At 36.0% G+C, this 72089-nt stretch overlaps 5 protein-coding genes and 1 non-coding gene across 6 annotated transcripts in view; 3 read left to right on the plus strand and 3 right to left on the minus strand.

Moving 5' to 3' along the window:
- LOC127076665 (1-aminocyclopropane-1-carboxylate oxidase homolog 12) overlaps positions 1-1655 on the plus strand; it is a 1732-nt gene extending 77 nt beyond the window's left edge. Inside the window, exons 1-3 of the mRNA XM_051018371.1 lie at positions 1-607; positions 697-1018; positions 1127-1655. The exon at positions 1-607 is cut by the window's left edge and continues 77 nt beyond it. Of these exons, the coding sequence (XP_050874328.1) occupies positions 93-607; positions 697-1018; positions 1127-1378 (1089 nt within the window). The 5' untranslated portion in view covers positions 1-92 and the 3' untranslated portion in view covers positions 1379-1655. The remainder of the gene's footprint in view (positions 608-696; positions 1019-1126) is intronic.
- Positions 1656-11275: 9620 nt separating this feature from the next.
- LOC127077492 (small nucleolar RNA R71) lies at positions 11276-11382 on the minus strand. Its single transcript, XR_007787295.1, has one exon. It is a non-coding gene; the product is annotated as a small nucleolar RNA R71 (small nucleolar RNA).
- Positions 11383-26905: 15523 nt separating this feature from the next.
- LOC127076666 (1-aminocyclopropane-1-carboxylate oxidase homolog 12) lies at positions 26906-28488 on the minus strand. The gene is made up of 3 exons (XM_051018372.1): positions 27933-28488; positions 27412-27733; positions 26906-27324 (listed from the first exon to the last, which is right to left on the minus strand). Exons 1-3 carry the CDS (start codon positions 28466-28468, stop codon positions 27073-27075), a joined length of 1110 nt encoding a protein of 369 aa, XP_050874329.1. The 5' UTR covers positions 28469-28488; the 3' UTR covers positions 26906-27072.
- A 2917-nt stretch (positions 28489-31405) lies between these two features.
- On the plus strand, positions 31406-32245 carry LOC127138182 (transcription termination factor MTERF8, chloroplastic). Its single transcript, XM_051064576.1, is given in 3 exon segments — positions 31406-31427; positions 31513-31719; positions 31722-32245. Coding segments are annotated over 3 exon segments (753 nt in total).
- Positions 32246-36411: 4166 nt separating this feature from the next.
- LOC127076667 (hydroquinone glucosyltransferase) lies at positions 36412-38267 on the plus strand. Its single transcript, XM_051018373.1, has one exon. The coding sequence runs from the start codon at positions 36662-36664 to the stop codon at positions 38069-38071; it is 1410 nt and encodes a 469-aa protein (XP_050874330.1). The 5' UTR covers positions 36412-36661; the 3' UTR covers positions 38072-38267.
- Positions 38268-48723: 10456 nt separating this feature from the next.
- LOC127138183 (secreted RxLR effector protein 161-like) lies at positions 48724-49239 on the minus strand. The gene has a single exon (XM_051064577.1). The coding sequence runs from the start codon at positions 49237-49239 to the stop codon at positions 48724-48726; it is 516 nt and encodes a 171-aa protein (XP_050920534.1).
- Positions 49240-72089: the final 22850 nt, after the last annotated feature.

Below are 72089 nucleotides of genomic sequence, written 5' to 3' on the forward strand. Positions count from 1 at the left end.
TTAATGGTTGCTCATTAATTCTTGCTTTTTCTACCAACTCTTCTACTTAGTAGTTACCACTTCTAGCTCTAGAAACCACAACAGGCACAAAAATGGGAACCAAACCTATTTTTGATTCTATGTTGAATGAACGCAAAGCCTTTGATGAAACCAAAGCTGGTGTCAAAGGACTTGTTGATGCAGGTATTACCAAGATTCCAACCTTATTCCATCATCAACCTGACAATTATCAGAAATCCAACAACATAAACCATGCTATTCCTGTCATAGATCTTGTAGATGTTATCGATAATAAACAAGATTCAAGTATTCAACAAGGGATTGTTCACAAAATAAAAGAAGCGTGTGAAACTTGGGGTTTTTTTCAGGTTGTTAATCATGGAATTCCTTTGACTGTTCTTGAGGAGTTGAAGGATTGTGTTAAGAGGTTTCATGAGCAAGATATTGAAATCAAAAAAGGTATGTATACAAGAGATCAAGATAAATCATTCATTTATAATAGCAATTTTGATATTTATAGCTCACCAGCACTCAATTGGAGAGATACTTTTATGTGTTACTTGGCTCCTGATACTCCCAATCCACAAGATTTTCCTCTAGTATGCAGGTATGTTGTATGCATGTCTGTAAAACTTAGGTGCTCCTTTAATGCTGTTGAATTTTTTTCTTCTTCTAATTGCTTACTTATTCTTGCAGAGATATACTACTAGAATATGGCAAACAGATGATGAATTTAGGGACTTTACTGTTTGAATTGTTGTCAGAAGCTTTAGGATTGAATCCAAACCATCTAAAAGACATGGGTTGTGCTGAAGGACTAATTGCTCTTTGCCATTATTATCCTCCATGTCCTCAACCAGAATTGACTGTGGGAACAACCAAGCATTCTGACAATGATTTTCTCACAGTGCTTCTACAAGACCATATTGGTGGCCTTCAAGTTCTTCATCAAGATAAATGGATTGATGTTAAACCTGTCCCTGGGGCTCTCATAGTTAATGTTGGAGATTTTTTGCAGGCATGTTTTCTGATGTTTAAGATATTTTGTTGGTTTGTTTGAGTTGATAAGAGATGTAAATATATATATATATATATATAGCTAATTATTTGTTTGTTTGAAATGCAGCTTATAACAAATGACAGATTCAAGAGTGTTGAACACAGAGTACTTGCAAATCGTGTCGGTCCAAGAATATCTGTTGCATGCTTTTTCTCCACAGGTTTTAGGTCATCCTCAAAGCTGTATGGACCTATGAAGGAGCTTTTATCAGAAGAGAATCCTCCCAAGTACAGAGAAACTACAGTTGCTGAATATGTAGCCTACTTTAATGCAAAAGGATTAGATGGTACTTCTGCTCTGGCACATTACAGAATTTGAACTAGGCACTAGGGAAGAAAAAAGATTAGCTCATACACATAATTGAGGAGAATAAACTTGGTCAGTTTATGATGGTGTAGTTTGTTATGAATTCCACATGATTGTGATATGAACTACAAATATGATGTGGTTTCTGTTTTATGCTATGGGAGAATTACAAAGCATATAAACTTTCTTAACTGAATCGTTGCCTTTGGTGGCTGATACACTGATGCATCAATTTCTTGGTTTTGAATAACAGTCATATGAAGTAATTGATGATGCCTTTGCATTTGAATACCCTTCTTTGGATCCATTTCTTGAACCCCAACCGGTTTAATTTCTTGATTTTGGTTGATCTTATTTTGTTTTGTGGCCTTCTTATCTTGAGTATGTGTCAGAGGTCTAATTAGTATGTTGAGCACTAGTTGTATCAATTCTTCAATACGTAGTTTTCAATCAATTCTGCGTTGACAATGTGATTTTTCTCTTTTCCAAACACATTTTAAGTGGTGTTTGTTTCGACGGCTGCCTAAATGTGGACACTGCTGAAACTTGAGAGCCATAAGGATGGTGAAAAATGGTGAATACTTGAGTGTGCACAGAGGAAGAGGGAGAGAAAAATGGTGACTCCTTTGATCAACAAATCGGCCGTTTGGTCTTCACTTCCACGTTACTCAATCTCAACCTTTTTTCACTAACAAATTCTCTCAAGTAGTGGATCCTTACCTCAATATACTTGTTTCTCCAATGTGCAATTGAGTTCTTAACAAGAATAATAACGGAAACTGTTGGAACAAGTTTGATTCTACCATTATCCTTAAGTTTTGATGATAACAAAACGTAAGAGAACAATATATATATATATATATATATATATATATATATATATATATATATATATATATATATATATATATATATATATATATATATATATATTGAAGTCTCACCAAAGATTCTGAAGAAAGACCTTGAAAACGCTACTCAAGCTTCAACAACAAATATCATAAACCTCTGAATGGAAGTTGTACAAAAGTCAACAAAAGATTTGATGTGACTGATGTACATAAGCAAATCTACTTTTTCCATAAAGTATTGTACTATGTATAAAAGAAGTCTTCTGCGTTCAATCATCTTCACCAACTAAAGGCTACAGCGCCACACTAGTGTTTCGTTTGAAGTGATCTTCTCCAATGGATACCTAGAGGATATTTTCATCTTCACCTCCAATAGATCTATTTTGCATCTATTTTAAGAGGACATTGAAGATTGAAGTGGAAGACCGACAAGCAGACTTGAAAACATGCACAAAACTATATCAACGCTCACACTCAGAAACAAATAAGAAGTGTTTCTTACACTTAAACACTTAGAACAAAGATCATTGTATATTCTTGTTAAGTGTAGAACTTGATTGTAAACTTGTGTATCTGCTTTTGAGAAGCATTTGTAAACACAAAAATTGTTATTACAATTTTAATTGTAATCCTCAAGCGACCAGGTTAGGCCAGGCTCTTGAGGAGTCAGTACCAGGTTGTTATTGAGAAATCTTCTGAAGCGACAAGGTAGGTCAGGTCTTAAGAAGTCAGTGATCGTCAGTTTTCTTAAGAGACTAGTTGGGTCAGATCCCAAAGAAATTCGGGATTGGTTGTCATTGCATTTGTAATCAGGTTTGATTATTGGATTAAGTCCTTGTCGAAGTAAAATCATCCAGGTGGATGGACTGGAGTTAGCCTTGTTAGCGGCGAATCAGGATAAAAATCCTTGTGTTCTTTATCATTCTGTTTGTTGTTTTAAGGTGTTGTTTTGGATTTCGAAAAACTATCATTCTTGAAACCCAATTCAACCCCCCCCCCCCCCCCCCCCCCAATTTTCTTGTGTTTCTTGAACCTTCAATTGGAATCAGAGCTCCAGTTTTGTATTGAAAACTTTGTGTCAAAACACTTAACCGTGACAGATAAAGATCCATCTCTTTATTGAAACACAAAATGGCATCTACCTCTGGTGAGAATTCATATACAAACAAAAATGATCATTACTTTTCTAAACCTCCCATTTTTTATGGAGAAACATTTGATTATTGGAAGGACAAAATTGAAAGTTTCTTCCTTGGATATGATGCAGATTTATGGGGTATGATAGTAGATGACTACACACATTCAGTGAACCTAAGTGGTGATAAGCTTCACAGAAGAAAAACGAGTGAAACTCAAAAGAAAGATAACAAAAATCACCACAAATTAAGATCAATTTTGTTAAATGCTATTTCCTACACTAAGTACGAAAAGATCACAAATGAAGACTCAACTAAGTCTATATTTGATTCTTTAAAAATGACTCACGAAGGAAATGATCAGGTGAATGAAACCAAGGCTCTGCCCTTGATTCAAAAATACGAGGTTTTCAAAGTGGAAGAAGAGGAAATCATTAAGGGTATGTTCTCAAGGTTTCAAACTCTTGTTGCTGGTTTGAAAGTTTTGGACAAAGTTTATACTACTGCAGATCGCGTAAAGAAAATAATCAAAAGCCTTCCAAAAAATGGAGGCCAATGGTGACAACACTGAAAGTGTCAAAGGATTTGAACAGTACAACTCTGGAAGAGTGATAACACGAAAATGTATCGTATATTTGCCTTGATTTGCATTCGAAAATCGTATCGTTTTCATTTATATTCCGATTATTCCGCAAGTGTTCGAGCTATTTTTGCAGGTATTTTAATTCCCATGCTTAAATGAGCAAAGTATAGAAAAGGGAGGAAAAGAAGAAGAAACAGAAGAGAAACAACAGAAAAACCAGAATATATGAATTTTGTGCATGTGACGCTCGTCACACACCCCATCACGATCGTCACGCCTTGATTGTGACGGACGCCACAAATCCATCACGGTTGTCACGTATGCAAAGTCAGCGTAATGGGTTTCAAACAGAAGTGATCCACGTCGCCCTAGTTTTCGCTTCTTAAACCACCTTCTCGTGAATCCCTCCCTCAACTAAGTCCTCCTTATTTTTCTCAAGCACGAAGACCAAGGGGTACTATAAAAGAATGGAAGTTGGAAATTTCCGGGGGCTCGCTCATCCTATCTCTCTGCCTTTTTTCGCTTCTGCAATTTTGTTTTCACGTATTTTTCTTCAGCAAGCATTATTTTCTTTTACCGCAATTTGTTTACCTTTCCGTTCAGAGCTTTTATTTTTCCCTTTCCTTTCTTTTTTTCACTTAGTCAAAAGTAGTAGTTTCCTACATTGGGGAACTACTGCAACTTAGTTAGTTTAGTTTAAGCATTTGTTTCGCAGAAGCAGAATCCTACCGACCTGTGGAGGACTGCTCAAGTACTTCAAGATTCAGCCTATTCAATTAATCAAAGTTCCAGGTTTTTATTCAATTATTATTATCGCTTTATTATTAAATGATCATGTTTGCTTTATTGTTAAATTGTTTTCGTTCATCTGTATTTGCATTATTTAACATGTCCGGCTAAACTACCGGTATCGGTATGTAAACAATTTAATTAGACGGGATTTAATAATAATCGGTGTAAACTTCTTTTCTCAAATAATCTTACTGGCTGTGGTTTTTAATTTGAATTTAATTAACTTTGTCACGAGAGTGAGAAGCTATTTAATACGGTTTTGCCACGAGATTGAGAAATTAACTAAGGTTAGAACCGACAATCACGAGAGCGTGAGGGTCGAACTGGATAGTAAAAACTAGGCATTGATTTTAAAAACAGCAAGAGCACTTTAAAAGCAATTAGAATTTATTTATTTTCAAAAAGTATTTTTAACTTCAAATGGGACAGCGAGAGCGTGCATTCTGACTTAAAAGTATACTCCGAGTCAACAATCACGAGAGTGTGAGATAAAGCCCTTTAAATGAGTATTTTCTATTGAAAGGTATTTGGTAATTAAAATATACACCGGTGACTTATCGAATCCCTTACAATTAATGCGTTGCATACTGATATCTGTAGCGGTGTATTCGTCACTTTATGATTTATTGACTAAATCAAAAGCAAAGCATACAAAGATAGAGTCGCCACCGCACTTTTATTTATCCAAAGGAATGGCTAAAAAGCGAACAAAAGCCTAAGAAGTTTTACACGAGAAAACTAATGAAAAGGTCAGAGATCTGGGTAAGGGGGTAATTATGCAAAGGGAAGGTGTTAGGCACCCAAAGCATCCTAGGTACTCCTAGGGAACCCTTTTTACAAATTGTTGCAAAAGATATTGTTTATGAAAATATTTATTGTGCAAACATTGATTGGGAGGATGAGAGAAGAATATACAATTTTTATTATTTTTGTGTTTGGATGGATAACCATTGCCTACGTACCTTTACAGGATCAAAACCTCGTAGTTCGGCTAAAAGATTTCCAAAAAGTAAGTGGATTGATTTTAAACAAAAGCCCTAAGGTCTTTCATTATTCATGGGAGAAAACTCAACCTATACAACCACAAGTCCACCATGTGAGAAAAGCTTCAACTTGCTAGTGAGGGACCATGCCCTATAATAAGCAAGGAAGTCTTACAATTGAATCACTAAGGACAAAAGGTGAGATTTACATCAACCACTAAGATAATTGAGATCTATGGCTAATGTATGAAAACTTATCAAGAAGTGGACAAGAGCCACAAAAGCAATTGAGTGAGTGAAATTAACCGTTTAGGATTTATTCACAAAATGAAGTCAAAGTATGATTAGAATTCAATTCAAAAGAAGTATTGTGAAAATGAAGTTTGAAAATCAGAGGCTTAAGGCCTAGGTTTCTAGTTTGAAAAGAAATGAAAATGTTTGCACAAAGTTTTTTGGTTTGGGTTAACATGCAAATGGAGGTTTAAAGAACAAAAAGGGTGGGAGGTTAAGGGATGCAAAACTTCTTAGGTGTTCACCTCTTGAGATCATATGTAGATGATCCAAGTGATTCCTTTGGAAAAGGCAACAAGTAGATAACAGATAAACAATTGATCAGAAAAAAGCCAACATAAATGGAAACCAGATGCCAATCAATGGACTTATACCAGACTCACAAAACAATGATGGATACCATATGTCAATCAATGGACTTACACTAGTCTCACAAAACAAAGAAAACATGGAAACCAGATACCAATCAATGGATTTATACTAGCCTCACAAAGCAAGGAAAACAAATGCAATAAGCAAGAGGAAACAAGTTGCCAATAAATGGTCTTACACTCGACTCCAAGGAAATGGAATGCCAATCAATGGTCTTAGTCCCAACTCCTACCAGATCACAGGAAACAACTGCCAATAAATGGACTTACAATTGGCTCCTTAATGGACAAAATAAAATGTCACAAAGTATGAACAATGATCATGAAATGATGTACAATTAATGCTCAAAGATGAAAGCAAATGCACAGAGGCACAAACAATTATGCACAAATAGGCAAATAAGCAAACAAGCAGTCAATTATCACACACTATACACAATCAATAGGCTCAAGCAAGGTTAGGCTTTAGTCAAGGGGTCACATCAACCTCGACAAACAAGCCAACTGGAAATGGGTGTTTGAGCTCTTAACCCTAACATTGAGAGTTAGGATGAAGCAGATGAAATGGGAGATGAGGGTTATGCCTCATAGCTCTTATCCCTGGCCTGGGAGAGCTTTAATCAATAGAAAGTGTGGGAGTCCAGAATGAGGAACTCTATTCCACAATGACTGACTCTATATACAAGATTTTGGGTTTTTATTCAAATTGCACCAACACATGGTGTGAGCAAGATGAAAGACACAACTGAATAGCAGGGGATGGATTACACATCCCTTCTATCTGCCAATTGCCTCTTAAGAGGACTTAACCTGCTTGGCACAAAATTAAACAAACAAAGACATGGCCTCTTAAGGAGGGCTTCAGACAGGTGCCTGCCAAAATAACATGACAGGTCTTCCAGACTACATGAAGAATAGGGATTATACCTAAGTGGTATGCCAACCACAAGCAAAGCAAAGTTCAAATGAACTTAAAGCAACTTAGGTACCTGTGTAAACAACTAAACAAATCAGTACAGTATTCAGACAAACAGACAACAGTCAACAACAAACAGACAATCCCAATGTACAATATATAAGCCATAAGGCAAACTCAAGTGAATTATCATCAACCTACAAAACAACCAAATGTTAGCAATCAATAGCAAATATCAACATTCAAATGATGAAGCAACATCAACCATGGAGATTAGGTGCTTGGTCCTGAAATTCAAAGCTCACATGTAAGTACAAACCACTAGGTCAAGGCCTAGGGTCAAAGGTGAAGAAAAAATTCAAAACAGGGGCTAATATTCAACACAATGCAACTTCAAACACATATGAATATGTCCTAAAAAGGACCAAATCAAAATCATTAAGCAACTTTAATTCATGTGCAAGAGAAGTCAAAGACAATTTCAAAGCACACATTTGGACATTGAGAATGAAAATTCCAAATCAAAACAGAAATGATTCAAATAATTCTGGAAAAACTCATGAGCATTCAACACATCCAATACAATCATCATACAAAAAAATCAGAATCAACAGAAGTCATTTGATATGGAAATGAAATTGCACAAGTTGATCATCAAATTGTGTGACACATATTGTCACACCATGCAAACATGTGTGTAAAATAGAAATGGTAAATGAGAAAATTGCATAATCAAGCCTCAAACATCCATTAACATGTTAGGAACAATCATGCAAAATTTCATGGCATTTGGATCAATATCAAGCATTTCACACTAGCATGAATGAAGCAAGGTCACAAAAGCATACATGTTCACATACTCAGCCACAATTCAAAATCCAGCCATGCACAACTTCAGAATTTAACATCATAAAATAGAGGACATCTCAATGAACAAGTAGCAAAAAACCAGGGATTATTTGAAGCATTTTTCAATTTATTATGAATTTTCAAAGTTGGCTAAAAAAAATTTGAAATGAAAATGAAGCATATATGGAAATTATGGAGGGAATGCATAATTGATGTATTAATTTGAAAATAGCTTGCGCCAGGAATCGAAGCCGGTTGCAATTCAAAAGAGGCGCGCCAAGCTAAACCGAAACACAGTCGTTTCATTTAAACAGGTGGCGGTCAACAGCTTATGTGGCGCAGTCAAACAAAGCTAGACCAATCAAAGCGCACATGTGGAATCTGAGTGGGACCAAACCCTAGCCAGCGTCAGCAAGAACCAGGCGGACGCAAAACGGTCGCTACGTGGACGCTACATCGTCTTCCTCGCGAAGACGATAATGAACAGTATGAGGTTCAAACGAATTTTTCCAGAACTTGATAAATTTTATATCAAACGAAACCTTATGCCATGGAGATCACAAATCAAGCAACATCTAATCCTAATTCATCAAGATCAATGAGAATCGAGCAAAATAAAATTGATGCATCAAACTTTAATTAAGCATATCTCACTCAATAATGCACCAAATTATGTGAAATTTAGCTCAGAATTATCAGCAAAGAAAGATCTACATGAACATGTTAATGAATTGCATAATTATGAGATTCGAAAACTGAACCTCTTGAAGAGCAGCTTCTTGAAATGCACGATCCAAGGCTTGGCAAGCTCCAAATATCCTCCAGAACACTTGCTATGATGTTTGATGAAGAAAATGAAGCTTGAAACCGTGTAGATCTAGCTTAACAATCCACTTCCATTCTTGAGTTCTTGAGCTTCAACTGCTTGATTATGCTCAAATTCTTCAAACAAAAACTGGATTCACACTCAATCCAACTCACTGATCATGAATCTTCAATAAAAACAAGGTGCTATGTTGAAGAAATTTGAATTGTGATTAGGAGATATTTTTGGAGGGAGAGAGAATTTTGAGATCTAGATCTAGAATCCTCCTCAATTCTGTTATGGTTATGAATATATATGAAGTCTTAATCACATACTAATCAAAATTAGGCATGGTTTAGTTGTGATTAATCAAGATAAGGTGTTATGACCAAAATTTGCAAATTGGAGGTGCATGGCTAATGCATGCGTGAACAGTGCCATATGGGAGCTCAATTTCACTCAAAATCTTCCCATGCACATGTTGGCAATGGCATTTGGTCCATACAATGCACCAATTTCAAATTGGCCATTTTCCCTCCAAAATTGACTTGAAATAGCAAATGATCACATGATGGAAATTCATGCAATGTGATGAATGATTTGGAAACTTCATGTCATGAGAAGCATTTTAGAAAAAGAGGCACCAAATTTGGAGTTATGAATCAAAAGATATGGCCATTTGAAGTTCCATGCACACTTGGCAATGATTGGACCATATCTCCTCAACCATTCATCAGATGATCATGATCTTGGACTTTTTGGAAATGGGAGAGAGAGATATTCAACTTTCATGTTGGACAAAAATTCATTTGGAGCTTCTTTGATGTTGGAAAGTTGAGTTGAAGTTGGACCAAAACTTTCCATTTTTGGAAAGTTGAAATTATAGGTCACTTTCCATTTTTGGAAACTTTTGCTTTGACTTCAAATTCTTCAACATTGATCTTTGACATGATGAATAAGCATTGTTTGGACATGAATGGGATGAAGAAACTCAATTCTCAATTCAAAACCCACAGTTGACTTTTCAGTTGACTGCATTGGTCCTTAGATGACCTGAAAATGTTCTGATGAACTTGGGGCCTTTGCCACTTGGGAATTTGCTCCAAAATGAACCTATAGCTCACATAAGCTCAAAATAATGATCACATGATCCATATCTCAATGGAAACTTCATCTTTTGCACAAAGGATTCACTTGAATTGCCTTAACCTGTTGACTGCTTAAGCTGCAAGACAAATGTTAATGACATATTTTTGTACATTTTGGTTTGTGATTAAAAGAAAAACAATGATATACAAATGCAAGCAATGCTTGGTGATCAAGAATCACTCCCAAGAAAGGTCCCTCATCCACAGGGAAGGAAGCAAGGTGCCCAATGACCCTTGAGGCAATGCAATGTTATGATATGATGCCATGAGGGATCTTAGGGACAAAATTGGGGTCTTACAATATCCCTTCATTAATATTTTCTTAAAAACTTAATTTTCAATAGATTTAATTTTTGTTGAACCGAACCTCTAAAAATCATCGCCTTAGTTAAACATAGTAACATCGATAACATTAGTTTGACCATCGGTCCCTGTGGGTTCGATATCTTTTAAAACTAAACGACTAGACTGTGCACTTGCAGTCAAGTGTCCGATAGACTATATTTTATATACAGTCACGACCACGTATCAAGTTTTTGGCGTCGTTGACGGGGACTGATTTAGTCAAATAGTGTGATTCTTTCGTTGCGTAGTATAGACTGAGGTAAAAACTAATTTCCTTTCCCTTATTTCTCGATTGTATGCCAAACACTCGCTCACAAGGCGAAAACTTAGAACCACCAATCGCAGAATTAGAGTGTTTCTTATATTTAAGACGCAGAATACTAGAGTACCAACAAAGATACAATATTCCCGATATCTTCTTTCCTACTACTGAACCAGTTGAAAAACCAACCATGGCTGCAATAGGACCTCAGAATCGTCCTCTTAAGTTCTACGCTACCCCGTCCCAACAAGAACCTCACAACAGAATTGCGGCCCCTGCTATTGATCGAAACGATTTCGAGTTGAAATCCTCAGTGTTATCAACTGTCCAACAACATCAATTTGCTGGAAACCCCACAGACGACCCTAATGAACATTTGACCAAGTTTGTGTAGTACGCAGACACTGTAAAGGCGAATGGTGTATCTTAAGATGCGATAAGACTACGCCTTTTTCCTTTCTCTCTAAGAGACAGAGCTTGGGCTTGGTTGCAATCCTTGCCATCCAACTCAATCACTACATGGGAAGAACTAAAGAATGTTTTCTTAGCCCGATATTTTCCGCCGAGCAAAACTGCTACGCTGAGAGCTCAAATCAACAGATTTCGACAAAAAGATGCAGAGTCTCTCTACGACGCGTGGGAGAGACACAAAGACATGATGAAGATGTGTCCACATCACAGTCTCGAAGACTGGGTGATCATTCACACATTTTACAATGGGCTTCTATTTAACACAAGACTGACAGTAGACGTTGCCGCTGGCGGTGCACTTATGGACAAGCCATACAACGAAGCCTATCAACTCATTGAAAACATGGCCCAAAACCATTGCCAATGGGGAGGTGAAAGAACTCCAGTAGAAAAGTCTCAAACAAAAGGTGGAATGTACGAAATCAGTAGCCTTGACCATGTCCATGCAAAGGTAGATGCCCTTGTTCAAAAGTTAGACAACTTGACCATACCACCCGCAGCCACCGTGGCTGCCGTAACTCCAAACTGCGCGTTATATGGAATTCCTGGACACACTGCACCAGAATGTCAGATATTAGCAGGAGTCAACACTGATCAATTAAATTATGCACAAGGAAACCCTTATTCGAATACCTACAACCCAGGTTGGAAAAACCATCCTAACTTTTCGTACAAGAACAACAACGCCCTGTATGCACCTGGCCAAACACCTGTTGTTCCACCTGGATATCAAAAGCCAGCTACTAATGCTCCTAACATTCCTAGGAAGTCCAACCTTGAACTAATGATGGAAAGTTTTAGAGCTACCTAAGCTCAAACAAACAAAGACTTCTTGAACCAAAACATACACACTAGTGAGCAACTTAAACAATTAGCAAGCAAAGTAGACGCTTTAGCCACTCACAACAAAATGCTTGAAACACAGATTTCACAAGTGGTTCAACAACAAGCATCTACTGCTGCTCCTACTGGCACATTTCCTGGACAGCCACAACCTAATCCAAAAGGACTTGCAAATCTCGTTATATTGAGAAGTGGAAAAGAACTAGACGGACCCGTAGATCCAAGACTTCAAAATCCTGCCATGTACCAAAAACCTGACAAAACAACAACTGAGAAAGTAAGTGAACCGAAGGAAAAGGAAGATAATACCCAAGAGGCCTAAGAGAAAGAAAAACCTTATGTGCCTCCACCACCTTATAAACCACCCATTTTGTATCCTCAAAGACTCTCAAATTCTAAAACTGCAGGGAAATTTAAGAAATTTGTTGAACTTCTAAAGCAACTGAATATCACAATACCCTTTACAGAAGCTATCACACAAATGCCCTCATATGCCAAGTTTCTTAAAGAGATCCTATCCAATAAGAAAAAGATTGAGGATAACGAAACAGTTACAGTTACTGCTGAGTGTAGCGCAATAATCCAAAGCAACATGCCTCCCAAACTGAAAGACCCAGGTAATTTCTACATACCCTGTGTCATTGGAAAGTTCGTCATAGACAAAGCTCTATGCGACTTAAGAGCCAACATTAGTGTAATGCCCTTATCCATCTGTAAAAGGCTCAACATGGGAGAACTAAGACCAACCAAGATGTCCGTTCAACTAGCTGACCGCTCAATCAAATATCCTGTTGGTATAATAGAGAATGTTCCAGTACGTGTAGGACAATTCTACATTCCTACCGACTTCATAATCATTGACATCAAAGAAGATGCCACTACACCTATTATATTAGGAAGGCCATTCTTAGCTACCGCCGGAGCCATAATAGACGTGAAAAGAGGTAAGCTAACATTCGAAGTTGGAGAAGAAAAAGTTGAATTCATCTTGACACAATTCTTACAAGCGCCGGCTATAGACGATACTTGTTATCTACTTGATGTCATAGACGAGTGCGTAAGAGAGATGGAGATGCAAGAAACCACATATTCTGATATAATGAAAATCCAAATCCATTCAATCTTTGAAGATGATAATTGGCGTGAACCATACCAAAATGACAGTCTAAGCGAATGCTTAGCGCTTACACCTAATCACATGCCATGCCCGAAGAAACCAGACTTAGAATTAAAAACACTACCCAAGAACCTACGATACGAATTCCTAGACACTGAACTCAAAAGACCAGTAATAGTCAACGCAGACTTATGACATATTGAGATTGAAAAGTTACTAGATGTCTTAAGAAAATATCCAACTGTGTTAGGCTACAACATCGTTGATCTAAAAGGAATCAGTCCTTCTATCTGTATGCATCACATTATGCTAGAGGAAGATTGTAAAACCTCTAGAGAACACCAGAGAAGGATCAACCCAATCTTAAGTACTGTAGTCAAGGATGAAGTAAAGAAGTTATTAGATGCAGGAATCATATATCCGATCTCCGATAGTCAATGGGTTAGCCATGTTCATGTAGTACCCAAGAAAAGGGGTGTTACAGTTGTTAAGAACGAGAAGGGCGAATCTATAGCACAAAGAGTTGTGACCAAAAGTAGAATGTGTATCGACTATAGGAAATTGAGCAAAGCCACTCGAAAGGATCATTTTCCTCTTCCTTTTATTGATCAAATGCTTGAACAATTGGCTAAGCATTCCCACTTCTGCTATCTAGACAGTTATTCAGGATTCTTTCAAATTCCTATCCATCCTGATGACCAAGAGAAAACAACCTTCACATGCCCTTATGGTACATTTGCTTATCGACGAATGCCATTTGGACTATGCAACGCTCCTGCAACATTCCAAAGATGCATGATGTCAATCTTCGCTGACTTTATAGACGACATTATGGAAGTCTTTATGGACGATTTTTCTGTTTGTGGGCAGAGCTTTGAAGGATGTCTATCAAATCTTGAAATGGTACTTGAAAGATGTGTAAAGGTGAATCTCGTATTGCATTGGGAGAAATGCCATTTCATGGTCCAACAAGGAATCGTGCTAGGGCACATAGTATCTGATAAAGGAATTGAAGTAGATAAAGCTAAGATAGAAATTATAGAAAATCTTCAACCTCCGAAAACCGTACGAGAAATACGAAGCTTCTTAGGACACGCCGGTTTCTACCAATGCTTTATCAAAGATTTCTCGAAAATTACCAAACCACTGACTGGTTTATTAATGAAAGATGTTGACTTTATCTTTGATGAGAAATGTTTAACAGTGTTTGAACTATTAAAAACATCTTTAATCACCGCACATATCATGCAACCACTTGACTGGAGATTACCATTCGAAATCATGTGTGATGCGAGTGACTATGTCGTAGGTGCAGTTCTAGGACAAAGGAAGGATAAAAAAATTCATGTGATATACTATGCAAGTAGAACCTTAGATCCTACCCAAATGAACTACGCCACCATTGAAAAGGAACTTCTAGCTATTGTGTTCGCTTTAGACAAATTCCGTTCTTACTTAGTAGGAGCGAAAATCATCATCTATACTGATCACGCTGCTATTAGATACTTGCTAAGTAATAAGGATGCCAAACCAAGACTCTTACGATGGATCCTACTCTTACAAGAATGACTTAGAAATAAAAGATAAGAAAGGTACTGAGAACATAGTAGCAGACCACTTATCACGAATCGAAGGGAACAAGCCTGAACAAGTTCCAATCAATGATGATTTCCCTTACGAACAACTTATAGCCCAAATGGAAAGCGACATGTCTGAGCTAACCTTAAAAGATATCGAAATAGAAGAATCCGTGGAAGAAATCATACGAATATAACTCTGCCATGGTATGCTGACTTTGTCAACTACCTAGCGGCTGAAGCACTTCCACCGGACCTATCATACCAACAAAAGAAGAAATTCTTTCATGATCTAAAACAGTACTATTGGGATGAACCTCTACTTTTCAAGAAAGGTGCCGACGGTATTTTCCTTCGATGTGTTCCTGAGGATGAAATAGACGATATAATCTCTCATTATCGTTCCGCTCCCTATGGTGGGCACGCAAGCACTTCAAAAACTTGTGCTAAGATCTTACAATCTGGCCTCTTTTGGCCTACTCTATGGAAAGATGTCCATAATGCGGTTATAAATTGCAACCGGTGCCAACGCACTGGTAACGTTTCAAGACGCGACGAAATACCACAAACAGGCATCTTACAAGTGGAAGTATTTGATGTGTGGGGGATTGACTTCATGGGACCACTCCCGTCTTCTTTTGTTAATAAGTACATACTCGTAGCTGTCGATTACGTTTCAAAATGGATCGAGGCTATAGCTTCTCCGACAAATGACACACGAGTAGTGATTAAGCTGTTCAAGAACGTAATCTTTCCTAGATTCGGTGTGCCAAAACTATTAGTTAGTGACGGTGGCTCCTATTTCATATCAAATATCTTTGGAAAACTTCTTCTGAAGTATGGAGTCTGACACTGTGTAGCAACACCTTATCACCCACAAACCAGTGGGCAAGTCGAAGTTTCGAATAGAGAGATCAAACAGATTCTAGAAAAGACTGTCGAAATATCTAGAAAAGACTGGTCATCTAAACTAAATGAAGCTCTATGGGCATATAGGACAGCCTACAAGACTCCAATAGGGACCACACCCTTTAAATTAGTCTATGGTAAATCATGTCATCTCCCTGTAGAGTTAGAACACAAAGCTTATTGGGCAATTAAGACCCTAAATCTAAATTATACTTCCGCAGGCGAGAAGCGAATGTTAGACATTCACGAATTGGAAGAACTTAGACTAGACGCCTATAAGAATGCCAAGATATACAAAGAACAAACTAAAAAATGGCACGATAAACGTATATCTAGGAGAGAGTTTAATGTCGGCGGCGTAGTGTTACTATTTAATTCAAGACTTAAGCTTTTTTCGGGAAAACTTAAATCTAGGTGGTCATATCCTCTCGAAATTACTAAAGTTTTTAAAAGCGGTGCGATAGAAATCAAGGGTAGAAATAGTGAACCGTTCATTGTAAACGGGCAACGATTAAAGCACTATCATAATATTGACAAATAGAAACTATTCAAATGGTCTAAGACTTATAGAGCTGCCCGTTCAACCCCAAAACTGATATATCGCGACGTTACTGTCGAAGTTACGACATTAAACAAAGTGCTTGGTGGGAGATAACCCGCCTCTTTTTAATTTGTTATTGATTTTATTATTCTTATGTTTTGCATTTTAAATGTCCTCCTTCTTTGATTACTGATTAACAGGCAAACTTAAAACTAGTTAGCAACTAATTTACATCATGCAACAAGTAGATGCAATTTTCAGAGACAGAGTTCAGAGAAGACATTATGATTATTTAGCTCCGAAGGATATGGCTTTATCCATATATTATGATGGGCCTACCATGGATAGGCTAGGTATCCACGATAGTATCTTGTTTATGTTTAACCAACTAGGTTGAGAGAATGTTGCTATTAAGAGAAGGTTTGTCACATACCGTGAGCTTACCCTAGAATTCCTTAGCTCCCTAGTTTACATACCCGAGCATGGTTACGGGCTCAACAAAGGGTTGATTTCCTTTAGGCTGTTTGGTATTGATTTCACTTATAACCGTAGAGACCTTGCTGACCTTCTAGGATTTCCTAGTGGCCCGTTTGTATTCACTACCCGCCAGGAGGAATTAATCAATGACATTGACTTGGATTACTTTTGGGGTAGTTTAACTGGAGATCACCACCCTGACCCACACCAGATGCACTCTCAAGCGATACACAACCCTGCTATCCACAACTTCCACAAAATACTAGCCCACACCCTATTTGGAAAAGAAGAGAATAACACCTTAGTGTCAAGGGATGAACTTTTCATCTTACTCTGTGTCGACCAAGGTCGACATGTCAATGTTTTAACATTCATGATGGATAAATTTGTTAACCTTGCACAGAACAATCGTGCCCCAATCCTAATAGGCGGCCTAATGACCATGATAGTTGATGCTATTGGACTTAGACACCCATTTAACAAGCGTACACCTTTTGGACCCATCCAACCCATGGATATTGACTTTTGCTTCAACCGAAGAATTTTAGGAAACCTTGGACCGGTTACTTTTGACTACCCAATTAATAATGAAGTTGTCCAGCTATTTACCTTACCAAACCATGAGAAAACGAGTGTTCATAACCGTAATAACTGGCTATATGATTTAGATGAACATCACATTGTTCCACCATCACCTCCTAAGACACCACCTATTTATGAGTATTTTGCTGACCCTATCTCTGTTTATGAATCTGACCCTGAAACCCCTCCAAACTACTATAATCTGAATGAACCTGAAATTCCATCTTATGCCGAAAATCTGACCATAATTCTTACCCGCTTGGATGGTTTCCGTATTGAAATTACTAATGTGAAAGATGAACTAAAAAGCATGCGCCTTGATGTATTAGGCTTAATGGATGTAACCTTCGAACAGTTTGATCATTTGAACCAGGCTGTAGCTTCTTTAGGACAGCACCGTGGCTAATTATATTAATCGCTGAATTTTCCTACTCACATTAAAGCAATGAGGACACTGCTATGTTTAGTATGGGGAGGGAGCACTTTACTACTATTATTCTTTTAATGCTTACTGTTACTTTTAAATTTAGTCTTTACATTTCATCTAAATAACAATTGTTATTTCTTACTTCTGTGATCAATTTAATTTATCTCTGTCAGTTCAGTTGTGTTCCTTTTACTGATGTTACTGTCTTGTTATTTTTTTCTCATACTGCTGCTATTTTATTTGTACTGCTGCTGCTATTGTTTTATTACTCTGTTTCTATGGACTGACAGTATGATTTACTCATAACATGCAAACAGTTGGAAATTAATCATAAAGCATGCAGTCAATTTTAAAATTTATAAATTTTCCGTAGGCAAAAATATGAATGTTGCATGTGACGCTCGTCACATGAAAGTCACGACCGTCATGCGTCTTACGACCGTAACAGGTACGTGACGCTCGTCATACCTCCAGAATGTGCGTTCTGTTTTAATTAAAACAGAGGCGCATTATCCTCTTCTTCTTCCTCATCTACTCGTTTCTGTTACCATAACCATCCCACTCACACCCATTTATTTCTCCATTAACCCCCAATTATTCACTCCACTACCCCTTCCATCACTTCCTATTTAAACAGAAACAAGTGAGTTTCCTATAACTCACGAAAATGACTTCTTCTACGCCAAACCTCAATTTGCATACTCGATGGCCCGTCAAGAGAGACCTGCTCCCGACCTTTCAACTATCATATTCAGAGAGGGAGAGGCCGACGAACGACAAAGAGACAACTACCTCGGGTTCTATCAACGCTCAGTTCAACCCACGAGGTACGTTGATAATGATTGTCTGAAGGAGTTGGGCTTTTAGATGGCGTGGGATGGATGTTGAACACCTCTGGTTTAACGCAGCTCTGCACCAACCCACAACCAACATACGAAGCTTTGACCCTGGAATTCTTGAGTTCATTCTCCTACATAACACCTCCCGGTGCAACTCAGTTTCTCACCTAACTCGCCACATTCAGAATGTTCGGCACCGAGTATTCTTTGAACCAAACACAAATAGCCCAAATACTTGGTTTCCGACATGGAGATGGAGTTCACTGTCGCATCCCTGACGGATGGTCTGAAATAGCGTTTGGAGTATGGCACAGTCTTACTAATGTTAACGTCACAAGCTGGGATGCACTCAACGCAATATACATTCACAACCCGACTATCATATATTTCCACCGAGTCTTAGGTCACACGGTCTTCGGAAGAGTCAACAACCATAAAGTAAACTCTAAGGAGCTTTTCTTCCTTCACTGTGTGTTCATTCTGATGGCGTTCAATGCTACCCCGTTCTTATTGGCTAACATCCAGGCTAACTGCATGAGAGGCAACACAACATTCTATTTTGGAGGAATCATCACTTCCATAGCATTGGGCCTGAATCTGGAAGATAGGCTTGCTAACTTACCCACCTTGCTGACCGAGTTCCTTAATATCGACTATTGCCGCTCCTCGCACCTTATCAAAATCAGAGACGATGGGAGATACCACCCTGTGGTTCGGAACAAGATAGTCTGATGCGTCATTAAGCCTAACAGGAATCGTATAGATCCGCAGAACATGGCAAATTGGATTTTTGATCTGAATGCTTCTGAGCCCATTGGAGAAGATCCTAATAATAATGGAGCTGATGAAATTGAAGAAGAGTTGGACCGACAGGTGCCATAGCCACCTCCTGAGCATGCTGCAGAGACATCTTCCTGAAACCAACAAAGAAATGAGCGACGACCCGCCACCATGGAAGACATCTATGCTGAGATGTTGCGACATAACCAAAGGATGGAAGAGCACCAAACCGAAATGATGCAAACGATCCAGCAAATACAAAGAGACCAGCATGACTATGCAAACTGGCATGACCAAGGGATGGCGAAACTATCCGAGGAAATATGTGCCTTGACACATTGTGTTGATGACATCCAGGAATACACTCAATATGTGGGTTTGGACCCTACCCAGCGTGGTAGAAGTGAACGTGCACGAGCAAGAGTTAGAGCAGATAGAGCCCAACATCGTGGCGAAGAGTAGTGATCCTCCTGTTTCTCCCTTTTTCTCACTTTATTTTGTCACATTGAGGATAATGCTTTGTTTAAGTGTGGGAGGGAATCCTTACCATTTCGTTTATTTATTTATTTCTAATTAGCCATAACAAAAAATTTGTCTTTCGTTTATTTATTTCTATCTAATTAGCCATAACAATTTTTTTTGTTTTTATGTTAAATGCATACCCTACGAGTATATAGGTTGTCTTACATAGGTTATGTTAGGAAGCTGAGAAAAATCTAACAAGATTGATACCGTCCTGACACCTTAGATCTCTCACTTTTGTGAGATCAGTTTGAATACCCATTATACTGATACCTTGAGTTTCCGTTCTAGATTAACCCCTAGTAGTTTATACTAGTAATCAACACCGTCTTAAACACAAACCATGTGAAAAGCCGATGAATATAAGTGATTGATACCTACAAATTGAGAAGATCCTTCATACTTTTGCTATTGAGAAATTGAAAATGCACCATACAAACGGTTGCAAGATATACAAAAGGAAAGAAAAACCCGTTGTCGGTTGGTTCAGATGTACCTGGTACTGGACTCGGTAGGGCGAACTACGGTTTGATCCCCCACAACCTTCAATTGGGATATATAAAGAGTTACCACGCTCGTATACCAGACCCCGTGCTAAAAAAGGATCAAAGCCACTAACCGGCTACTTCACTAAGTGCGTGTAAAGACAAAGGGCTTAATGTGATTGCGCTAGAATGAAACCGGGTGAAATAGAAACAAGAAGCATTAGGTTGAGCTATAATAGCATGATTCGAACTGGTTTGTATAGAGGAGAGATTTATGTTAATGCTTGTTGCTTGTGTCGTTACTGTATCTTTAGTGTTTTACTTGAGTATCTGTCATTCTAATGAAATACCTAACAACCACGTACGAATTGGAATTGTGTCAAGTATTCGCGTTTAACTAGTGTTGCGAATTTTATACTGATTATTTGCTTGAGGACAAGCAAAGATTCAAGTATAGGGGAGTTTGATAACACGAAAATGTATCGTATATTTGCCTTGATTTGCATTCGAAAATCGTACCGTTTTCATTTATATTCCGATTATTCCGCAAGTGTTCGAGTTATTTTTGCAGGTATTTCAATTCCCATGCTTAAATGAGCAAAGTATAGAAAAGGGAGGAAAAGAAGAAGAAACAGAAGAAAAACAGCAGAAAAACCAGAATATATGAATTTTGTGCATGTGACGCTCATCACACACCCCATCACGATCGTCACGCCTCGATTGTGACGAATGCCACAAATCCATCACGATTGTCACGTATGCAAAGTCAGCGTAATGGGTTTCAAACAGAAGTGATCCACGTCGCCCCAGTTTTCGCTCCTTAAACCACCTTCCCGTGAATCCCTCCCTCAACTAAGTCCTCCTTATTTTTCTCAAGCACGAAGACCAAGGGGTACTATAAAAGAATGGAAGTTGGAAATTTCCGGGGGCTCGCTCATCTTATCTCTCTGCCTTTTTCCGCTCATGCAATTTTGTTTTCACGTATTTTTCTTCAACAAGCATTATTTTCTTTTACTGCAATTTGTTTACCTTTCCGTTCAGAGCTTTTATTTTTCCCTTTTCTTCCCGTTTTTCACTTAACCAAAAGTAGTAGTTTCCTACATTGGGGAACTACTGCAACTTAGTTAGTTTAGTTTAAGCATTTGTTTCGAAGAAGCAGAATCCTACCGACTTGTGGAGGACTGCTCAAGTACTTCAAGATTCAGCCTATTCAATTAATCAAAGTTCCAGGTTTTTATTCAATTATTATTATCGCTTTATTATTAAATGATCATGTTTGCTTTATTATTAAATTGTTTCCGTTCATCTGTATTTGCATTATTTAACATGTCCGGCTAAACTACCGGTATCGGTATGTAAACAATTTAATTAGACAGGATTTAATAATAATCGGTGTAAACTTCTTTTCTCAAATAATCTTTCTGGATGTGGTTTTTAATTTGAATTTAATTAACTTTGTCACGAGAGTGAGAAGCTATTTAATACGGTTTTGCCACGAGAGTGGGAAATTAACTAAGGTTAGAACCGACAATCGCGAGAGCGTGAGGGTCGAACTGGATAGTAAAAACTAGGCATTGATTTTAAAAACAGCAAGAGCACTTTAAAAGCAATTAGAACTTATTTATTTTCAAAAAGTATTTTTAACTTCAAATGGGACAGCGGGAGCGTACATTCTGACTTAAAAGTATACTCCGAGTCAACAATCACGAGAGTGTGAGATAAAGCCTTTTAAATGAGTATTTTCTATTGAAAGGTATTTGGTAATTAAAATATACACCGGTGACTTATCGAATCCCTTACAATTAATGTGTTGCATATTGATATCCCTTCATTAATATTTTCTTAAAAACTTAATTTTCTTTAGATTTAATTTTTGTTGAAACGAACCTCTAAAAATCATCGCCTTAGCTAAACATAGTAACATCGATAGTATTAGTTTGACCATCGGTCCCTGTGGGTTCGATATCTTTTAAAACTAAACGACTAGACTGTGCACTTGCAGTCAAGTGTCCGATAGACTATATTTTATATACAGTCACGACCACGTATCAAGTTTTTGGCGCCGTTGACGGGGACTGATTTAGTCAAATAGTGCGATTCTTTCGTTGTGTAGTAAAGACTGAGGTAAAAACTAATTTCCTTTCCCTTATTTCTCGATTGTATGCCAAATACTCGCTCACAAGGCGAAAACTTAGTACCACCAATCGCAGAATTAGAGCGTTTCTTATATTTAAGACGCAAAATACTAGAGTACCAACAAAGGTACAATATTCCCGATATCTTCTTTCCTACTACTGAACCAGTTGAAAAACCAACCATGGATGCAGTAGGACCTCAGAATCGTCCTCTTAAGTTCTACGCTACCCCGTCCCAACAAGAACCTCACAATAACATTGTTGCCCCTGCTATTGATCGAAACGATTTCGAGTTGAAATCCTCAGTGTTATCAACTGTCCAACAACATCAATTTGCTGGAAATACCACGGACGACCCTAATGAACATTTGACCAAGTTTGTGCAGTACGCAGACACTGTAAAGGCGAATGGTGTATCTTAAGATGCGATAAGACTACGCCTTTTTCCTTTCTCTCTAAGAGACAGAGCTTGGGCTTGGTTGCAATCCTTGCCATCCAACTCAATCACTACATGGGAAGAACTGAAGAATATTTTCTTAGCCCGATATTTTCCGCCGAGCAAAACTGCTACGCTGAGAGCTCAAATCAACGAATTTCGACAAAAAGATGCAGAGTCTCTCTACTGCGCGTGAGAGAGATACAAAGACATGATGAGGATGTGTCCACATCACGGTCTCGAAGACTGGGTGATCATTCATACATTTTACAATGGGCTTCTATTTAACACAAGACTGACAGTAGACGCTGCCGCGGGCGGTGCACTTATGGATAAGCCATACAACGAAGCCTATCAACTCATTGAAAACATGGCCCAAAACCATCGCCAATGGGGAGGTGAAAGAACTCCAGTAGGAAAGTCTCAAACAAAAGGTGGAATGTACGAAATCAGTAGCCTTGACCATGTCCATGCAAAGGTAGATGCCCTTGTTCAAAAGTTAGATAACTTGACCATACCACCCGCAGCCACCGTGGCTGCCGTAACTCCAAACTGCGCGTTATGTGGAATTCCTGGACACACTGCACCAGAATGTCAGATATTAGCAGGAGTCGACACTGATCAATTAAATTATGCACAAGGAAACCCTTATTCGAATACCTACAACCCAGGTTGGAAAAACCATCCTAACTTTTCGTATAAGAACAACAACGCCCTGTATGCACCTGGCCAAGCACCTGTTGTTCCACCTGGATATCAAAATCCAGCTACTAATGCTCCTAACATTCCTAGGAAGTCCAACCTTAAAAACTTAATTTTCTTTAGATTTAATTTTTGTTGAACCGAACCTCTAAAAATCATCGCCTTAGCTAAACATAGTAACATCGATAGCATTAGTTTGACCATCGGTCCCTGTGGATTCAATATCTTTTAAAACTAAACGACTAGACTGTGCACTTGCAGTCAAGTATCCGATAGACTATATTTTATATACAATCACGACTATGTATCAAAGAGCTAGTAAGTTCTCTGAGAAGTCATGGCATCGAGCTAAAAGAGGATGAAACCCAAAGGAAGAAAAGGTGTGTGGCCCTGAAGTCAAAGGCCAAAGCTTTTCAATCCAAAGTAGAAGAATGTAACATGCATTATTACTGTTTCTGCCCATATGTTCTTTGCAACATCTGTCTCATTGATAATGGTTCTAGCCACTTCTTACAAAATACGATTTTTCCTCTCTATAACCCCATTCTGTTGAGGAGTTCTAAGATAGGAGAAATCATGAGAGATGCAACTATCTTTAAAAAGTTTTTCAAAATATATTTTTTTAAATTCACCACTATGATCACTTCTGACTTTAACAATTGGGAAACATTTTTCTTTTTGCATTTGTGACCAGAAGGTAGTAAACATAGAATGTGACTCATCCTTGTGTCTTAAGAACTTTACCCATGTCCATCTATTGTAGTAATCTACAATGACTAATACATATTTCTTTCCATTTACTGAAGTTGTTTTAATTGTGTCTTAAAATTGGTTTTATAAAAACTTTCCTTTCTAGCATGCTTCACAAGGAGCATCTGAAGCAAACTTCATATTTGGAAGACCTCTAACTAAATTAAGCTTTTTGAGTAGAGAGATTCTTCTCATGCTAACATGAGCCAACCGTCTATACCAAATCCATTGTTCTTCATTCACTGACATAAGGCATTTTACATTTTGTTTTTCTAAATCATAAAGTTTGATTTTATAGATGTTGTTTTTCCTTTTACCACTGAAAAGTACAGAGCCATTCTTATGACTCACAGATTTACAGAACTTTTGATTAAATATAATGTCATAACCATTGTCGCTTAATTGACTTATGGACATGAGGTTATGCATTAAACCTTCAACTAATAAAAATTTTGTAATAGAGGAGAGCAAATCATTACCAATTGTTCATGTACCAATAATCTTACCCTTCTGATTTTCTCCAAAGCCTACACAACCTCTAGGCTTAAGTTCCAGCTCTTAGAACATATGCCTTCTTCCCGTTATGTGCCGAGAGCATCCAGAGTCTAGGTACCATGTCTAGTGTCTCAAATTTGTTGTTAAGGATATCTGCAATATAAATTATTTTGTTCTTAGGTACCCCACATCTTTTTGGGTCCTTTATGGTTAGTTTTTCCATAGGTTTTATCAACCCAGGGTTTCTGTGCAAAATAGGTATCATGTGTGTGACCATAAATAAAACGAAATAGAGAACTTTTGGTTTTATCACCATTTATTTGGGTTTAGATTTAAGCATAGAGTTCTTTGGCGGAACATAACCAATGACATTTTTATTTATACTTACTCCATAGATCATGAAATCCATCTTGCTTCTATCTATGTTTCTTGATAGAATTTTTTTAAAAGATGTGTCATATTTCTTTGAAGCACACTCAGAATTCATAGGAGCTTCTAAAAGAATTTCCTTCTCTAGTTTTTCACTATTGCTTTTGAGAGAGAGTTTTATTTTTTCTAATTATTAATTTTTTCTTATTAAATATGATTTTCTTTTATCAACTTACTATGCGCTCCAGAATCAATTACATGAATCTGTTTCAGATTCTTTTATCTTTTCTGAAGTCTCTGACTCTTATAAATAATTTCAACTAAAGATAATTCAAGTTCAAAATGATTTAGATGATAAAATACCTCTTTAGTGTATGAATCTAATTCTGATTCTGATTCTGGTTCAGAGGCTTCGGTGCTAGCCATAAGCGCCATGTTAACTTGTTTTTCTTCAGAGTTATCTTTAGAAGAGTCAGAGTCATCTCAGGTTGCCATTAGAACCTTCTTCTTTTCTCTGAAGAATTTCTTCTTAGGTTTTTCTTTGTTGAGTTTGCACTCATAACACATAACCTCCTTGTCAGCTCCAGACTTCTTCTGCTCAGACCGTCTATTTGTTCTTCTATAGCCTATGAACTTCTTCTGTCTTTGCTTCCAGAGTTGGTTGACCCTTCTGCATAGTAGAGACAACTCGTCCTCTTCATCATAACCTTCTTCAGACTCTTCTTCTTCTTTAGCTTGAAGAGTTTTGGTCTTTCCAGACTTAACTTTAGACTTCATAGTCAATGTGAAAATTGTGGGGATTTCAAACTGTCATAGTTTACAAACAAGTGTGTTGTTTCAAAAAATAATAAAATTACAACGGTTTCTAACTTCCACAGTTTAGGAATCAATATGCATTTTCAAAATAACGGTAAGATTGTGGGGGGTTTTAAAATTCCAGAATTTACAAAAATTAACTTTTCAAACAGATTGCACATGACAATCAATTAATCTAAAGGAGAAATTGATTGCTTCCTTTAAAAACTTGTTTTTTTTGTCTTTGAAAGATATTTAGTGATAACTTAAGATGCACGGATGATGCATGAAAGTTTAGGAACATTAAAATGGTTTAAATAAAAATATTTTGAGCACTTAAAGCTTATATACATATGAATTGTCATTGTATATTAATCTTCATGATTCAATCCTTTGATTTCTAAAGTTTATGCAATTTTGATACTGGATTTAACTTTTTTGTTTTATTTTTGATAATGTTAAAAAGCGGGAGAAGAGAGATGGTTGCTTTTGTTGTTTTTCAAGATACCAAAGATAAATGCATAATTTGTAAAATAAATGGGGCGATATGCAAGATAGGAGGGCATATACAAGATAGGGGGAGCAATTAAGTATCAAGCAAAAAAATTCCATCAATGTATTTTGCGATCATAAAAAAGGGGAAGATTATAAAAAAGATGTTAATCATCTATCTTAACTTAGTTTCGACGAAGACAAAAACTTATCAATGAAGAGAGATCAAAGAAAAAATATTTCACTTTTGAAAACTCTTTGGATCTCACAACCTTTTGAATTTCATTCAAAGTAATATTCCTTACCATAAAGAAGGACATCCTTAACGACTTTCTTTTTTTCTGCAAAATCAAAATATATTTTCTTTTTCATTATTGTTTAAGATTTTAAAATATAAATTTAAAAAAAAAAATGATAAGTTAAAGACAAACATTAGTGTTTTGCTTTTGCTTGCCATGGAAGTTTGAACAGGAATGTTACTTTTGATAAAGGAAAACTCTCATTATTAACACAATTTTCTCACAAAACTAAACAAGATCTTTGCATGAATATCAACTACATACAAGTTCTTTCACTTATTTAAACATATGAAACAAGCTTTGTTGTGTATGACTGTGTTAACCAGAAACTTCAAATCTTGAAATATGGCAAATGAGATGTTCCATAAGAGCCTCTTGTCATGCAGAATTCAACATAATCACGAACCGTAGTTTCCCTATATTTTGGAGGATTGTCTTCTGATACTAATTCTTTTATAGGACCATAAAGTCTTGTTGATGGTTGAAGACTTGTGCTAAAAAGGCTTGCAATTGATATTCTTGGACCAACATAGTTTGCCACTACTCTATGCTCAACACTTTTGAATCTGTCATTTGTTATAAGCTGTTTCCAACAAATTTATGAATTAACAAAAGCAAAACCAAATGTCAACAAGATCATTAATGGTGTAATACATCAAAATTAATGTACCTGCAGAAGATCACCAATGCTGATGACTAAAGCACCAGGTATAGGTGATACATCAACCCAACTATTTTCATGAACAAGTTGTAAACCACCAATATGATCTTGTAGAAGCACAGTGAGAAAGTCATTGTCAGTGTGTTTAATTGCTCCCAAAGTTAATTCTGGTTGTGGACAGGAAGGATAGTAATGGTAAACAGCTGCAAGTCCCTCATTGCATCTCATATCATTTAGATAGCTTCGATCCAATCCAAGTGCTTCTGATAATAACTCAAACAATACACTTCCTAGTTTCATAACTTCCTTTGAATATTCCAACATTATATCTCTGCAACCATATGCACAAAAATGCTATAATCAAATTCTATTACTAAGATGTTCAATATATATATATATATATATATATATATATATATATAATATATATATATATATATATATATATATAGCACAGACACCTCTAGGAGTAAGCATGTCGCAGTGCAAGAGTATCATAATTTAAAGGTAAGATTATATTTAACATATACCTGCAAACTGATGGCAAATCTTCAGGTTTAGGAGAATGAGGAGCCAAGAAACAGTGAAAGGTATCCCTCCAACTAGCTGCTGGTGAGCTAAAAAGATCAATGTTACTATTGTATACCAAAGGTTTCGTAGCATCACGTGAGTATAGTTGTCTTTTCACCTCAGAATCTTGCTCAAAGAATCTGATAACTCCGTTCTTCATCTCATCCAAAACACTAACTTGTATTCCATGATTGACAACTTGAAAGAAACCCCATGTCTCAGATGCTTCCTTGATTTTCTCAACAACTATTTTTCTTTTTAATGGATCTTGATGAATATCAACAAGATCAACAGAAGGAACAACTAGTTTGGTGGTGCTACTTAAAGGTGAATCTTTATGAAATTCGTGATGGAAGATGTGAGGGATGTTTGTGATAGAAGCATCAACAAGTCCTTTAACACCGTCTTTTGTTTCATCAAAAGCTTTGAGCTCACTTGCTCTATCATAGTCAGGTTTTGTTGTCACTGAAATTTCACTGGTTTTAGATATTTCCATTTTTGTATGTCAAATATTTTGATGTAGTTTTTTCAAGACTTGTCTTTATAAATATATATGCAACAACAAGTGGGAGTCTTGAAGAGACAAAATTGCATTAATTGAGCGGCATGGCACAGAGCTAATGGGTATCTACAGCTTGGAGTTTTTGAGATTCCCATTTTTGTTTGGATGTAGTTTTTCATTACTTGTCTTTATGATTGTGTTTTTTCCCATCAATTATTTTCCTAACTCAGAATATCCTTTTCTTGGTTCTGTTTAATATTGGAATTTTGTCATTTTGGTGCAGATTCCATGTACTGTATATAAAGATCCATGTGGATTGTGTTTTGTCCTAATGCTAATGTGGTTTGTTTTTATCAAATGACATCAATGTATCAAACTTAATAAGATAACACCTCCGTATTTTCGTATAAGAAAATTTATCGTTGGATTGAAAACTATTATCCTATAGATCAATATCTATAAAATTTAATATCAATCGAAAATCATTTATCATGTTAACAAATACAAAAAAATGAATATCTTAACAAAACTTTATAAAAATCGTTAATTTTTATCCTTCTCTTTAAATTATAAAATAATTTTTATTGATGTGAAATTTTATAACCATAATCTATATAATAATAGTTTTCAATTCAACGGTGGATTTTGTTATACGGAGATAGGATGAAGAGTTATTGGAGGTGTTATGTTACAAAGTTTGACACTTTGATCTCTCTCTCTCTCTCTCTCTCTCTCTCTTCCTCTCTCTCTCTCTCTCCTCTCTCTCTCTCTCTCTCTCTCCTCTCTCTCTTCTCTCTCTCTCTCCCTCTCTCTCTCTCTCTCTCTCTCTCCTCTCTCTCTCTCTCCTCTCTCTTCTCTCTCTCTCTCTCTCCTCTCTCTCTCTCTCTCTCTCTCTCTCTCTCTCTCTCCTCTCTCTCTCTCTCTCTCTCTCTCCTCTCTCTCTTCTCTCTCTCTCTCTCTCTCTCTCTTCTCTATTATATATATATATATATATATATATATATATATATATATATATATATATATATATATATATATATATATTATATATATATATATATATATATATATATAATTATTTATCCTCAAGTCCTTAAACACATAATTCTTTTTATCATTATGTTCAATCATGCAACAATCTTTTGAAAATGATATTTTATATCCTCTGTCGCATAATTGCCTAATGCTAATAAGATTATGCTTAAGGCATTCAACTAAAAGGACGTCTGAGATGGTAGTAGAGGAGGAATTACCTACACTACCTTTTTCGAGTATAGCTCCTTTGTTATTATTACCGTGGTTACAAATCTTTTCTTCTTAGCCACAAAGTCAAAGAATAAGGAAATGTCACCCGTCATATGTCTCAAGCATCCACTATCGAGAAACCATGTTCTCTCCGTATTCTCAAGACATTCCATTGGAAAATGTCTGTAGAAACCAAAAAATCTCCAAAAATACCTTTAGGAGGTACCCAATTTTCATTGGATCCTTGTGTGTGAGTGAAACTTTGGTTGCATTTGTGCAACCATTGGAAAATGCCTTTATGAACAAAAATCTCTTAAATCGGCATTTAACAATAGTATTGTATCATGTTTTTCATATGGCAATGTCCTTTTTTTGTGACTTGAATTTCATGAGGCTATATCACGTGGCTGGAGCATAATTTTCTTGTAGTGCAACCATTTTTCCCATTCCTTCAATTCTCCAAGCTACTTTTTCATCTTCATCCACACTTTCATGTCACATGTTTAGTTCCATCACTTGAATCACCTCCATTTGATTCCAAAACAATCCTTCAAACCCTTCCATCAAACATTAACTGTACTTTTCTTCCATCTGTACACTCCAAAGATCTTCCACAAGGAATTCCCTTAGGAACTCAACTTTAACTCACATTGGCTCACTCATTGCCATTAATCCATCAGGCCTTGAAGTCAAAGACACCCTTTCTGGCATAATGAGTAAGTAATACTCATTAATACAAACAGAAAGACAAAGATCCTAAAATAAAATGAAATTGAAATGATGCACTACAGTTAGCTTTCTACATGAGCTTGGTCCCATTAAAGCATAAAGAAACATGACCAAAAATGTCTTTATCGTTTCAATTGATATTGAAAAAGCAGGGTGGTTCTAAGCAATGGCAAGACGGTCTTTAATTCATGGCTTTCAAAACTAAGGGGCCTCATATTATTTTTAAAAAAAGAAAAATATATATTTAATATTATATTAAATAAATTATAAAATAGAAAATAAATATGAATTTGTCATTAACGAAACAGTTGAAGATTGATTTTTAAACATGATGGTAAAGGTTGTGGGTTCAATCCTTCTTGTTATATTTTTTTAATTGTTAATAAAATTAAAAATTTAATGTTTTTTTATTTATTTTTAAATCATTGATTATTTTTATTTTGTAATTATTAATTTATCTTTTTTTAAATTTTTAACTTTATTTGTTAATTATTTAATGATCTTTTGCAGACACTAAATATAAAGACTTAATTGATGAATTCGCTTCAAAAAGTTTTTTTTGAGAAAGACTCTTTTTACTTTATTAGAAATTTTAAGTTGTATGAAATATTTTTTTTATAGTTTAAATAATACTTTGTGTTTTTTGTTGCTTCACTTGGTTAATATAAATTGTATTTTTAATATATTATGTTTAAATATTCAAATTATATATATTTTTTTTAATTCTAAAAATTATATTTATTTTTAATTTAGGCCTATTTTAAAATTAGAACATGGTCTTCAAATTGATTGAGTCAGTCCTGGATAAATATCACGTTTAATTTATTTAATTTTTAAAGTTATTATCATTGTTGACGTGTCGATGTCGTGTATGATGTTTGTGTCGTGTACGATGTACAACACATGCATACAGCTGAAGTTCTTGCTGGTTTTGTAAACATCAAATGAGGTATTTATATGAATTGTATAGAAGATTCTTGTATGTTTTTTCAAGAAGATTTGGCATAAGATCGTTCATTTGGTAAATAAACTTCTCACACCCATTTTCTCAAACACCTTGTAAGCAATCTCTTATTGTCATTTGGAACTTGTCTCTTTGTTTCAAGAAATCGGTATTAGCTTCGAGCAAACCAAATTTCTCTTGCGTAATGCTTCCGAACTTACCTCGATACAACTGGATTCATTGTGTGATCGTGTTCTTTCTTTACAATCTCTCGGGTTAGATCGAATGTCCATCGACCACTTAGTCACAGAGAAATTAAATGTGCTAACTTCAATGAAATTGACCCATTGTTAAGCTTTTTGAGAAATGAATTTCCAGGATAGATTGAGAAAGATAAGGTGAGACTTCTTTTATCGGCTAATGAATTGTAACAATTATTTGATTTTCCTTAGAAGGTTCAATAGCTTATTGGCTGCGGAATTGTGGTCGACAAGATTGTACATGTGCTTAACAAAGTGAGTTTATCAAAGGCGATTTGTCATAGGTCAATGGAAAAAATTGAAAGAATAATTAGTTTCTTTAAACCCTTTGGTGTTGCTGATTTGATTGTGAAATACCCTAAAATTATCAACTATGATTTGGATTATCAGCTGAAACCAAGAATCAGAGTTCTTACTGAGTTAATTGGTGGAGACGAGGATAGTACTGGGAAAGTACTGAATAAGTTTCCTAATATCTTGAGTTATACTGTGGAACATGTAGAGAAACATATATAGTTCTTGAGGTCTTTTGCAGACCTTAATGATCAATAAATATTTAGGATAGTGTTGATGTTTCCACCTATCTTCACTTAATTAATAGTTTATTATTAATATGTTAAAGAATTAAGCTAGTATGTAATATATATTTAACATCTAAACATTTTAATTAAAAGGAACAATAGTCTAGTGATTAAGAATCTCGCCCAATAAACTTAGGTACTGAATTTGAATTTGATAACAAAAAACAAAATTAGAAAGAATCAATGCCACATAATAAAAAAATTAAAAATTAAAAATGCCACATGGATTTTAAAAAATAAATTAAAAAAGTAAAAAGTCAAGACCGACCCTGAGAAAAAGCATACTAAAGCTTAAACTTGCAGAAGAAGGTATGGGCCAACATTAAACAACATTTAAAAAGCAAACATCCAGAAGAAGGTATGGGAAAACATTAAACAACCTTTAAAAAAAAGCATCTAGTTATAAAGAAATTTGTATATAGTAATTTTGAATAAAGATGGAAAAGAGTTGGATAATAATGTATACATGTTAACGTCAATGGAGTTTATTAATGCATCCCATATGCTTCTTATGCACCACGTGAAATTCCAAAAATGTCCTCAGTTTCCGGAAATGCATCTTCGGACGCACCACAAGATCAGTTAATATTAACATATTCCGGAGATACATTCCCGGAATATTTTGGAGGTTAAATCGCGCCAGACTCTTCTCTTTCCTTATTTCGCATTACTCAACCTTCAACTCAACTTCACCTCTCAAATTTCTTCTCTACACCAAGTCAAATTTCATTCAGCAGGGCTCAAGGGAACATCAACCTTCATTTGTAACATCATTCACCTTCAATCAAAAACATCAATTTCTTCTAAGTGTTTCAAGTTTTCTATAAATATTTGAGTTTTGGTTCAAATGAGTAGAAATCAATGTTTAGGGTTATAAATGAGTAAAAATCATATTTAAGATAGTTTATGCGTAATGTATTAGTTTTTTGTTGGCTGAAATTGATGATCAAAACAATTCTTTTAGCTTCATTATGGTACACTACGCCATTGATGTGACCTTTGTGTTGTAGAAAATTCCGGAGATGCATCTCCAAAAAATTTCAGCGGTTTAGTTTCCTAGTAATATGAGATGCATCTCCGTAATTTTTCAGCAGTTTAGTTTCCCAGAAACTGGAGATGCATCTCCGAAAATTTCTCAGTCTTTATTTTTTATTTTCTTACTTATGTTGTTTGCCTGCACTAATGGTTTGTCTTACTTTAACTTACATTCATAATGGTTGATAGACATGATAGATTGAGGCATGGTAGGGTTGCTCAGCATGCATCCGCTCGGCGGGAGAAGAGTCAACAGGTTCCGGAGACTCTAGGTCCCTCTGGTCAGGCAGAGATGTCTACTTTTGGGGGTCGTGTTTCTCCTCATGCGATTCCATTTTCTTCTTCCCGTAGGAGACGAGATTCACCATCTGACGTATCACTCCTCCCATCCTCCCGCGGGCGTCAAGTTTCACCAGTGTCACCTCCTACAATAGATATTGTTGATCCACTCCCACCTTCTAGTGTTGATCCACTCCCACCTCCTACTGTAGATCCAATGCCACCTCTAGAGGGTAAGGTTTTTGCGGGTGTTGAGCCAGAGGATTTTCGAGGTGGTTCAGTTGATTTGTCTTTACTGCCTCTGTATCCAGACTATACTGCCATACATATATGGGATGGAGAGGTATCATTAGTTAGATTCTTTATTTATTTTTACGTTAATTTTAATTCCTGACGTTGATTATTTCCTGACAAATTTCAGGAGTGTGATCCACATAAATTTCTTAACCAGGAGAGGAATATTGTTGCATTGCCTTGGCCAAATGAGGAATGGTTTCAATCGGTTTTATCCTTATCTGGGTTGAAGGACTTGTGCATGATCGATTATACTACTGTAAACCACGAGATGCTTAATGCATTCGTGAAGAGATGGCACTCAAAGACCTCGTCGTTTCATTCACGCATAGTGAGATGTCTATCAGACTTAACGATGTCTCATGTTTGCTACATATACCGATCAATGGGAGGTTCCTAGATCATGGGAGGATGACCAAAGACGAGGCACTTGAGAGGAGGGTAGAGTATCTAGGGGATGATCCAAGGGATGCGATGAATGAGTTGGATAAGACCATGCGTGTTCATGCTAGATTTGTATACCTGAAGAAGGTATATGACGATGTGCTCCTGAGTGCCCAACAGGCTGATGGCGATGATGAACAGGTGGCGCTCCATAAATCGCAGGTCATAGGCAGTGTCACACTATTGACAATAATAATTATTGGTCCTTTAATGTTTCTTTGTCATTTTCATTTCATGTTTGCAAAGCCATTACTGATGATTCGTGTGTTCCAAACTTTTCAGGGTTGGATCCTCCAGCACTTCCCGCGCATCTCTGGTTAGGCGAGTGTACCTAATTACACTGAGGATATATTGCGTGCTACTGTTTTTATCCCTCTCAGGAAGAACCAGGCGACTGAGCCTTACAAAGTCTATCTTGATCGTTTAGTTACTGAGGACATGCACTTCAACATCTATGTTGATCACCTTGAGACGCGTCCATTTGACGAGATAGTGATATACCCTGGATGGTTGGCATGCAGGTCGCATCTCATTGCTCCTCATCTTCCCGAGCATGTCATGCGATAGTTCAGCTATACTCAGACCATTCCCAGACATCATGTTGTCTATGCTCCTTCTACCTTGACACATATATAGATAAATGACATGTTTTATGATTATGAGAGTCGTATGGTATCGGAGAAGGCACGGGCTACCATAGCTGAGAGAGATTGGAGCTACGTCGAAGGGTACATCAGATGGTTCTTCAAGGTGTCACATTCGTACATGGTGCAAGTTCCTCCAGGAGACCCGTCGAGACCAGCTTATTAGGAGATACTAGAGGAGGAACATACACAACTAGATCATGTTGAGGATGTCTTGCCTAGGTGTCATCGCATAGTGGAGATTGCGCAGACAAGCATTGATAGAGGTATCTTCCTTGATGGGTATGATGTGAGGCAGTCCTAGATGCCATCATGACGGAGACACGAGGGACATTGATGTATCAGAGATATCATTGGGGGACAGGTGAGATTGATGGCCGAGGAGGCAAAGCTGGCAAAGGAGGCATAGGAGGTAAAGGATAGGTTTTCAGACACACACAATCGTCTCTTATTATATAGTTGTAGTACTATGGTATGTAATTTATTTTGACGGTCTTACTACTTTATTGATCTCTGTTGTATGTTTTTTTTCGATATTTATTGATATTTTATTTTTGTATGGCATTTTTGGTTCATCTAGAATTATGTACGTCTGTTTTTTTATTTTCGATTGTACGATATATTTTAAATTTTCATATGAACACAGATAAACAACATATAACATGACATACCTGTTCTGATACGTTTCGAAGATCTATCTTCGGAATATTCACATAGATGCGTCTCTGATATAATTCAAATGTAAATGACTTATGAGTGAGATGTATTGAATGTTTTAAATTGTTCTGGAGATACATCTCCAAAATATTTTAATATTTATTCAAAAATTGATGCCTTCGGAAATGCATCTCCAAAAATTAAATAATTTATATAATGACTAAGAAATATTAAGAGTGCATTAAAAAAAAGGTAATGCTAACTTGTGTCCTATGAGCACAAGTTAAAAACTAAATAAAAAAATATTATCTTGAAAATTGTGTATTGATTTTAATAAAAATATATAATTAATTTTTAAATTACTTTTTTCAATACAAACTTTATATAAATAGATTTTTTAATTTGTGTCCCAAGGACACAAGTTATCATTACCCTTAAAAAAAAATTCTATATCTCTCATCATACCACTATTCATATTATCCTTTTTCATGGTTAATAATTGAATAGTACTTGCAATTTAATTTGCTTTCATTGGAAAAAGGAGTTTCTTATGAGCTCCCAACCTAATTATTTCACCACCATGAAATACTACAGTTCCGGGTTTTTGTGGGGCCATGCAAAAAGACATACAGTATGATCATGGTAAATGAGAAAATATATTTAATGCAAACTAATTTCTATGTTAAGGAATAGACTATCTAGGAAAAGAACAATGGGTCAACGTTCCAATTATTCTATGTCCATAAGAAATTGAGAAGATATAATAAGAAGTAAATTAAATATCCAATTATTCTATGTCGAACATAAATGCTAACTATTACAAAATAAAATTCCTTTTCTTTTTCTTTTGTATACCAACAATAAATAACCAGAATACAATAAGTGACAAAATTCATAAGTCACAAGACTACATAGTAGTTTGGTCATCCACGAGGTTTGTGCTTTGTCCTAATGCTACTTTTTCTGAATTATTGGCATAAATAACTATCTTTCTTTTGTCAACTCTCTCTTTCACTCTTTCTTTCGATCTTCAATATATTATTTTCTTTATCACACAAACACAAAAAAAAAACTCCATGGATAAATCAATTCATATTGCAGTGGTTCCTGGTGTTGGATACAGCCATTTGTTCCCACTTCTTCAATTCTCCAAACTACTTGTTCATCTTCATCCATATTTTCATGTCACATGTCTCATTCCTTCACTTGAATCTCCTCCATCTGATTCCAAAACAATCCTTCAAACTCTTCCATCAAACATCAACTGTACTTTTCTTCCATCAGTACACTCCAATGATCTTCCACGAGGAATCCCCTTAGAAACTCAGCTTCAACTCACACTGGCTCACTCATTGCCATCAATCCATCAGGCCTTGAAGTCCTTATCTTTAAGGACACCCCCTGTGGCATTACTGGTTGATTCTTTTGCAGTTAAAGCATTGGATTTGGCTAAGGAGTTCAACATGTTGTCTTATGTTTACTTCCCTTCTGCAGCTACCACTTTGTCTTCTTACTATCATTTGCTCAAATTGGATAAGGTGACATCATGTGAGTATAGAGATCTTCCAGAGGCTATCCAATTACCAGGGTTTGTACCGATTCACGGTCGCGATCTTGTTGATCAAGCTCAAGATAGATCAAGTCAATCTTATAAACTGTTACTCGAGCGAGTTGAGAGAATCCGTCTTGTTGATGGGATTCTTATTAATAGCTCCCTAGAAATTGAAAGAGGATCTATAGAAGCACTGACGGAAGAAGGAAGTGGTAACCCTCCTGTGTATGCAGTTGGGCCTATTGTCCAAAAGGGAACAAGAGATGGTGATGATGATGTTAAAGGATTGGAGTCTCTGTCATGGTTGGATAAACAGAAACCATGTTCGGTTTTGTATGTTTCTTTTGGGAGTGGTGGCACACTTTCACAAGAACAGGTTAATGAGTTGGCTTTTGGTTTGGAATTGAGTAATCAGAAGTTCTTATGGGTGTTAAGAGCGCCGAGTAGTTCGGCGAATTCTGCATATCTTTCGCAAAATGATGTTGATCCTTTGCAGTTTTTACCATCTGGGTTTTTGGAGAGAACTAAGGAAAAAGGTTTGGTTATTCCATCATGGGCACCACAGATTCAAATTCTTAGTCACAGTTCAGTTGGAGGGTTCTTGACTCATTGTGGTTGGAATTCAACTCTTGAGAGTATGGTCCATGGTGTGCCGCTGATCACATGGCCTTTGTTTGCGGAGCAGAGAACGAATGCGGTTATGCTGAGTGAGGGCTTAAAGGTTGGACTGAGGCCAAGACATGATGAGAATGGTATTGTGGAAAGAGTACAAATTTCTGAGTTGATCAAGCGTCTAATGGAAGGAGAAGAAAGCGAGAAACTGCGCAATAATATGAAGGAGTTGAAAGAAGCTGCTAATAGTGCAGTTAAAGAAGATGGATCTTCTACAAAGACTCTTTCTCAATTGGCACTCAAATGGAGAAATTTGGTATAGAAAAACAAGCTTTTTGACAGAATATGCAGTCTTAAGATCTCATTATTTGACATTATTTTTCACTGTTTACTTTAGTTTATCTTATCTTCAATAAGTGTTTTGCACCCAATATTGAATGTCGCATAATTCTCAGTACTCTCTTGATTAGACCCCTCTGTGGTCCCTATTTTGTTATAACACCAATTAATGTGCTCTATTTATGTTTGTTACTTTTAGTTTGTTATTTGTTTTGGCAAGTTGTCCCTTTGTAACTGTTTAAACTGCATAATTAGGCCAATTATCTTGAATGAAAGTAACTCATATTTCACAAATTTATCTCTATCATTTCTACATTTAGTCTTCAACACCAAAGCTCATTCAATCATTGAGTTCATGGTATTTGAGTACATAATTGATCAACAGTATACAAACATGTGTGTTCCATCAGATCCATTCTATATTTGTTATCACTAATATTATATAGACATGTGTGTCCCCTATTCATTGTGGTCAAATTTCCAAGAATATAACTTTTGTTGTAGCGCATGTATAGGTAGGTGAGTCTTGTTTTTGTTTTCTTTTCACAAGCCACCGAAAAAAGAAAGACTTTACCTTTTTAGATCAGATAAACACTTCGATTCATACGCTAGAGACTTTACAGCAATTTTTCCTACACTTGGGTCCTAAGTGCCTCTAAAACAATCCTTCAAACTCTTTAATGTACTTTTCTTCCACCATTAGACGTTAGATATCCATCAAAAATCTTAAAGACAATGGGATATGAATCACCTCTTCTATAAACTCAACATTTCCTCCATATTTTATCAATATGAGACTTTTAACATTTTCATATTTGAAATCTAACAAAGATCTACCAAATGCTATTCAAATACTATGTTGTGTGACAGTTCGCGGTCGGGATCTAGTTGATCAAGCTTGAGATAGATCAAGTCAATCTTACAAATTCTTACTCCAACGCGTTAAAAGATTTTGTCTTGTTGATGGTGTTATTATTAATAGTTTTCTAGAAATAGAAGAATATCTTATAAAAGCAATAACAGAAGAGGGAAATGAAATTTTTCTTATAGTGAAACCCTCCTTTGTATGCTATTGGGCCCATTATCCAAACACAAACAAAGCCTAGTGATGATGTTAATGGTTTGGAGTGTCTGTCATGGTTGAATAAAGAACAACCTTGTTCAATTTTATATGTTTCTTTTGGGAGTGTGTTTATCTCTAATTTTGTTAAATAATCGCTAGTCTTTTTTAGAAAGGTTATTTACAAGATCGATTAGTAAATCCTAGAACATATGTGCATAAATTATTAAAAGAGTGTTTAACTGTTTGTTGTAAATATATCATAAATTCTAACTTTGCAGGAAAGTAAAGACAATTTGCAAAAAAAAAGAAAGGTATTTCAACCGGGTCAAAATCCTTGTAAAATCGAAAACAAAAGACAAGTAAATTTCTAGATAAGAATGTGAAAAGGAAGAAATACAAAGAGTTTTTTAAAATATGTAAATGATTGTAGGCAAAATCATACATTTTTCTCATTGACTCGTTTCTCGCTATCGTCTAGGTACTTTGAGTTTGGTGGAGTATTTTTGTAATGATATTGTCACCCTGAATCCTAACACCAGAATCCCTATATATAGTAATACATAAATGTAACACCCCAATTTTGTCCCTAAGATCCCTCATGGCATCATATCATAACATTGCATTGCCTCAAGGATCATTAGACACCTTGCTTCCTTCCCTGTGGATGGGGATTCCTTTGAGAGTGCTTCTTGATCACCAAGTATTGCTTGCATTTGTATATCATTGCTTTTCTTTTTGTCACTAACCAAAATGTACAAAAATATGTCATTAACCCTTGTTACTTGCAGCTGAAGCATTTGCAGGTCAAGCAATGAAAGGCATTCATTGAGCAATAGATGGTGGTTATTCTTGAGATTTGGGCCCCATGATCATTATCAAGAGTTCATATGAGCTATGATGTCATTTTGAAGCAAAATCCCAAGTGGTAGAGGTCTAAATTTCATCAGGACATTTCCAAGTCATATGAAGACCCAGAAAGTCAACTACAAAGTCAACTGTGGATTTGGAGGTGGGAAGTGATTAGAAATACTTCATTCATGTTCAAAAAAGTCTCATTTGACATTTCAAACACTCACATTGAAGAATTTGAAGTCAAGTCAAAAATTTCCCAAAATGGAAAGTGACCCATAATTTGAAGTTTCCAAAAATGGAAGGATTTTGGACCAACTTCAACTCAATCTTACATCATCAAAAAAGTTTCAAATGAAATTTTGTTGAACATGAAAGTTTTAGATCTTTCTCTCCCATTTCCAAAAAGTCCAAGATCATGAGTATCTGATGAATGGTTAAGGAGATATGATCCAATCATTGTCAAGTGTGCATGGAACTTCAAATGAGCATAACTTTTGAACCAAAGCTCCAAATTGAGTGGTTCTTTTTGCAATATCCTTCTCTTGACCTTTAATTTCCAAATCATGCAACACATTACATAAAATCTCATCACATAATCACTTGCATATCCATGACTTTTTTGGAGGGAAAATGCAAAATTCAAAAATGGTGCATTGTATGGACTTTCTACCATTGCCATTGAGTTTAAAAAAAGATTTTAAGTGAAAATGATGAGGCCAAGGGTACTGTTCACGTGCAATTAGCCCATGCACCATGCAAATTTTGATTTTTGCAAAACACCTTATTTCACTTAACCAAGTTAATTATGGATTAGTAAAGTGATTAGGAAAGCATATATATATTCTAATCATAACAGAATTGAAGGAGGTTAATCACAATTCACATTTCTAGATCCAAAATTCTCTCTCCCTCCAAAACTTTCTTCAAACCAAAATTCAAATTTCTTGAACATAGCACTTGTTTTTTGTTGGAGATTCATGATCAGTGAGTTGATTATAGTGTGAATCAAGTGTTGGTTCGTGGAATTTGTGCAAGAATCAAGTGGTTGAAGTTCAAGAACTCAAATATGGAAGTTCAAAATTAAGCTAGATCTACAAGTTTCCAAGCTTCCAATTCATCATCAAACATCATATCAAGTATTCTAGAGTGGATTAGAAGCATCTTGAGCTTTGAATCGCGCAAAACAAGGAACTGTTCTTCAAGAGGTGAGTTTTTCGAGCTTCATAATTTCACAATCCATGTAGATATTCTTGTAGATCTTGCTTTGCTGATCGTTTTGATATAAATTTCGTGCGATTTGGATAAAAATTGAGAGAGATATGCTTGATTGAAGTTTCACATGTCAAACTTTATTTGATTCGTTTGCATGATTAATGATGGATTAGCATGAATTGATGATGGATCTATAACATACATTGCATGAGGATTTGATTGATATAAAAAATTTGTGATTCTGAACATTTCTGGAAAATTCTGGAAAATTGGATGAAGGTCGTATGAACATTCATCTTCTTCCTCATAAAGAAGATGAAGATGCATGCATTTCTGGAATTCTGGAAAGATTACGGCGGTTTTGTGCAGATAGCGGCGGTTTGAACCACCCTAATCTGCAGCGCTAGGGTTCTTAATGGAACGAGGTCGTTTTGCCTTAAGCGTGCTTCATATTTTAAATATGTACATGGTGCGATTCTGGCCGAGTGTGTTTTTGCAATTGTTCATCATTTTATTCACTTTCCCTCCAAATTACATACATGTGATCATTTCCATTTCAAATTATTTTCTCCAACTTGTAAAAATCATATAAAATTGAAAAATGATCCAATTCATCTCCAATTTTTTGCAAAATGTTCCTTGAGATGTCTAGTTTTTTATGATCATGAATTTGCAAGTTTTGCCTGGCTGGAAATTTATTTGCTCTAGGTTTATTGAACACATGTGCATTTGTAACATTGCCTTACTCTTTCTATCATGAAATGCTTGATTTTAATCCAATGGACACGAAATTTTTCATGCTGATTCTAGACACATTGCTGGATATTTTAGGCTTGGTTTGGTATTTTTCTCATGTACCATTTCTGTTTTATGCTTGTGTTAACATGGTGTGACAATTTGTGTCACACATTTGGTTGTTCTTACTTGTGCAATTTAATTTCCATGCCCAATGATCTTGGATGCTACTGATTTTTTGTATGATGATCATGTTAGATGTCTTGAATGTTCATGAATTTTTCCAGAATTATTTGAATCATTTCTGTTTTGTTTTGGAGTTTTCATTCATGATGTCCATATATGAGCTTTGAAATTTCCTTTGACTTCTTTTGATCATGAAATGCCTTTGATGATTGATTTTGATGTGAGCCTTTTTAGGACATGTTAATATGTGTTTGAAGTTGCAATGTGTTGAATTTCAGCTCCTGTTTTAAATTTTTTCTTCATCTTTGACCCTAGGCATTGACCTAGTGGTTTGTTGCTTACATGTGAGCTTTGAATTTCAGGTTTAAGCATCCAAGTTCCATGGTTAATGATGCTTCATCACTTGAACATTGATATTTGCTTTTGATTGCTAACACTTGCTGTTTTGTAGGGTGATGATAACTCATTTGAGTTTGCCTTATGGCTTTTGTGTTGTACATTGGGATTGTCTGTTGGTTATTAACTGTTGTCTGTTTGTCTGAAAGTTGTACTGATTGGTTTAGCTGTTTCCACAGGTACCTAAGTTGCTTTAAGTTCATTTGAACTTTGCTTTGCTTTTGCTTGTGGTTGGCATACCACTTAGGTATAATCTCTAATCTTCATGTAGTCTGGAAGACCTGTCATGTTACTTTGACAGGCACCTGTCTGAAGCCCTCCTTAAGAGGCCATGTTTTTGTTTGTTTAATTTTTGTGCCAAGCAAGTAAAGTCCTCTTAAGAGGCAATTGGCAGATAAAAGGGATGTGTAATCCATCCCTTGTTATTCAGTTGTGTCATTCACTTTGCTCACACCATGTGTTGATGCATTGTGAATAAGAACCCAAGATCTTATAGAGTCAACCATATGTGGAGAAGAGTTCCTACATTCTGAACTCCCACACTTTCTATTGTTTAAAGCTCTCCCAGGCCAGGGATAAGAGCTATGAGGCATAACCCTCATCTCCATTTCATTTGCTTCACCCTAACTCTCAATGTTAGGGTTAAGAGCTCAAAACACCCCATTCCAGTTGGCTGTAAAGCCTAACCTTGCTTGAGCCTAATTGATTGTGTATAGTGTGTGCTAATTGATTTCTTGTTTGCTGGTTTGCCCATATGTGCACAATTGTTTGAGTGTGCCTTTGTGCATTATTTTCATCTTTGAGCATTAATTGTATATCATTTCATGATCATTGTTCATATCTTTGTGACACTTTATTTGTCCATTGAGGAGTCAATTGTAAGTCCATTTATTGGCAGTTGTTTCCTATGATCTGGGAGGAGTTGGGACTAAGACCATTGATTGGCATCCCATTTCCTTGGAGTCGAGTGTAAGACCATTTATTGGCAACTTGTTTCCTCTTGCTTCTTGCATTTGTTTTCTTTGTTTTGTGAGACTAGTATAAGTCCATTGATTGGCATCTGGTATCCATGTTTCTCTTTGTTTTAGGAGATTGGTATAAGTCCATTGATTGGCATCTGGTATCCATTTTGTTTTAGGAGATTGGTATAAGTCCATTGATTGGCGTCCGGTATCCATTTTGTTTTGTGAGATTGGAATAAGTCCATTGATTGGCATCCGGTATCCATTTACTTTGTTCATCTGTTATTTGTTTGTTGCCTTTTCCAAAGGAATCACTTGGATCATCTACATATGATCTCAAGAGGTGAACATCTAAGAAGTTTTGCATCCCTTAACCCTCACCCTTTTTGTTATAAACCTCCATCTTTGCATGTTAACTCAAACCAGAAAATATTGTGCAAACATTTTCATTTCTTTTCAAATTAGAAACCTAGGCCTTAAGCCTTTGATTTTCAAATCTTCATTTTCATAATACTTCTGTTGAATTGAATTCTAATCATACTTTGACCATCATTTTATGAATAATTCTAATTGGTTAATTTCACTCATTCAATTGTTTTGTGGCTTAGTCCGTTCTTGATAAGTTTTCATACATTAGCCATAGATCTCAATTATCTTAGTGGTTGATGTAAATCTCACCTTTGTCCTTAGTGATTGAATTGTAAGACTTCCTTGCTTATTATAGGGCATGGTCCCTCACTAGCAAGTTGAAGCTTTTCTCACATGGTGGACTTGTGGTTGTATAGGTTGAGTTTTCTCCCGTGGATAATGAAAGACCTTAGGGCTTTTGTTTTAAAATTAACCCATTCATATTTTGGAAATCTTTTAGCCGAACTACGAGGTTTTGATCCTGTAAAGGTACGTAGGCAATGGTTATCCATCCAAACACAAAAATAATAAAAATTTGTATATTCTTCTCTCATCCTCCCAATCAATGTTTGCATAATAAACATTTGTCATAAACCTTATCTTTTGCAACAATTTGTGAAAAGGGTTCCCTAGGAGTACCTAGGATGCTTTGGGTGCCTAACACCTTCCCTTTGCATAACTACCCCCTTACCCAGATCTCTGACCTTTCATTAGTTTTCTATGTGTAAAACTTCTTAGGCTTTTGTTCGCTTTTTAGCCATTCCTTTGGATAAATAAAAGTGCGATGGCGACTCTATCTTTGTATGCTTTGCTTTTGATTTAGTCAATAAATTATAAAGTGACGAATACACCGCTACAGAAAAGTGGCGACTCTGCTAGGGAGAGATTTTCCTAGTGGGTTTGCCAACTTTTCACAATTGTTGTGATATATTGTTTATGACATATTTTTGTACAATTTGGGATTACTGTATTGCTTGTAATGATTGATTTGCTTGATATATCAATTGCTTGCTTGCTTGGTGATCTGTGAGATGAGTTCTATACCCGAACTCGAGTGCATCCTATGATAGGAGAATGGCATAGTCTCGTCGACTTGTGTGGAGTTATTCCTTAGCAAGTTGACTTGCGAGTCCATTCACTTGGTGGAGGTCATGTTGGATTAATGATGTCACACAAGTTATTTGTGGTTAGGCATTATTCTTTCAATGTGTGCCTTAGAAGCCAAGGACCTTAGTTTACCAAGCCCATCTTGGCCTATTTTTAGGACGTAGTGCGGAGGTCGTTCAGATGTAAGATCTGATGCGATTGTTACGCGATACTACACTCATAAGAGTCTCTCTTGAGAATATTTTTGGAATACGAGTATTCGTTCCTCCGATAATATTCGAAAGATGGGATGATGACTATGGGAACCTCTGGTAGAACATGTTCGACAGGTTTAAACCATAGTACACTCCCTTTGGGTGGTTCTTAACCGAGACTCCATGCTCGTGACTCACAACAAACCCGTGATTCATGGTTGATCCGTTCACCCATCGTTAATATCAATGGAACTTGGGTGTTGATAAGGTGAAAACCATAATCCACTAAAATGGATGATTGATATTAAGGATGGTTGAATCGTTCGTACATCGTTAATATCAATGGAACTTGGGTGTTGATAAGGTGAAAATCATAATCCACCAAAATGGATGATTGATATTAAGGATAATACGAGCCATCCCATGACCTTTGTCTGGTGTGCTTTGCTTGATCCTTGAGTGTGATTGCTGCATTCATGCATTCATGCATTCATCTGCATCCATATCATCAGATAAAAAGAAAATTTTCAAGGAACTTAAGGTGTTTATTTGCAAAATTTTCAGATATGGAAAGACCAAAAAGGCATACAAAGAAGTACAGCTTTAGACAACCCGATCTGAAAGAGTTAAGGAATCTGACATCTTATGTATTAGATCCCTTGGGTTTCAAAGCTCGTTATGGGAAGCTTCTGCCTCTGCTGACTACTCAGGTTGATGAAGGGTTGATGAATACTTTGGCGCAGTTCTATGATCCTCTGTATCACTGCTTCTCTTTTCCAGACTTTCAGCTGTTGCCTACCCTGGAGGAGTATGCGCATCTTGTGGGTATTCCGATTCTAGATCAGGTGTCGTTCAGTGGCTTGGAGAGTATTCCTACTTCTCGAGAGATCGCAAACTTGTTGCACATAGATGAATCCTTGGTTAAAGCTCATATGACTACCAAAGGTGGAATTCAAGGTCTTCCTTCCAAGTTCCTCATTGCTCAAGCCACCGTTTATGGGAAGGCCATGAGTGAGGATGCCTTTGAGGTTAAACTACATGAACGCTATCTTTCGTGTCTTTCGCTCTGCTCCCTCTACACAGAATAAAGAGGATTACATTGCTCGGCTAGACAAAGTAGAATCTAAGAAAGTCAAAATCTGGAAAGAGCAAGGTCTTTATGATTTGATTCAGCTATCCAGAATTCACCCTCCATATTGCCAAAATATGCTTATCGCATTGTTGTACTTTTCGAAAGGAATAACGAACACCTTCTAATTTTTTTTTGGATGAGTTGGATTTTGGTTTGGAATTGAGTAATCAGAAGTTCTTACGGGTGTTAAAGAGCCCAGAGTAGTTCAACATATTCAGCATATCTTTCACACAATGATGTTGATCCTCTGCAGTTTTTGCCAATTGTGTCACTATGATTTTTACAAGGATTTAACCAAAAATATTTGGATTACTTTGAGGCTTTTTTCTAGAGTGGCCGAAATGAGCACGGGTGGAGTCCTTGTAGCCTTGCATTATATCCATGCCTTGAAGCTTTATCAACTTGATGTCTACGATGTCCTTTTACACATAAATCTAGATTAAGCTGAAAGCCACTAAAACATGTCGGTAGTAGACCTGTGAAGTCTCTCTGGACCTATCATGCATAGGGACAGTACGATATCCATTGCGGGGATACTGATATTAGTACATGATACAGAGATTTAAAATAAATAAAAGTATGAATACATTAATAAAAAATAATTTTTTTTTATAAAATATATGAGCAGATAATAAAATTGTTAGGTCATACAAAACATTATTATAAAAAGTTAAAAATAATAATAAAAAAATTATGACACATAAATATATTATATTAATATTTGAGAAAGTTTAAAATTGAATAATTTAAAAAAATAAAATAACATGAGACAGTCCGATATTGATACTTCACCTTTTTATATTTCAGAGTAATCTTTGTATTAAGTTTATTGATCTTAATTCAACTCTGATGACCGAAGGTACAGACAAGAAATGCTACTAATACGAGTATTTAAACTGTATTCATTTGGCAGCATAATGTTGCATAAAGTCTGGTGATGATGTTAATAGGTTGCAGTGTCTGTCATGCTTGTTGGATAAACAGCAACCTTGTTAAGTTTTACTTGTTTCTTTCGGGAGTGGTGCCACACTTTCACAAGAACAAATTCATGAATTACTTTTGGGTTTGGAACAAATCCTTACCCATACCGTATTTTATGGGTATTTAAAGTATCCATATCAATATTTATTCTAATAAAATATAATATATTATTTGTAATTTATTATGTCAGTTTAAATTTTTAATAATATTATTAAAAGATAAATAAATATTTATATTAAAATGTGTATAAGATTAATAATGATCCATTTAATAATGTATATATAATAATAAAAATAAATATATAAAAATATATAATGCGGGTATGAGACGAGATATATATTAAAGTACTTGTATCCACTTTCATACTCGTTTATTTAGTAGGGTAATTGGACCTATTTTGCTGGTTCATTTTTATGATATTTATCGAAAATGAGTCCAATTACCCTCGTTCATCACTTCTTTCTCTTAAATAGTGTTGTCAATTTTAAGATGCATGTAAATAACACACATCGTAACTTAGACAGTTACACAACAAAACTTGGTAGAAAATTGGATGATTCTCCAATACTATAATTAAAATTTCTTTTTCATCTGATTTCCTATAACAACTCTATTGTATAGAAAGAGAGCTTAGTTCCATTGTTTGACTGCAGAATGTTGTTCGTGTAATACCTAAAATTAATATATATATATATATATATATATATATATCATAGTGTTTAAATTAAATTTATCTTCATATTTCTAATCTTTATTGTTTTTGTTTAAATAATTGATGGTACACAAGGTGATAAAGATGAATAATGAACGAGAGAGAAGAGAGAATAATAACAAACTTCCACTACTCTTGAAATGGTTATAAAATGGTTACACAGAAAAATGAACACACATACATTCAATTTGTTCACATCATTCACTTGCTTAAATACAAATGATACTTTAGGAGAAATACTAAATTACCCTCTAACAAACTTTGTCTACAAGTTTCTCAAAATATGAATTAATTCTAACATCATCCCTTAATTCATATCCAGCTTAACCAAAACTAACAACACCAATTTCATCCCTCAAGCGGAGAAATTGATCAGTCTTGATCGCCTTCGTTAGAACATCTGCCAGCAGCTTCTGAGTGCTACAGTGCACAACTTCTAGCATTCCATTTTGAACCTGACTTCTCAGAAAGTGACATTTTGTCTCAATATGCTTGCTTCTCTCATGCAGCATAGGATTCTTGGCAAGATTGATTGCAAACTTGTTATCAATCATCAGTTTCAGAGGCTTGTTTACTTTGATCTTCAGATCCTGTAGTAAACTCAGAAGCCACACAACTTGACAGGCAGTCACAGCACCTGCAATATATTCTGTTTCACAAGTTGACAAAGCAACCATTGGTTGCTTCTTGGAATGCTAAGAAATAGGACTTCCCAGAAACTTAAACAAGTATCCAGAAGTAATTCTTATGTCAACTTTGTCTCCACGCCAATCAGAATCTGAGTAACTCGGAAATTCTGAGTCAGTTTCAACACTAGAAGGGAACAAAACTCCATACTTCAGAGTTCCTTTTATATACCTCAGAATTCTGATACCAGCTTGGTAATGAGACCACTTCGGTTTACTCATAAACCTATTCACAGTTCCAACTGCATAGCAAATATCAGGTATGGTATTACACAAATACCTCAGAGACCCTACCAACTGCTTGAACATTGCCACATCTACATTATCACCATCGGAATCAGAATCCAATTTCTGATTTGTATCAGCAGGTGTGACATCAACTTTACAATTCAGCAGCTCAAACCTTTTCAGAAGCTCAAGTTCATATTTCAGCTGATGTAAAATCATGCCTTTCTCAGAGTACATAATCTCCATCCCTGGAAAATAAACCATATTTCCTACATCAGACATCTCAAACTCATTCATCGACTCCTTCTTGAACTTAGATATCTCATGTTCACAACTTCCTATTAGCAATATGTCATCAACATACTGACACACCAGAATCATATTGCCTTCAGAAGTATGTTGAACATAGACACCATACTTCATCTCACATTTATGAAATCATTGCTTCTTGAAAAATGAATCAATTTTTAGATTCCAGGCTCTAGGGGCTTGTTTCAGTCCATACAAGGCTTTGTGTAATATGTACACCATCCCTTCCTGATTCTTTTTCTCAAATTCAGGAGGTTGTGACACATAAACCTCTTCTTCTAATGGACCATTCTGAAATGCAGATTTCACGTCTAAATGCATCAGAGGCCAATTCCTGTCAGCAGCTATCGCAATCACCAACCTGATTGTTTCATGTCTTGCTACAGGTGCAAACACTTCAAAGTAATATAACCTAGGTTTCTGCAGAAAACCTCTTACAACTAACCTTGCTTTGTGTTTTCCAATTGATCCATTTGGCTTTAGCTTCACCTTATAAACTCATCTAATTCTGATGGTTTTCTTGTTCTTTGGAAGTTCTGTCAGTTTCCTAGTCTTGTAGCTCTCTATGGCATCGAGTTATTTTTTCATGGCCTTCAGCCAGACTTTCTGCTTGAGAGCTTATTTTGTACTCACAAGTTCAGAGTCTACTAACATGGCACACTGAATAATTTTCCCTTCAGAATCTCTTCAGTATCTTGCAGCATGTTAAACTTTGCAAACCTTCTCAGAATGTTTCTGATTCTTTGTGGCCTCTGAACTTGTTCAGAACTTTCTGATTCTGAAACAATATCAGATGCTGGAACTCCAAAAGTACCGACTTCAGAAGCATGGCCACCTTCAGAATCTGGAATATTCCCATAATCTAGACTACCACCATAATCTGAATCACCATCATAATCTGGATCAGAATCAGATTCTTCCTCATAATCAATCTCGCCTTCTAATTCTGACTCACTCTTAGAATCATTTTCAGGATCTGACTCATCTTCAGAATCAGAATCAATCTCTTCAGAAGTTAACTTTGCACCGGAGTTCGATTGAGATTTGCTCCAATCCCATACTTTTGACTCTTTCACAAAAACATATCTGTTGACTTCAACCTTATTAGTGAATGGACAATAAAACTTATAAGCACATGTAATGTGATACTCCACCAGTAACATCATCTTGCTTCTATCATCCAGCTTCTTTCTAGTAGCATCTGGAACGTGTTTATAACAGACAGAACCAAATACTCTAAAAAGACTCACACTTTTCTTATATCTAGTCCACCTCTCAAAAGGAACAATTTCCTTCAGCTTATTGGTTGGACACCTGTTGAGCACATATGTTGCAGTGGCAACAACTTCTCCCTACAAAGTGTTAGGAAGCTTCTTCTCCTTCAGCATGCTCCTTGTCATATCAAGCAAATTTCAGTTTCTCCTTTCAGCAAGACCATTGTGTTAAAGAGTATATGAAGCAGTCACTTCATGCTCAACTCCATTCTCTTCACAAAACTTCTTGAACTTTGTAGAGTTATACTCACCTCCACCATCAGTTCTAAGAATCTTCAGGGTCTGACAACTCTGTTTCTCAGCCTTCATTCTGAATTTCTTAAATTCAGCAAACACCTTGTGTTTGAACTTTATAAGGGATACCCATGTCATCCTTGTGAACTCATCCACAGATGACATAAAGTATTTATTCTCTTCTAGTGAAGGTTCATAAATGGTCCACACACATCAGAATGCACTACTCCTAAAGCATGTTTTGCTATTGGAGCTACTTTTAATGCAAATGGAAGTCTTGGTTGTTTCCCTCTCATGCACACATTGCATGACTTTTCTGGTTTCTTAATTGCAGGAATTCCATGTACCAGTTTCTTTGAATTCAGATGTCCTAAGCTTCTGAAGTTCAAATGACCAAATCTTTTGTGCCATAACTCACTTTTCTTTACAACACTTGTTGCGATAAGGCATTCAGAGTCTGCAGTTTTAACATTCACCTTGAATGTTCTATTCCTTCCCTGTTCTGACTCCATAATCAACTCCTGATTATAGTCATATAGCTTCAAAAGATTGTCTTTCATGGTAACTGAGAATCCATTCTCAATTAATTGACCTAGACTCATCAGATTTCTCTTCATCCCAGGAACATACCAGACGTTCTGAATTAACGCAAATTTGCATTATTCATAATCATTCTAACATTCCTCATTCATTCAACATTCAAATACTTATCATCAGCACATCTGATCTTAGTCCTCTTCCTAGAGTCAAAATCAACCAGCCATTTCTTATTTCCAGTAAGATGGTTTGAACAACCAGTGTCCATATACCACCAGTCTTATAGAGACACACTATCAGAATCAGAAGCCATTAATAGCACATGTTCATCATCAGAAGTTCTAGCTATATTTGCTTCTTCTTATTTCCTCTCCTTGTTTGACCAATAATTTGCAGCGAAGTGGCCAAACTTCTTACAACTGTAGCATTGGACTTTTATCTTGTCATACTTCTCCTTTCCCTTCTGACTTCCAGAAGTTGAGGTTTATGACTTCTAAGACCTATCATGTCTTTTCCTGGCTTCTGACCAAGACTGCTTCTGGTCTTTCTTGACAAAAGAACCTTTCAGAGCCTACTCCACCTCTATCTCAAAGGTTCTTTCAGACAGACGCAAGTTTTGTGCCTCTAAACTGCTTTGCAGCTCTTCTATTCTCATGGTGCTCAGATCCTTAGAATTTTCAATTGTTACAATGATGTAATCAAACTGAGGAGTAAGAGATCTAAGTACCTTTTCAATGATACTTTCTTCAAAGAGAGTTTCTCCACACGACTTCATCTCATTTGTGATCAAAATCACTTTAGAAATGTAGTCAGGTATCTTCTCATTGTTCTTCATGTTGAGATTCTTATACTGCTTCCGTAGAGACTGAAGCTTCACCTTCTTCACTGATGCATCACTATTGTAGCACCGCACCAGTGTGTCCCACGCAGCCTTCGTTGTCCTTGAATCAATAATTTTCTCAAACACGTTTACATCCACACACTGATGGATGTAGAACAACGTCTTCTGATCCTTCTTCCTCATATTACATTGAGCATTTCGTTGCGCATCTATTGCATTTTCTAGAAGTACAACCTGAACGTAACCATTGTTGATGAGATCAAGAACATCTTAAGCTCTAAACAACACACGCATCTGAATCATCCAACGATTCCAGTTCTTGTCATCGAACACTGGAAGCTTGGTACTCAGATTACCATTTGTGTTCATTTTCAACCTTGTGCAATACACTCAGATCTCACCTAAACACAGTATTTCCCAATCCCGCAGAATCAAGATATGTGATTCTGTTACGATTCTGAATAGAAATTCACTGTTTCACTCGTGTTTCCCGTGGTGTTTCCATGTGGATTTGAACCAAGCTCTAATATCAATTGTTGGTGCACAAGATGATTAAGATGAACAGTGAACAAGAGAGAGAACATACAATAATGACAAACTTCCACTACTCTTGAAATGGTTACAATATAGTTGCACAGAAAAATGCACACACACACACTGCAAAAGGAATAAAGGTACAATTTATTCACACCACTCACTTGCTTAAATACAAGTGAGACTTGAGGAAAAATACTAAAATACCCTCTAACAAACTTTATCTACAAGTTTCTCAAAATATGAATTAATTCTAATAATAGTTTCCTCCATTTTCAGTTATATATATAGTACATATTTTCAGTTATATATATAGTACATATATACAGGCAGGGTCGGCCCAATCATATCGGAGGCTCCGTTCTAATTACAAAAATAGGTCCAATTTTTTTTTAAAATACAATTATAATAATTAAAAAATATATATCAAAAATACAATTATGTATTAATTAAAAATAAATTTAATTATAATTATTTTGAGTTTTGATCAATCTTGATTTTTGTATGTATTAAGTTTTTATCATAACATTTCTTTCAATTATTGAGTTTTTTTAATAACATTTCATTTATTTTTATTAATATTTATGAAAAAAAATTGAAATTTTTAAAATTTAGGGCACTATAATATTTGGGACCCTATGCTGCAGCACATGCTGCACTTGCACAGGATCGGCCCTGTATGCAGGTAATATGAAGACTTTTTCACCTCATACCCTTTTTTTAAAATTATATCCCAAAATATCCCAATTTTTTTTTATCAAACTACTCTCTTTTTTTGAACAAATTCGGTCATTGACCGAGGGTATGAAGTAAAAATTGGGAAGAGAGAGCTCGATCTTTCAATGACCGAGGAGACAAAGGTATTAAATAAATTAATTAATTAGAAATTAATATAATATTAATGGTCTCGTCCATTCATTGGCCGAGCTCCTACATTTTAAAAATCTTTTGACCGAGTCTCTTCATCGAATTGGATAGTTTAGAATTTTATTTTCAAGGTGGGAGAGTAAAGAAATTTTATTTCAAAAATAGGATAGAAAAGTAAAAAAATATAATCTGAGTAAAGGAAATAATGTGTAGAAACTAAAGTTACATGTCAAAATAATACAAACCCTCAATTTTATTATATACTTTTGCAATCAAGCGTGATTTGAATCTTTCTATTGAGCCACCATCATGCAATTTTATTTCATATATTCATCTACAATCAATAGGTTTGACTCGAGGTGGAAAATCATTTAGTTTTCTAGCCTCACAATATGTCTTTTATTCAGTTAGTGTGATAATGGACATGACATGAGTAAGAAATGTAATTTGAAAGAGGATAATTCATACCCGATGAGGAGTGTTTTGCAAGTATATAGAAAATGACCTTTTGCCAACAACAAAAAAAAGGTATAAATCATTCAAATTTTTCATAACTAAACAACTTGTTAGACATATTATCTAAGCACATGATGAATTAAAGTAGTAACCTGAAACCTAAGTCATCATAGATGTACCGACAACAAATAGACGACATCAATTGTGAAACAAAATTGAGAAAAAGACAATTCTAGACAAGTGTGCTTGGCACATGGCATCATGCGTTTGCAGAACCCGTGACTTTAATTTATGTTGATCCAAACTCAAAATGTTTATGTCATTCTTGAAGATTATTTATAAAATTCAAAGAATATTTTAATTTTACTTGAATTTTATTTTATTATTTCAATACCTGTAGTAACTATTTCAAGTGGCGTAATGGTCACTATGTGAGATATTTTAGCAGCCTTCACATTTTTTTAAATCCACATCCTCACTATTATATTTAATGTGGCTCCATAGGCACCGCCACTGGATTCATGGGTCACCAATGTCTGCCATTATGGAAATGTTTGCCATCTTGTTAGTCTGCATCACAAAAAAAGAAGAAAAAGCATAACATCTCAACAAGCACTACTACTAATCAATCACAATAATCAAATTTCTGTGACTATTAATTGTCACAAGTTGTCAATGTCCTTTTATGAAGCAATGCAGTGGTAAGATAAGATGCGGTAATGTTCATATGAAGTAATGAAATCAAGATTCATTCAAGAAGAAGAAGCAATTCTAGAAAGTTGTTATGAAAGTTGATTGATGGAAGCGGAAAATGATTGGTGCTTCTTGTATATTACAAATATCCACGTCCAAAAGAATGAATAATTACCGGTACATATGATAGCTATATATATATATATATATATATATATATATATATATATATATATATATATATATATATATTATATATATATATATATATATATATATATATATATATATATATATAATATATATATAATATATATATATATATATATATATATATATATATTAACATCCCCCTTCAAGTTGGACAGTGGATGGTTGAAAACTCCCAACTTGTCCAAACTATTCTTCAAGGATGGTGAATGAAGGGGTTTAGTAAAAATGTTCGTCAACTGGTTATGTGTAGAGATAGGAAGAAGATGAATAAGTTTTGAATTGATCTTTTCATGTATCATGTGACAGTCCAATTCAATGTGTTTGCTACGTTCATGAAACATAGGATTATGCGCCAAGTAAATTGCAGACTTGCTGTCACAAAACACAGATGTAGAATGCTCAAATTGAACTAGGAAATCTCGAAACAGAAAATGTACCCATTGTAATTCACAAGTGATAAAAGCTAACGCACGATACTCAACCTCAGTGGAAGAACGAGAAACGGTGTGTTGCTTTTTGGATTTCCAGCATAGGAAAGAGGAGCCTAACATTACACAATACCTAGTGACTGATTTCCTAGTATCAGGGCATCTAGCCCAGTCAGAATCAGCAAAGCCAAAAAGTTGTAATTTGTTGTTGGAGGAAAAGAAAATGCATTTAGCTGGGACAAATTTGAGGTACATGAGAATTTGAATGGCAGCCTGATAATGAGGAGCACGTGGCTTGGATACATATTAACTCATATGTTGTACTGCAAATGCAATGTCAGGGCGTGAGTTTGTGAGATAAATCAGCCTGCCAATTAACCTTTTATATAGAGAAGGATCCTCCAAAACATTGCCTTCATCAGCTGACAGTTTCAGGGTTGGATTGAAGGGAACTGTAGATGGTTTTGCTGCCAAGAGACCAGCATCCTCGAAGAGTTCAAGAGCATATTTTCTTTGATTAAGAAAAATGCCAGTAAGAGATCTAGCAATCTCAAATCCTAAGAAGAAACGTAGCTTCCCAAGTTCTTTGATTCGAAACTTTTGATTCAAGAGATGTTTGACCTATTGAATCTCAGGCAAAGAATTACCTGCCAATACCACATCATCTACATAAACAAGTAGTGCAGTGAATTCATGTTTGACCTTCTTAACATAAAGTGAATGGTCAGTATGGGATTGTGTGTATCCAAGTGAGAGAAGGAAGGTGGATAGTTATGAGTACCATTGCCTGCTGGACTGTTTGAGGCCATATAAATACTTCTGCAATTTACACACCTTAGATTCACCATAGCCAGATAATCCATGAGGGAGAGTCATATATACCTCTTCCTGTAAATCACCATGAAGGAAAGCATTGTTCACATCTAGTTGTTCTAAATGCCAACCTTTAACAACAGCTAATGATAAAAGGACTCTGACTGTAGTAATTTTGGCTACAGGAGAGAATGTGTCAAAGTAGTCAATACCCTCCGTTTGTGTATATCCCTTTGCCACTAGTCTGACTTTAAATCTTTAAATGGAGTCATCTGCCTTATGCTTGATTTTATAAACTCATCTGCATCCTATGGGTGTTTTTCCATGAGGTAGATCAATAATCTGCCAAGTATGATTTTCCTCAAGAGCAATCAACTCTGCATCCATTGCCTTCTTCCAACAGTCATGTTTATTGGCTTGGTTAAATGTCTTTGGTTCAACATGAGAGGATATAGAAAGGCAATATTGTTTATAAGAGGGAGAACAATGATCATAGGTCAACACAGAGGATAAGGGATATGCAACAGTGGAAGGCTTTGGTTTGGTGTTAAGAGAGATAGAAGAATGATGTATGGTGTTATAGCAATGATAATCTGCAAGATAACTTGGAGGATGAGATACTCTAGTAGAATTTCGATTATGTAAAACTTTTGCAGTATTTGCTGGCTCTGGTTCAAGTAAAGGGACATGTGATTGTTCAGTTGTAGCAGGTTATTGTGTAGTGGTGGGTACAGCAGGGGAAACAGTTGTAGCAGGCTGTTGTGTAGTGGTGGGTACAGCAGGGGAAACATGTGATTATCCATTAGGTAATGGTAAAGGTATTAAAGAGGTTCTGATAGGAATAGTTTGAAAAGCATACCTATGTGCATCCAATAAAGGACTAGAGTGGGACATTTGTGTAGAGTCATTCATGACAGGTTGTAAAGTTGGACTGAGGTGGGAATGGTCATTAATGATCAATTGCTGAGGTGTACCAACAGCAGGCTGAATATGAGATTGAGGTGAAAGCCTGTCATGAGTTGTGGAAAAGGGAATAGGTTGAATAGATGGATCATCATAGGTGGGACAGGACATGAGAGTGGGGTTTTCAGGTTCAGGTGCAGATGTGTTAGGAGTTTTAAAGGGAAAGTAAGTTTCATAAAAAACTACATGCCTAGACACAAAGATATTATGATTTTGTAAATCATAAAGAATATATCCCTTAGTCCCTTCCTTGAAACCAAGAAAAACAGCTTTTCTAGCTCTAGGTGCAAACTTAGTTCTGTGGGCTTGTAATGAGATAGCATAGCTCAAATATCCAAAGGTTTTTAAATGGATAAGAATAAGAGGATGTTTATGTAGCAATTCATAAGGATTTTTGAGTTTCAGTAGGGGAGTAGGGAGTCGATTTATGAGGTGTATGGCATGTTGGATGCAGAAGTTCCACATGTTTAATGGAATTAAAGAGTGAAATAAAAGGGTTCTAGCTACATTCAATATGTGTTGATGTTTCCTCTCAACTACCCCATTCTGTTGGGGTGTTTCAACGCAGGACTTTTGGTGAATGATACCTTTAGATAGGAGGAAATTACTAAGGGCAGCAAACTCACTTCCATTGTCAGATCTAAGGCAGTCCAAAGAGGTTTTGAATTGAGTCTCAATGTATGCTACAAACTATATTAAACTATTCTTTGTTTAATCTTTGGTTTTGAGGAATATAGTCCATGTATACCTAGTATAATCATCAACCAAAGTCAAAAAATATCTATGGCCCAATGTAGAAGTGGTGGCAAATAGCCCCCACAAGTCAGCATGTAGTATTTCAAAAAGAAGAGAAGAAACAGTAGTACTGTTATGAAATGAAAGTTTCTTTTGTTTTCCAAAATGACAAGAGTCACAGGGAATATTATTGTGTACATAAGGAATAAAAGGGAAAGCTTTGGAAATGTATTTCAAACCATCATTAGAGATGTGGCCTAATCTTATATGCCAAAGATTACAAGAGGAAGCAGATTTGGAATGAAGGGCTTGTGATTGAGGAGTAGCATCAAGCACATATAATTCTCTTTGTAGGTTAGTTGTACCAATCACTGCCTTGGAATGATTCTGCAGAATGGTACAAGAATTAGCAGTGAAGTTAACATGACAATCATTGCTATTGACAAGTTTAGCAATAGAGAGTAAGTTAACATGGAAAGTGGGAATGTAGAGGATATTACGAAGAGTGGGGGTGGGAGATAAAACTATGCTACCAGACATAGAAGCAACAATTTGAGAACTATTTAGTAAACTAACATGGACTGGAATTATGTCATTATATGATTCAAAGGAGGCTAAGTCATATGCAATATGGTCTGTTGCACCAATATCAAATATCCATAGATTAGGGTTCTTACCATGATCATTGTAAGCATGAGAATTTAGTCCAAAGGATGATGAGGATATGGAATTGGCTTGAGGTGTGAGCTGGGACTGTTGGATTAAGGCCAAAATGATGTTGTATTGATCTTGTGTAAAACCAAAACTTGGTTGAGATTCATCTAACCCTGCATGAACAGATGCAACAACAGTCTGATTTGAATTATTGGAAGATTGGGTTTTACCTTTACCTTTGAAGCCAGGTGGATAGCCATGCTTGAGGAAACAAGTCTCAACTGTGTGATTAGTTCTCCCACAATGAGTGCAAACACGGTTGTGTCCTCGAGATCCACCTTGTGGCTTGCCTCTGAAAGACTGACCATTCTTGCCATTAGCATGTCCTGAATAAGAGCTGTGAAGCTGAAATGCAGTTACTTCTTCGTTGGCTGAAGCAGATGGAATTACCATGGATGACCCTGCATAGTTTATCTCTCTTTCTTGTTGAATCACCAATGAAAAGGCTTTGTCAATGGTGGGAAGGGGTTGCATCATCATTATTTGAGATTTGGAATGTGTAAACTTTTCATTCAATCCTGTAAGAAACCTAATAACATAGTCTGACTCTCTGTATTTGCGAATTGAACCAATGGCACCACAAGAACACGGGATGGCGCAAGAACAAGCTGGTACGGGACGATAATTCTCGAGTTCGTCCCACATTACCTTCAATTGGGTGAAATAGTTCGAAACATCAAGAGAACCTTGACGGAATTTGTATAAATCTTCTTGAATATCTGAAATGCGGAAAATATCACCTTGCGAAAAACGGAGTTGCAAATTCTTCCATACGCCAGCTGCGCTTTCGATCCACAACACAGACTTAGCAATAGATTCAGAAATAGAACGATGAATCCATGCCAGAACCATTGTGTTACACCGAATCCATGGGGCGTATAAGGGTTCAGAAACGGGAGGTTTTGTGAGTGTACCGTCAACGAACTTGTCCATGTTCTTGGAGATTAACGCAATGTGCATCGATCTCGCCCAAGTATGGTCATTTTTATCATCAAGAAGAGGTTAAACGAAGATGATTGAAGGATTTTCATTCGGATGCAGGTAATACGGATTCGAGGAATTCGTGGAAAAATCGGTGAAGCTCTGGTTAGCCATGAAAACAAAGATGAAGAGATAGTAAGAATCTGCAAAAAAAAGGGAACAGAAATGCAGTCGATTGGAGAAGGGAAAGGAAGAACAATGGCTACCAGAGCTAGTGAAGCTCTGATACCATGTCAATGTCTATATGAAACAAAGCAGTGGTAGAATAAAATACAGTAATGTTCATATGAAGTAATGAAATCAAGATTCATTCAAGAAGAAGAAGAAGCAATAACAAAAAGTTGTTATGAAAGTTGATTGATGGAAGCAGAAAATGATTGGTGCTTCTTGTATATTACAAATATCCACATACAAAAGAATGAATAATTATCGGTACATATGATAGACTATATATATATATATATATATATATATATATATATATATATATATATATATACTAACACAAGTCACACCACTAATCAACATACTCGTCTCAAAAATTTCAAAGTCATGTATAAATTAGTCGCAGTTTTACTATAATAAAATAGACTTTAAACTTTAAGATATATATGAACAATGTAACAATATAAATAATTAATTTTATTCGTAGTATGATAGTTTGTTACTGTTACAGTTAAATCTAACGGTAACTATCACTTAATATAGTTTTACTCTTTTACACAATGAATATATACTTGTATCTATGTAATATCTGAGATATCAATAATAAATATTTTGAATCATTTCTCTCAACTGAATTTTATCTCTGCAACTGAGTTGTTTCTCTGCAAACGATGAGCCGTATATTTCATCTTCATTGTCTTTAATATGTATCATTAGTAGAAAATGATCCTTCGCACTTCCATTTTCTCTAAACTTTCACTTGTGTAAAATGGTTAAATTATATCTTAATAAAGGGTCGTAAAAATATTTGTAAGAGTTGAAAAACACAATTGAAAAAATTATAGTCAAATAAAGGTAAAATTATAATTAAATAAGGATTCATAAAAATATTTATAAATTAAAAAATAATAATTATTACGATATTGAAAAGTAAATATAACATTCATTTTAAAATAAAATTTATTTGTTAAAAGTACCGTGATTTTGAAATTTTAAAATAAAGGAATATTAAAGTTAGTTCTTTTAAAAGACTTCTATTAAAATTTTGAAATAAAGGAATATTAAAGTTAGTTCTTTTAAAAGACTTCTATTAAAATTACTCAAAGTAATGATTTCATCCAATACACAACTTCTGACATTCTAACCCTAACCCCGCATAATTGGTTGTTAGGAGAAAGAAAAACAATTTTAAAACTCAAAAACTTTATAAATATACCTTGAGTGTTTGGATATACTCCCTATGCCTCTCTCCCATATTATATTATAAGTAGGTTTTAGTTTTTAGATTCATTAAATAAATAACTAATGTATTTGGTATATAGACCAGATATATTAATTATTTAATGAATCTAAAAAATGAAATTTGTTTATAATATAAGACGGAAGGAGTACATTAATAATATTCTTATACTACAACGTATTTTATTGTTGATCAATATATTGAATAATAAAATATTATAATATAAATAACTTTTTTATATAATTAATCAATTTTATAATTTTATTAATTAATATTTTATATTTTATTAATCATCTTTATTTTATTATTAAAAATTATTTTTAATATCTAAATATTTATTAATTAATTGCATCATTTTATTAACTAGTTTTTTATTTTTCAATAATTAATTTCATTTTTTTTATTAAAAAACATTTTTAATATCGAGATATTTATTAATTAATTTTATAATTTTATTAAACAATTTTTTAAATTATTCACGCGCATTATTGATGCACCGACCCTTTTGATGGTACTTTACATTCTTCATATCATTGTTAATCATATTTATAAAAAGTGCATACCTGTGTAAGTGTAAGGTATGCTATAAGAATAACATTGATGTTAGATATATGTATAAAATACTCTTCGGTTCCTTTATAAATGTCACTTTCTTGCAAAAAAATTTGTTTCTTTTTAATTGTTATTTACAAAGTTTAATGTAATATTAATTGTAATTTTATCAAAATTATCTCTAGATAATGATTGCAGAGAGAGAAAAAATAAAATGAATGTAATAAATAATTAAAAGTATTATATGTAAAAGAAAAATTATTGTTTGAAAAGTTACAATAATGATTAACTTTCTTAATATATGTAAAAAATCAAAAAATAATACTTAAAAAACGGAGGGAGTAACATTTATTTGTCTTAATCAACCCCAAAATCATGTCACGTGAATAAATTAATGATTGAAGTTTCCACTAGCATACCCCTATTACATGCACTTGCACATAGATTTTGACCACATCCTCCGAATCAAATTAATTGCTACGTAACTGTTTTTTCTTTTTTTTTTCTTTTGCTCAATCAATTTACACTTTAAGTTTAATATCATTTTTATCTCAGTATCTTAATTTTAGGATTCATTTTAATTATTTAACTTTAAAAAAGTTAGTATAATTTTTTAAACTTTTCACAAGGTACTATATTAATCTTTTTTATCTAATTAATGATGAGAAGACTAAAATTTAATTATTAAATTTATCGTTAATTTGACAAAAACAATTAACACGGTACACTTAAACTCCAAGATTAAAATGAAGGATTAAAAATAATATTAAATCTTTATTTTAATAAAATATTGTTTTTTAAAGTTGGTGTGGGATAATAGATCCGACAATGACGAGAATAAGTATAAAATGTTTATAATATTTTATTTTAATAAACTTAATTTTTTAATCACTAGGGTATATATTTCTCAAAACATATGTACAATTATTGAATTTTCTGTCTTCTAAATGAGGTATTTTTACCGAGATAATCCAGTTTTTCGAAAAAATTACAAAAATAATCCAGTTTTCAGCAAAATTCTCAATCTACCTCACTTTTAGGAGGTGTCGCCAATTGAATTGGCGACTCCTCTTAAAAATTGTAAAGAGGCGTCAATTGGATTGGCTAGGGCAGGTGCCCTAGCTGGCGCCTATGTGTAATTTTTAAGAGGAGTCGCCAATTCAATTGGCGACACCCTTAAAAAGGCTCAAATGGCAAAACCTCCAACATGAAAGTTGTAGATCTTTTTAAGAGAATGAATTTGGACATAAATTTTGCATCATTTGGAATTTTTATGAGAAAGTTATGGGCAGTTGAAGTTGGACTTCTGAGTTTTTCAACTGTTATCTGACCTATAATGTCTTGCATTATCGCATGTGTTTCTTTTAGAAATATGAAATTTTGTCCAACATAACATTTGAAGTAGACATCTTAAATTTTGCAATGCACTTGGTCCCACCTCAAAATAATTAAAAATGAGTGAGTTAGGTCCCTGCGAACTTGACCCAAAATTAGGGTTTCTGTCAAAATGACCTATAATGTTTTGAAATGAATGATGAGCTTCCAAGTTTCAAATGGATTTTTGATGAACATGAAAGTTGTTCATATGGCGACTGTTGTTAAAACTTGAATGGAGGCTCCAATTGGATTGGCTAGGGCAGGTGCCCTAGCCAATCCAACTGGCGCCTATGTGTAGGTTTTAAGAGGAGGCGCCAACTCAATTGGCGACTCCCTCATAAAATGCCTTTTTTGTCTTATAAATAGATGCGTTGTGTGACAATTGTTCCACAACTCATATAATCATTTGGCTATCATGTTTGGTGTTCGTCGCCGATACGGTAAGGTGATTTATGCGAGAGACAAACCTCAATTGCTGATGCTGTTTTGGAACATCACCACTTTAGATCAACTGAAGAGGGAGCTGGTTCGATGGTTAGACGGGAAAATACCAGAAGGGGAAAAAATCAGAAGTATTGATAGACTTGACAGTATCTTTGGTTGGGTGCGAATGAAGACTGATAAGGATGCTAGGGAAATGATGTTCGGTCGAGACGACATTAATTTGATTGTTGTAATCAGTTAGAATTATTTATGTTTTCAGATGTTTTGTACTGATGTTTGTTATGAAACTCGTTGTAACAAGAACTTAATGATATATAATGATTGATTGTTACAGAAATACAATGTTACAAAAAGCTTAAGATCTAGATACAATGTTACAAAAAGCTTAAGATCTAGATGATGCTCTTTGATTGGGACAGTTGTTTTTGTTGTGTCCTGGTTGACGACAGATACTACATAATCTTATCATTTTATCTGTGGAATCCATCTCTGTTCTGATACGTGTGCTGTTTGGCCTTCCTTTCTTCTTTCTACGCATCTCTTCATTGTGCCAAACAATATCTCCTTCATATGGAGGCCAGTAATCCTCCATTGGTAGTACTGAAAAGCTTTCTATATACATTCATGATGGTGTTGGCCTTGTACACATCAGATAAATGGGTGTAAGCGTCTTGACGAGTATAAGCGCATGCTGTAATGACATGGGAGCAAGGTATGCGGAAGGCCTGAAATTTTCCACAATCGCACCAACTTCTGTGTAGTCTAACAGCGTAGGCTAAATTTGGTCTCCCCTCGTTGTTGCCCATTGTTTCCTGGACGCTGAAATTTTGTCTATGACGGTCAAAGACTGTTACATCGTGTGTCGTAGCTTTGATGCTCTCCTCTTTCATGACCTTCATGCAACACTCACTGAATACTTGTCCGGACATTAACACTGCACTCCATCTTTCACCTCTGGTTGCGAACATAGAAGCCAACCTATAATAGGTTGATCTTACCAAGGCGGTTATCGGCAGATTTCGAATTCCTTTGAAAACCCCGTTCATGCATTCCACAATGTTTGTTGTCATGTGGCTCCATCGACAACCACCGTCAAATGCTCTTGTCCACTGCTCTACTGGGATGTTATTTATCCATCTCCCGGCGTCTTCATTAGACAGTCGAATTTCATCACGATAATATTGAAATGACGGTTGAGTTAAAGCATACCCAGCATTCACAACCTTCTTGCGAAGATTCTTATCTTTTATAGCACGCATGAAGTTTTGTGCAATGTGTCTGATACAGTAGACATGTGTAGAAGGAGGATCATGCCATCCGTTGTCATGGTTGTTGTAGGCACTCTCAATGGCAGCATGTCTATCATAAATCAAACATAGATTGGCTTGTGGAGCGACATGCGTTCTGAGATGTCGAAGAAAGAAACCCCATCCACCAGCCGTTTCACCTTCAACAAGAGCAAAGGCAATGGGAAATACATTGTTGTTACCGTCTTGTGCAACCGCCATGAGCAAAGTACCCTTGTATTTTCCGTATAACCAAGTGCCATCAATTTGCAAGAGAGGTTTGCAGAAAGCGAAACCTTTGATGCACGGGTCAAATGCCCAAAAGAGACGGTGAAATATTCTATTACCTGTAGCACAGGTTCCGTCTGGCATCATTGCTGGCACTGTCTCCATAATTGCCACAGTTCCTGGGACATAAGTTTTTAGTGCCCATAAAAACCGTGGTAATTCCTTGAATGAATCCTCTCAGTTGCCGAAAACCTGTTCAACAGCCTTTGTCCTCGCAATCCATGCTTTCTTGTAAGATGGAGTATAATTATATGTTGTTCGGATATGGGATATAATTATACTCACCTTCACTGATGGGTCTTTATTTAACAATGGCAGAATGTCTTGACATATCAAAGTTGTGCTCAGTTTACGGTGATCTTCTCCAACGTTAGTTGCAACGCAACTATGCAGTGGGTCTATTGAAGCGATCTCCCAAGAGTCATTTTTCTTCTTGTAAGATGCAGCCAAACGAAACTTACAAAGCATGTTACGACATTCGATAACATACCTTCTAGAATCAGTGCGTTTCACTGTAAAGTCAGCAAAGTTGTTCATGTGGAATTTTTTGATTGCCAAGACACATTCTTCTTTGGTACGAAACATGTCTCCCACCTTTAATTCGCCTACTGGTCTCGGATACAGATTATAGAAGACACTGTCGGATGTTTCATCATCGTGAAGATCCATATTTGTCATATGTTGAGGAGGATTGTAGGCATGACTAGGAGGTATTGGTGGTGGTTAAGCATCATCTTCATCGTCGTTGTTCAGCATGTGATCAACCTGTATCTCGGTCTCCTCTTCTTCTTCATCAACAACGTCGACTTCTACTTCTGCTTCTGGGTTGAGTTCATCTGACCATTGTGCATCATCTGCAGCATCTTCACCAGCTGCATCCTGATCGGTTAGTTGAGACTGTTGAGACGGTATACATGGTTGTAGAGTAATGTACAACTCGATACAATCCATGCCTGAATGTTCATGACTAAGAAACATGTTTTCAACATCTTCATCGTCTCGTACCTTAAGGGGGAAAAACTTGCATTGACCATTCTAAAAAAATATAGGATTTTGATATGTGATCTTTGACAAAATACCTGATCCTATAAAGGATTGTATTCTTTTTTTCAAATGCAAAAAGGTTGCATTTCTCTTGATCGTGATTCTAATGGTATCAGTGTTTCTAAAACAAAAACCATGAAGCTCAGACTCAAAAGTTTCACCGTTGCAGTGAACGTTGACACTGTATAATGATGAAGATGACATTTTGGAGATGAAAACTATTTTGCAAGTGCAGATGAATGTGAGTGAAGTGTCTTGGATGTTGATAGTAAGACACTTAAATAGATGGTATCAGTGTCTCACATGCTAGCTAGTTCTGAGATGATGTGTCGGACATTGAAGCTAGTCTGAGATAATGTGTCAAGCATGCAAGCCAGTTCTGAGATGATGTGTCTGTCATGCAAGACAGTGTGAGTTGATGTGTCAAGCATGCTAGCTAGTCATGAGATGATGTGTATGTCATGCAAGACAGTGTGAGTTGATGTGTCAAGCATGCTAGCTAGTCATGAGATGATGTGTCTGTCATGCAAGACAGTGTGAGTTGATGTGTCAAGCATGCTAGCTAGTCATGAGATGATGTGTCAAGCATGTAAGCTATCAAGAAGCTAGTCATCAGCATGCAGGAGACAAGACAGACACGTGTCGGACATGTAACATAGTCAGAGATAATGTGTCAATCATGCAAGCCATCCACAAGTGAGTTGTTCAACATGCAGGAGACAAGAATGCCACGTGTCAGACATGCAGATGGTGTCGCCAAATGGTTTGGCGCCTCCACTTAATGCTTGTAAATGGTCGCCAATTCAAGTGGCGACCCCATGCAGTCAGACCTCGAAACAAAGCATTTAGAATTAGCCTTGCATGCATGGCCCTATGGTGTCGCCAATTTGAATGGCGACCCCTCTTTATGATTGTACATGGTCGCCAAATGAGGTGGAGACACCATGCAAACACAAATTTTTATGCTCTCTTCCATTTGCCTATAAATACATCCACTCCTTCAACAATTCTTCCACACCAACATTCTCACTACTTCCTCTACAATACTTCTTTTACAATTTCATCTTCAACAACATCTTCCAATTTCATCTACACCAAGTCCCCAACAATATGTCTTTACTCACAATGGGCGAAGCACACAGAGGAACGGTTGCAAACATCGCAACATATGTAAGTTTTTTCTTTTGTTAACTTTTTATCTTTCATCTTCACCAACCCCTTTTTATTTTGAAATACCAACTTAGTCAAGTGTTATATTATTTCTATTATAGGATGTATCAAGGTTTCGAACTCGAGTCCACGAATTTGTCCCAATGGACCCGATGATTCAACCTTATGTTGAACTCGCCGGTTTTGGTCATATTAGCAAGATTATGTCTTGGTCTATAGATAACAAGTTTATTCTAGCCTTATGCGAAAGATGGAGGCCAGAGACACACACATTTTGGTTTCCAATCGGTGAGTGTACCGTGACGTTGAAAGACGTCTACATGCTTTTAGGACTACGAATTGAAGGCAAAGCTGTGAATGGTAAGACCAACTATGCAAATTCAATTTTCATGGAGCTTTTAGAAACTGATTTGTTAGATGATAATGCTAGAGGTCAAGGTATACTACTCTCACGCCTAAAGTCATATTATAATAGTTTATATTTAGATGAGCATTCTACCGAAGATGCTCGAATAATAAAAACTAGGTGTTACATTATGCTGTTATTAGGATCCTTTTTATTTCCCGAAGGTAGTGGTTCTAGCATGCATATTATGTACTTACCTCTACTTAGACATGTAGATAGAATAGGTAGTTATAGTTGGGGATCCGCTTGTCTAGCCTATCTCTATAGTTCGTTGTGTAAAAATTCCCACAAAGACACATCTACATTTTCTGGATGTGCTGTGTTGCTACAAGCATGGGGTTGGTCAAGACTACCGTCTCTAGCACCGGTCAATAACAACCCTTTCACTTTTCCATATGCAAAAAAGTAAGTTGTTTGAATTGCTATATCTTTACTTACTTCCTTAAAGTTTATTACCTCAAACTAATTTTGTTTAACTTTTTGGTGTAGATGGTCGGCACGTGGTATGAGTTACAGCAGATGTCCGAGACACTGTATTACTCAGTATCGCAACCTGTTGGATCACCTTCGACCGACAGACGTAAGCAAAATAACTTCATTATTTTGTCATATTATGTTAACTTTTTCTACATTCATTATAATCCTATCTTCTTTAACATTTCAGTTCATTTGGTGTCCATACCTTAATCTGGATCATGAGCATGAGGTCAACGCAGAAGACGCAGCCGTATGGACAGCATGCACACCGATAATACGGTTCACAACTGTGGAGATGCAGAACACCGATCGTGTGAAGCTGCAGTTCAGTATGGTCCAGAATATCCCAGATCCCCCAGCTAGTCTAGGAGAATGGCATATGCGTAAAGTGAATGACCAATGGAACTTCAACCCTTGGCAAACCTTCGCAAGATCAGAGTGTCGCAAGTGGAAGCACCGTCATGACCATGTCTTAACTGACGCAGTCATGCCAAATGAGGTAAAACTAAGTCGTACTTATATGGCTTGGTACAGATCGGTTGGTTTTCAATTCATCGCCGATGATATGTACCTCTACGACCCACGCCAGACAAGTTACACACAAGAAGGATCAACATCTAACCCTCAACAACATTCTCAACCCGGTTTCTCACAACCACCTATCCGTCAAACTTTCCGTTCCACAAACACACAAACATACAACCAAAACATGCCATTCACCCAACCCCAATACCAAGAACATACCCCATACCACCACCAACAAATGGACCATCAACCTCAGACCGAACATCGATTCGCCCCCACACCATCACCCTACCAAAGTCGCCTTAGCCAAAACATTAACCGCCCCTCCTCCTACCGTAGCCAAGAAGCCCAAACATCACAAAACCAAAACATCCCACAACCATATCTCTTCCAAACACCCCAACAACCTTTCCAACTTTTCCTAGACGCATCATTCACACCCATGTCCCCCTTCAACCGTCCCGGTCGCCCATCCATGAGTCAACCACATCCCAACTTCTCTGGCATGGGTCATGAGCTCAGCTACGCCGCTACACCATCATTGAATACTGAAGACTATGCTGACTTGGCTGAATACCTCAACGGATCTTCTCCTGTAGGAGGTAATGACGCTCCTGGCCCCTCAGATGAACAAACACCGGTGCAGAATCGTCAACGTGGGTTAGGGCCAAGGGTTAGGGTAGCTAGGGGATCTGGGACCGGAGGTCGGTTAGGTGATCCCGGTCATCACCATTAGGATTCTTTCTGTAAACTCCAAATTTTATTAATATCAAGTCGTATTATATCAAATTTATCTTTGTGTAAACTCCAAACATTAGGTTTCTTTGTCTAAACTCCATTTTGGCAAAATTCACATACACATGTTTTGACTGAAACCCTAATTTTGGGTCAACTACCCAAGAACCTAACTCACTCATTTTTTATGATTTTGAGGTGGGACAAAGTGCATTGGAAAGTTTGAGATGTCTACTTAAATTGTTATGTTGGACAAAATTTCATAATTCAAAAATAAACACATCTCATAATACAAAACATTATAGGCCACATAACAATTGAAATGTCAAAGAGTCCAAGTTCAGGTGCCCATACCTTTCTCAAAAAAAATGCAAATGATGCAAACTTTTAGTCCAAATTCATTGTCTTGAAAATATGTACAACTTTTATGTTGAAGGTTTTGTCATTTAAGGGTTTTATCATTCAAACTGAAGGGCTTGAAGTTGGTCCCTTTTGGCAAAATTCACACACACATGTTTTGATAGAAACCCTAATTTTGGGTCAAGTTCGCAAGGACCTAACTCACTCATTTTTAATCATTTTGAGGTGGGACCAAGTGAATTGCAAAATTTGAGATGTCTACTTCAAATGTTATGTTGGACAAAATTTCATAATTCTAAAAGAAACACATGGGATAATGCAAAACATTATAGGTCAGATAACAGTTGAAAAACTCAGTAGTCCAACTTTAACTACCCATAACTTTATCATAAAAAATCCAAATGATGCAAACTTTATGTCCAAATTCATTGTATTGAAAATATATACAACTTTCATGTTGGAGGTTTTGCCATTTGAGGCTTTTTTAAGGGAGTCGCCAATTGAATTGGCGCCTCCCTTTAAGTTTTAAGAGGAGCCGCCAATTCAATTGGCGACACCTCCTAAAAGTGGGGTAGATTGGGATTTTTTTTGAAACGTGGGGTATTTTGGGATTTTTTTTCAAAAAACTGGGTTATCTCGGTAAAAAAAACCCTAAATGATATATATAATACTATCCCTGTTTCAAAATGACTAAGGTTTTTATATGGATTAAAAAATATAATGATATTGTCATTGATAGACTTTTAATAAATTAAGCTTGTTAATGCGTTGGAAGTAGCGTAAAATTAAAAAAAAAATAGCAATCATTTATACATTGAAAAATGGTAATGACGGTCACTTTAAAATAAATTTTATTTGCTAAAATGACAATCACCTTGAAACGGAGGGATTACATTAATGTTGATCTGATTTTCTTAATATGTGCGTAATTACAACTAACTAGTAATTACTGTTTGACTACAAAATAATTACATAATACTTCTATCACACCCCCACAATCGAAGTGGGAGCTCGACAGATGTTTAGACTGGTCCAACAATCTAGTGTCGGAAAGGAACATGAAGGGTGCGGGTCTGACCACGAGTGATCTTCTCCCGAACAAAGTGAATGTACATCTCAATTTGTTTAGTACACACTGATGTTATACATGATTTCTAGACAGGTAGATAGCACTAACATTGTCATAGTACGACATTCTGATAAAAGGGAAAATGAAGCTCCAAGAGAAGGTTGTTGAACTAACATCATTCTGGAACCACACTCAACTTCTGTATTGGAGCGAGAAAGCGTGGGTTGTCTCTTGGAAGACCATGTAATTAGGTTATCACCAAGAAAAACATAATAACTAGAAGAAGATTGACAGATATCGGGACATCCACCTTATTCAGTATCTATGTAGAAAATAAGTTTATCGATTAGAGAAGGATAGAGATGCAAAGCATACTGTAAGGTTCCCTGAAGATTCTCCGATTCAATGCAACCATGTGCTCGATGCAGAGAGCATGCATATGAAGACACACATATTGGAGAGCATAAGAGATGTCAGGACGGGTAAATGTGATATACTGTAAAGCACCAGCGAGACTCCGATATAAGGTATGATCGTCATATGGAGTGTCGGCAGAGGTACTAAGCTTCTGCTTAGTGTCAACTAGAGTAGTAGAAGGTTTGCATGTGGCCATGTCGGTCGAGCTATAATGTCATTGGCGTAGGTACTATGGTTAAGGAAAAGTTCATCTATAAGAGATGTCAGGACAGGTAAATGTGAGATACTGCAAAGCACCAACAAGACTCCGATATAAGGTATGATCGTCATATGGAGTGTCGGTAGAGGTACTAAGCTTCTGCTTAGTGTCAACTAGAGTAGTAGAAGGTTTGCATGAGGCCATGTCAGTCGAGCAATAATGTCATTGGCGTAGGTATTCTGGCTAAGGAAAAGTTCATCTACATGTATGGTCACTACAATACCCAAAAAATAGCTTAGCGGTCCCAGATCCTTCATAGCAAGCTTTGAGGCAAGAAGCACCACAATATATTTACATAGGTCATGAGAGGAACTGATGAGGATGGTGTCATCAATATAAAGGAAGATGCAAGCCATGTCAGAACCACGTCGGTAGATGAAGAGAGAGTGGTCTGAGGTGATGTGTTGAAATCCAATGGTGGAGACATAGTCAACGAAACATTGGTACCAGGCACGAGGCGCTTGCTTCAAACCATAGAGAGATTTCTACAATAGGCATACATAATCCGGGTGATGAGGATCACGGAAACCCAATGGCTGATGCATATAAACAGTCTCATGAAGATCATTACGTAGAAAGGAATTCCAGACATCTAACTGATGAATGCACCAAGACTTGGAGATAGCAATGATGAATAGTGTGAATGATCATAGGTTTCACCACAGAGCTGAAAGTCTCGCCACAATCCACTTCTATAATTTAAGACTTGTCATCACCTATAAGACGAGATTTATAAAGCTC

Source organism: Lathyrus oleraceus, chromosome 4 (assembly GCF_024323335.1).
Source record: "Lathyrus oleraceus cultivar Zhongwan6 chromosome 4, CAAS_Psat_ZW6_1.0, whole genome shotgun sequence".
Lineage (NCBI taxonomy): Eukaryota > Viridiplantae > Streptophyta > Magnoliopsida > Fabales > Fabaceae > Lathyrus > Lathyrus oleraceus.

Coding starts and splice junctions, on each gene's coding strand:
- LOC127076666 (XM_051018372.1), bottom strand. CDS start 28,468: ATGGAAATATCTAAAACCAGTGAAATTTCAGTGACAACAAAACCTGAC. Junction 27,734..27,932: donor GATTTGCCATCAGTTTGCAG/GTATATGTTAAA, acceptor ATATGGTTGCAG/AGATATAATGTTGGAATATT. Junction 27,325..27,411: donor GCATTGGTGATCTTCTGCAG/GTACATTAATTT, acceptor TGTTGGAAACAG/CTTATAACAAATGACAGATT.
- LOC127076667 (XM_051018373.1), top strand. CDS start 36,662: ATGGATAAATCAATTCATATTGCAGTGGTTCCTGGTGTTGGATACAGC.
- LOC127138183 (XM_051064577.1), bottom strand. CDS start 49,239: ATGAATGAGTTTGAGATGTCTGATGTAGGAAATATGGTTTATTTTCCA.